We start from the raw sequence: 72,089 nt of genomic DNA, 5'->3' as shown, positions 1-72,089 counted from the left end.
TCATAACAAATGTTGGGTTCTCCATGTTTTATGCTGTCCGCAAAGCTCGCACCAACTCGTCCGCTTTGGCATCAGAATTAAATCCGTTTCCTTGCATTGATTGTATCTTGAAGTCTGCCTTGAAAAGTTCCCAATTTGCTTTACATAGGTTGTATAGTCGTTCGGATCGGATTTTAGCGTCTAAGTCATTATCTGTGTCTGTAACTGTGAAGTAAATGAGATTATGGTCACTTTTAAGTCCATCACAGACCTTCCAGATTCAAATGTGGTCATTGGCTTTCAGATTTGCGAGGGTGATACCAAGTCATTATCTGTGTCTGTAACTGTGAAGTAAATGAGATTATGGTCACTTTTAAGTCCATCACAGACCTTCCAGATTCAAATGTGGTCATTGGCTTTCAGATATGCGAGGGTGATACCAATATTTGTTGCCACACCTGTGCGATTTCGGAAAGTATGTGGTCTGTTCATGATTTGAATGCCAAGTTCTTGTATAGCGTCCTGAAGGCAGAGTCCTCTTTCTTCCTTTACTCTGCTATGCCACAATATTGATTTCGCGTTTGCGTCCATTATGAAAATGTCTCTGTCGTGTCGACCCAGTATTACTGCTGTTTTTTAGTTACATATATATAGTTGTACCTTCTGACGATACTGAAAATATTGATTGCCTATGTAAAGTTTTGCCAACGCAGTCATTACTTCTACTGTCATCGCGTTTTCGTCACAGAGTCTATGTAACTTTGCATTGTTGTGTCTTTATCTGCCATTACAATGGCGGCTATTAGATGATGACACGATGTTATGATCTGTGCTGTAACTGGCATGTGGGATAATGCAGCATTTACGGTATGTGGCTCCTATATACATTGTATGTATAGGTCCAACTCCTCTAAAGCTTTCCCGAGGTTTAGCATCACCATGACACTGAACATCGCACTTATCTGGCCAATTTTAATCATTTGCTTGTGTTACATTGGTGGCGTGGTGTGAGCTGATTGTAAGCAAAATCTACAGGAGCCTCGTGAACACACAGCTATGGGCCATTCTAATCTGTAATTATGTACGATTCGCCCATGTGTCATCACTAACAGCGTATACAGTATCAAGTACCTTCTGCCTCCTCTTGAAGACAACGTTCAGTAGAGTCTGCAGTTCGTCTGTATTTGTAGGCAAGTTTTCGACACTGAGCTATAGATGATCGTCTTCCGCCGTGACAGGAAAATTTATGGTACAGTCTTTTGGATGAATATGCCTAACAAATTGTCTTATTGCTATGTTAACACATTAATACTCTCCAGCTTAGCTAGACTCGTTGCCTTTTCATAAATTTCTCCTGTTTTTTACGTCATATCCATCACAGTTTGTACCATTTACGTACCTCCAGTTGCCATCTGTAGGTTCTATTATCTGTATATTTTCATAATCTTCCTCTATTAACTGTTCCATGCTGTCACACTCCGCTACTATAACGTGTGGCATGCTATCACACCTTGTATCCATTGTACGTTCAACTGTTTCAGAATTTGAGAATATGATCTTCATTAAGTCTTCTATGTGTAGAGGTAGGCATGCTGTACGTTCCTTGTTTTTGTTTCTTCTTAGCGACTTCCAGAAACTCCATTCCTTCTCTCCATTATTCTTATTATTGGTCTTTTTATTGTCCATCTCATTATCGCTAGAGATAGTCCTGTTTTCCGTTTGTGTCGCTATGTCCCTTATCTTTCTATCCTTCCCAGTGGACCAGAATATTTCGGCTCTTTCTGCTTCTCGATTCCTTTTCGACGGAGGTTTCCGTTTCTTACAAAGATGACATGTAGTTTTACAATCCGTCTGATCAGTGGGCTCGGGGTTAATAGTTTTCTTCGTGGGCAGTGTTTCATCTTCGTTGACTGTCGACCTGATTTTTGCTGCGTTTGCGTTGACTCTGTAGTTTCCTGTGGTGCTTGGCAGCAGATTACACAATGGTTCAGAATCCATATTCCGTTTTTGAGTATCGCGCTCCAAGAACGTTTTGTGCGTAGCACCATGTTCACCTCGTTGGCTGCGTGATTTCTTCCTTTCCGCACATGGAATGCACAGTGGAGCTCGCTTAGTATTTTAACAGTCGTATTTTAGGTGGTCACACTCTCCACAGTGGAACCATATAGGTTTTTTTCCACTCACATTACTTCACAATGCGCCTACAGTCGTGGCAGTTACAGAATTTGGTGACTGCAACGTAGTCCTTCACAGTGGATGATAGAAATCCAATGTAGATTTGTTTAGTGTAACCAACTGTGCTCAGACTTACTGATTTGCCTCCAGCATGTAATTTACTCTCAGCTTCTTCTTTGGACCTTTTCTAAATGTGATTTTCATTTTTCTAAGAATATCTTCCTGTCTGTGGCTCCCTGCAAGTTCTGTTCGTATAGTGACTCAGTTAATTAACTTTCTGGTTTGGAAATTGGGACATGATACTCTATCACTTTCGGCCTACACTTCCTAGGTGGTTCGCATATCATTTTTTTTTATTTAGTCCCTAATTTTGTTTCACCTTCATGATACTTTTCTGTTTCTGTTCCAGTTATGACTACTTTGTTTGCTATCTTCATTTTTTTATTCTTATCTCGTCTTTCTTCGGATCAGGTTATTGTATGAGACGTCTCTGTATTTCCTTTGCTCCCTTCTTGTCTTTGGGCCTGGTGAATCGTGTGGTACCTTGCTTGGCTTTTGTGGTCCTAATCTTTGTTTTTGTGGCGACCGTCTGAATAAGTGGAGCGCAAGAACGGTCTGTCTTGTTTTTGTTTTCTTCCCTAAACCTGGCATTTTCTTTTTCTAATTGGTCTCTACGTCCTCTCAGTTTTGCTTGTGATATTACCCAGTGAGTGAGCCTGTACTTCAACTCTAGTACTTTTGCGGCAGTAACCCTTGCGGTTACACGGAATTCCTCGTCAGTATATTATATTATGTTCTCAAGTTCATCTGACTCTACATCACTAGTTTCTGAGTGCTTGGAAAACTTTGTGGAGGGCTTTGTTGCACTCTCTGCGTCGCTTTTTACCACATCCACGTTTCATAATATATGATCAAGTTACCTAGGCCTTTCTGTGTGGTAGTCATGTATACATACAGACGCCGTTGTTGCTGACGCCTCCGCAGTCTCCACAATCACAGACGTCACACGCCTCCTCCGCCGCCGAGGGCAATGACCCCGGTGGCCGGCGGTGTGACACAACATCACCTGGACTGCAGGCTTGCGCGCACTCTGATTGCGTCACACACAGATGACCCGAGTCTGTATCGCAACTGCGCTGTGACGCACGCTGCAGCTACAGTATATGGACTTCAAGAGTTTCAGATCTAAAACTCCTTCCGTTTTTTCATGCTTTCTCCTCGTACAAAACCTTGTACTTAAACTAAGGAAATTTATATTATTTTGTACAATAGCGGAACAAAACTGTTCCACGATTTGTGAGCATGTAAAATTTTTTGTCAATGGCGGCGAAAACGCATCTGTAGCCCCGGAGAGAAATTATAATTTTAATTTCGTTCTTTCTCTCTCGCCTCGGGGAATTACCTGTTCTTGCGGTAAAAAAACAAGCATATGAAACAACAGGCAGACGTCTCCCTTTTTGAAATCAAGCAACAGGGTGCCTACAGAATATAAGAATTTATTTTCCTGGTTCCTACAGAATATAAGAATTTATTATCCTGGTTATTTTCGTAAATTTTCGTCTCCACTCACCCATATCATTCGACGGAATGGAGCATCTCCTGAGACATTGTTCATTAAATGAAACAAACATGACAAAAATCTTTTACTTCCCAGATTTTTCAGGAGTGTAGGAAGTTAAAACACGAAACATTCACGTGACTTTTATATCCTTCACTGAAAATTCTTTCAGAGTGTGCTATTAATTTCATCATAAGGCAGTTACTTCGTAATTTTTCCTCCTATATTGATAATCTGTAAAGCACTGAATTCAGTAAAACAAGTTTCAAAGGTTATTTAAGTACAAAAGATTTCGGAAACAGCTATATTTATATAAAGATCAAGATGACTCCGTAGATATTTGTGTAATACTACAAAATGATCCTGTAACTCTTTGAAGTAAAAATCCTGGAAACTCCAGATTCCCGTAAGAATGATAAAGAATACTAAACATTTTTGGGTCATAGAGTGAATGGAAATTTATTCTTCAGAACAGAAGTCTTATGACAATATGAATCAGTAAACCATTAAAAGAAGTCAGACATAGCAGTACAGTAAAAGATACTGATATGTTTGTCTCACTGTATAAACGAAGCAATTTCTTTGTATCAACTAAACGAAGTTGTGCACAAACTACAATGAAAACTTCTCGTAAGTGAAACTGTGCTCATTCTTAAGTTTGTGGAACACCTTACCCAAATAAATTTGTAATTTTTCATAAAATCATAACAAGCATGATACATAAGAAAGAGAGCTACTCAAACAATAACTTAAAAATTGAAAGTTAATTCTACAGCTGTATCATGTGTAGCAAAACATCATTTGGAAGTCATAGAAATTGAACAGATGCGCCTAAAAAGAAGATAGTCTGTAGTAAAGTATTGTAGGCATAACATAATGAAAAGAGAAGTGGCTGGATGCATAAAATGTGGAATGCAATTCCCGGCCATAGTCATAAATGAGTATTGCAGTTAAGTTATTTTACTTCTGACAGTCTAAAGTTTCACAACAGAACTACTTCTAAATTTCACCAGGTAATTAGATTGCTAATAATATTTAGTAGAAATAATTAGAAAGTTTCTGTGTGTGCCTACTTCAATATTAATTTCAGCTTAGATAATACTGATTGTACTAAAAGTATAGTACTGGTTGATTTCCATCCCATAGTAATATTCCCAACTGAAAAAGGTCACACTATAAGTTATCAATTATTGTTGCTCTAATTCCAGCTGTCGTCTGTGAAAGATGTGAAGTACATAGTAAATGTTTTATCTGACTATGATGGTCATAGGACAACAGTAAACCATCTTCATCTGTCTTCTTTAACTAAAGCACAAAGAAAATACAGTTCTCAGGTTCATAAATGCTGACTCAGCTACACCATTCAAAGCGGATTTATTACATGGGCAATGGGTGGAAGTTTTCTAAGGACACACAGGAGGTGAGAATTAAATGTCTCTTCTAAAGATATTCTTACAGTGTAATGATTCGACTTCTCCTTTGAAACATTCCAGAGACAACTGAACTGGAAACAGAGAAAACATGCTGCCATACTTTCACTAAAAATCTAGCATTCCACTGGAAGACGTCAGACAGAAAATCAGAAATCCCAAGATATTCAACAGAAACTAACCGAGTACCTTACTAGCCACTCCCATACTTTATCACGGTTTTTGGACTCAGGTCTGTAAGGTCCAGTTCACACTATTGCTCATATTAACCAGTTTTTTTATTCCAAAGTGTAGACAGATGATAATGATCTCTAAAGTGAATAAGGTTACATACGTGCTTAGCATCAAGTAGTAGATAAAAACAGCAGCTGCATATTACAAAAGGATTGCAGTGCCCTTTTTTTCGAACCAATTACTTTTCTCCTGCTATGATGTATTATTATTGTAGTTCAAATGAATAGCCTACAGTCCTTCCTTCCACCTGTTAATGTATACCTAGACTTGTTCAGCAAAATGAGCCTAATAGAACATGATGTATCACTGAATGAATAGCAACAAAAACAAAAACGACAATGAACTTAAACACAGCAGTACAAGAAAATAAATCAGGAAATCCAACCATTTCTCCCCAATCTGTTCTAACCACAGCAGGGTCTGTAACAGCTTCAGTTGACCCCTGGTTATGGAACTTTATACTAAGAGACTTAATAATCAACCAGCTGTTTCCTGGCAATCTAATAATGTATTTACAAGAAGGATCACAAATAAGGAAACATTAAATGCTTTTCAGACGCACTATCTGCAGTAGAATGGCAGCCTCGATTACAGGAGATAGTAGCAACTGATGAATTTCAAGGGTTCATCCTGACCACTAAAATCCCATCTGACAAACTCCTATAGCTATACTGCCAAATCCCCTCTCACCAACCCAAACTGAACTGAGTGTCCCAGTCTGCCCTATCGACTCATCACTTCACCGAAACAACCCTCTGCATCCTACTCCTACCACTGGAGACATCATCTGCTTCATCGCCACTGTCCTTTGAAACATCCACCCATTTCAGTGTCCACATATTCCCTGTAATGTCACCCTGGCAGCCCATTTCGTATTTCATTTAAATGCCACTCCCACATATTCCCCAAACCACTCCCACTTTTTCTTCTCCAAGTAGATACCCTCTTTCAATACGTAACCATCCAACCTGGAACAGCCCGTACAACACCAAAGCACCGTAGATCCATTCGAATTCTACCTATCTCATAACAACACCAACAACTTTTTCTCCTTCTCCACAACTCTCTACCTTCACCTTTAGTTTCACTCTCCACCGTGCTGCCACGATCTCTTCCATCTACCCATTACCTGGAGCTGGTCATCGAGCAGAAGCACACAGCATCATCTTCTGGAACTCGATGTCTATGAACAGCTAGCAATGAAATTCCAACTACACCACATCAGTATCACGTGGAAATTTCAGTACTCACACTTTGTGCATATTTCTATGTTATTAGTGCAACTGATATGTCACAAAACTGTAGACTGAAGAGTGGCTACATCGCTACTGCTAGCCCGCACCCACATGACAATGATCGTGAAAGGAAAATGAAGAAAAAATGGCAGTATTGGGGTGCAAGCTATGTTACTGTCGGTAAGTAGTCACAATCCACTCCACACACAAATTTTTCTGTGGTGAATATTACAAGCATAGCACCTCAGCCCATTCTTCTTCTTCTTCTTCTTTTTTCTTTTTTTTACTTCCTTTCTTTTGCGTTAAAGTACAAGTGAGATTCCTGAATTTTTCATGTTTTCTGTCATTTTAACTCAGTTCACATGGACTGTGATTGCAGTGCCATCACAGTAGCGTACTAGCATTATGAGGCAGAGCTTCTATACTCCATTTTGCATAAGATTATTGAATCGGTAGTATGAGTCTGGTGTCCCTCTCTGCATGGAGATGTCACCGATGGACAGTGGCCTGATTTTCAGCTGCTGGACTCTTCTCTCTTGTGTAACACAGCGACCGACACGGCGGCCGACAGCCCTGCTCAACTTTCTGATGGTGGCATCGGCTTATGGTAGCAGACTACCCGACCACAGAAAGGGAGCTCTCCCTGAAAACGTATTTGTTTAAATCAAGACGCATGACGCATGTATTCCTACTAAATAGCGTACAGTTTGGACATTTACTTAGGAGAAGAAGTCGCCGGAGGGGGGGGAGGAGGAGGAAGGGGGGGAGGGCTACACAGGGAGGTGTCCTGAAGGCACTTTCCCTCCTAGTTTTTTTTTAAATAAAGACGCATATGGAGAGATCTAAACTTAGAGCTAGGATAAGCAATGGCGATACACCTTTGAGTGAATTGTAAATTGGGAAAACGAATTAGGAGAAGCAGTGACCGTATACCTCTGACTGAATAGGAGCTTGGGAAAACATGTCAATTAGATAAGCAGAGAGGTTTGGACCTGCACAAACATCATTGGTCTCTGACGTCATGGTGTCACTATTACAGAACTTGGATTTTGACGTCATAGAACCTGTCCCAGTATTTCAAATGTGGGCTAGCATGCCAGAATGATACGCTGTAATAAATATCCCGACAGGTCTACGCTAGACTGTAATGTCATAGAGTAGGTGCCAGTATTCGAAGTCAGCCAGCATGACAATGTGCGATCTTGCATTTCCTGACAATTCATACGGTGGACAACAGCCCCACTTCCACAGGAAACACACTAGGGCAATAGGGCTATTTCTTGATTTTTTTCCATAAATTGGAATTTACGGCAAGTTTTAGAATTTGCAACTATTTTAAACCTTTGTCGGCCGGAGTGGCCGTGCGGTTCTAGGCGCTACAGTCTGGAACCGAGCGACCGCTACGGTCGCAGGTTCGAATCCTGCCTCGGGCATGGATGTGTGTGATGTCCTTAGGTCAGTTAGGTTTAATTAGTTCTAAGTTCTAGGCGACTGATGACCTCAGAAGTTAAATCGCATAGTGCTCAGTGCCATTTGAGACATTTAAATTTTATACCTTTGTTAGAGGGGAGTGGGGGTTGGATAATCACATGACTCATCAATGACGTCATCAGCGACACACTCTGTGGCCAAACCCACCAAGCTTACCTACTAACAGCCTCACTGCGATTCTCCAGACTGATTGACGAGATTTCAGACTGACTGTAGAATTTCACCGTGTGATACTGTGTATAGGAAGTGACTGATTGTTCAGTATTGTTGTCAATAATCGAGCGAAAGCCTGCTGCTTTCTTACAACAGATGGTGTGATGTTACTTAGTAACGAGAGCCCCTGAACAAGCATCGGCATGTGACTAACAGATATAACGTGCATTACGTGTCCAAGCAGTACATCTACTGGGCGGATATGAAAACTGTTGGTTAACATAACTTTATGATCGACCGGTAAGCGAGCCACTGTCATCTGTTTTTGGGGTACGTGCAGAACCATATCAACGGCTCGTGAATGAACACGATACGTTCTGCGGCCCCGCCCCCCCCCCCTCACCCCTTTCACTAACACCACAACCCACTGCTGCATTCTGTCAAAAACAAAGTTATTTTATTTGAGTTATAGATGGAGTTAATACACAAAGTGCCGTTGGAAGAACGTCTGCGTCGCGATTACGTATCAGCCAACGAGCGTCATGATGAACGACCCTATTAATAACGTATCCATTAAGACTGGGTCAATTGCTAACAAGTAACGAATATGCCTGGACCTGTCCAGAACAAGAAAAAGGAGACGGAAATACTACAGTCGTGCAACAATGTCTGTCAAATTTACATTGAAATGGAGCTAGTGTAGTAGTCTGAAACATGCTCGACACACAACACTGTAGCAAAATTCGGCAAATGGCTCCGCGGTGCGATCACACCGCATCCAAATCTGCCGAACACTAAATACCAGACAAAGGAAAATATGCGTGAAAATCACCAGGTGTTACCAGAAATGACCAAATATCTGGACAAACAATACGGTTCTGATGACTTCTACTAAAAAGTGAAATCGCGCGAGTGGGTATGTCACCAACGACACGTAGTTTTCCACATCACGCGGGAACACGAACGTGACATGCAAAGAGTGCGCTATGAGAGCTATAATAATAAGTGGGCCGTACAGTCTTCTACATACATATGGTGCTTCATGCTGTCGATAAACTACCTAATATCTTACTTCTACTAAACCGGTGCACCACCACTGTACAATCGTGCAGCCCTTAAAATTATAGAAACTTCTGCTTGTACGTACTTCGTGATTCTAGTCAAAGCGGATTCCACGAAATGGTGTAATTATAGTGAACTCTTTATTTTAATTTCTCATACCACAAAATAAATTGATCTTGAAAATAGTTTCTTTTAACACACTAATGGAGAGGGCACCTGAACCTGTATATCCACCGTTAACTGGCACTTCTCGTTCACACCTACTCGCAGAACACGATTCACGCTCCATCAATCACTTTCAACCGACCACTATATTTAATTTAATTTTCTTTATACCGGAAGTGGATGTTTTATTATGTTCTTCGAAAGTATCATTTTCTTTATCTGTCAACATTTATTAATTAAATTTGTAATTATTACGTCAAGGATTGAATAACATACCTGGGAATGGCAGTTTGTTGGTGAAACACATCAACATTATTTAATTAGTGTGATTTGTGTGAAGTGGGAGTCAAAAGAAACTTCGCTTTATTAATGCTACTCTACTATTATATTTCTCAGTCATTCGAGTTTCCTTGTAAGTTTTTAAGAAGAAAGTTATGATTTAAAATCATTTAAATGACATAGTCAGGAACAGAGCGAAAGTTACGAGATAAGGCTGGGCAAGAAACTCGACCGCGTGATTTTGATGGCGAGTATTCCACTATTCGCCTTAATTAATTTGTGCAGACCATTGGGAACCTATATCTGTGTTTTTTGACGGCGATTTGACAAAGTTCGAAATATGTTCCGTTTAGGACCAAGTCCATTACTAAAACCGTGACTTGCTCGTCCTCCAACTCATAATCCAACGGTAGCTGTGTTATTATTTTGGTTTACGGTCATATTCTGATTTCACTGTATGCTCCGTAATGTAAAATTGTTCTAACTAGGATCAGCCATTTATTTCCGGGCTCCACATATGTAACAGAGAGGTCAGAGCGTGTGACGGCCGTGGCGTCGGTTCGATTACCAGTAGCACCAAGAATTTTCCTTTGGTGGTGGACCTTCGCAGGGGGTACTTTACCCGATGGTTCTAATTAAATGAATGAAAAACAGCAGCTCCGCTTTGAGGCTGGCCATATTAGGGTCCAGGAGAGCGTTCTGCTAATGACATGCTTTCAGGAGTAACGTCAAGAGCCATCGATGGCAAGGCATGACATAGCGCGTAGGCCTCTGGGTCTAGTCACCATGATACGTTATCTGTGTTCTGAAATCGTTTCCGTCTTCATATCACCTTACCGTATTCCGATTAAGTGCCCTTCGTGTTGCGTTAGAGATGTGAATATAGAGACCAAGCGTGGAGTCTATACATAAGTTGTGAAACACTATCAAAAACCTGCGTCTGCTCTGGATTTGAGACTAACGGCTCTTAAGCCGAGCGGCGCTGAAGCTAACTCTCAGCTGCTGTTAAGGAACACCTCAAAAGTCTGTCCCCTAGATGTTAACTCGATGTAGGTCACAGACACTTCGTTCCCTGTCCAGCCTTTGCACCACTGTAACTCAGGCGGGCAGCACAGACTCTAACACCATCACCGTTTTGTGTCTTATTAAACTATTTTACACACGCCACCTCTCAAACATTGCATTCATCTTTAATGCAGTGGCTCACGAGCGTTTCTGGCAATGCAGTGTTTTGAATATCGTCTGCATGATAATTTTAGCATAAGCAGATTGTGTCATTGAAGAAACAACATGACTTCTTCCTGTACAGACCTCCGCGGCTACTGAATCAGAGCAGCCGTCTGCTAGTGCGTCACCAACTCTTCTATTTCTGAAGCATACAGAATCATGGCACAAACTTGTACGGGGAGGCTGATGACGGTGCACAATTTTAAAATGGCGTCGTGTAATCCTGGCTATAATGGCGGAGAAGACGCTTTGATAAGGAAGCGTGCCTCCAGGCACAAACATGCTGAGCGCCACGAGAGTCACATCGCAAGGTCAGCATCGCAACCTTCCCTGTCACTTTCTAACTATCGCATCTTGTTTTGTGAAAGCGACCGTCAGTATCATATCGTTATGCCAGTACCACAATTACCAATTGCAGCTTTCGCAAATCTAAAATGTCAGAATCATGAGAAGCATTCACTCTACTACTGTGGTACTATCCACTCGCTTCGTTGGTACAGTGATTTCACTTATTATTTTTTTCTGCTGAAAACGATTGAAAGAGAGCACACGCAGTAAAAATACGCTTGCATGAGCTAGGTCATAGCGAAGGAGCAAACTGTCCAGATGTTTTAAGAGGGGTATGTAATTTAAACAGTTTTGTTTAAAAAAACTTCGAATATGTATAGTGCATTTTATTGTTAGATGTGACAGATGGTTAAAATTATGTCAGAGATAAGACTAGTACGTATGAATCTTAACAACAGAATAAAAATCATACATGTCAGCCCGATTCCAGAAAAAAATTGTTTATATTTCTAATTTGATTAAGCCAAATGATCAAAATTTTTTCTGTTGGAATCGTCAAGAGTGAAATGTTGATTGCAATTTAAGAATACCTTCTAACATTCTGTGTGGTGTCTGTTTGTTCTATATCGTGTGTCCCTACCACTTTCGCGCAACGACGCTCTGAGCGTGTTTTTTATGGAATTGACTAGTTTGAACCTGGGACCTGTTGCTGGTAAGGAGACGCCAGACCACACATGACATGCCGAATTCAGAAGAGTTCAGTGAGACTAGCGATGATATAACCAAATACTTAATGATTTCAGCGTCAGCTCCACTGCACTCCCTGTAAAAGAATCTTAATACTAACTAAATTTAGTGGAAGGGGTTCAAGGCTTTCCTATTTTTAGTTAGCTGGTAAAATAACATCGAAAAAGCAGTTAAGTTTACCATTGGAAATTTTATTCTACTCACAAAACATCGTTTATAAATTGCACTATTGATAAAAGGAAATGTTTTAATACAGGATGGTAAAAACCAACTGCATTCAACAAAAATGTGAACGAATATTCCCTGAATGGGTTTCCAAGTTCTACAATGGATCGAAGGATGACCTATGCCATATCACATCTATAATCTAGGTTTAAATTAAGTTTCACAAGAGAGAAAACTATCAAAATGGTCTACAGTAACCCTCAATTATCTTTAATTAATTATCTAACTTGTCGTAAATTACAGTGGCTGATGTGGCTTCTCAATAACTATATAACAGAAAAATCATCGCGTTTCAGATTTTTACTTCAAGTGGCAAATGTGAACACCATGAGCTTTAATTGACGATCGACACTAGTATTACGCAAAAAGGGGGTGTAACAGATGAGACTTCTGCAGTTCTGAGTGAAGCTTTATGCGCTGTTATGTGGCATCGCGTGCGTTCATTACCTTGTCGGTGTTCGTCAGGGGGCGGCGAGCAGCACAGCTCCGCTCACCTCGCCGTCTTGGAAGCAACTCCCTCCTAACTTCTCCTTACTACAATTTACCGAAGTTGCTTTAGAAAAAACTATCTGGCTGTGTTTTCATCTGACCAATCAGGGTCTCAATGTTAACCTTAAGCTCCGCCTACAGACATTCTGTCTATCCAATGAGAAACGTTATACTTTTCGTGGTGGGGCAATGTTTTAAAGTTTGCAACCTAACAGAGACGCGAAAAAGTCTCACGCTAAAACTTGCAGCTGGTGTGGTCCTTTTAGCGTTATCGTAAGATCTATACTGTTCTTCTGGAGGGCTCTATCTTTTAACATGGGCTGCAGGGGTGGTCCTGACGTAACATAGACGCATAAAAGTCTCACACTAAAACTTGTGGTTGGGGTGGCCCTTTTTGTGTTATCGTAAGATCTATACTGTTCTTCTGGAGGGCTCTAGCTTTTAACATGGGGTGGGGGGTGGTCCTGACGTAACAAAGACGTGAAAAAGTCTCACGCTAAAATTTGCGGGTGGTGTGTGCTTCTAGCGGTTAGCTGGCGACGTGGGTGTCCGTCCCTTATCGCAGGGCCTTCCAGCTTAACACGGTTCTGCTCTCGGCTTCTGTTCTCGTTTCTCCGCTCGGAACTGCGTCTGTCTTACGGTGGGAAGGTATGACATGCATTTAGGCATTCTTGTGTTAGTCTGTGGTATTCCATTTGCTCACTCGTTTCTCGTATCACTTTCGTTAATTTAATGTCACGATTTATTCGGAGCTATGTGACATACAACTGGATTTGCTTATCATGTCAGGGTTTTCATGGAAGGTGTTGGATTTGCCTGACACCTTACAACGTACCCCTGAAGAAATTTTGTTTCTTCAAAGTGTATTGAAATAAAAACTAATTCAAGTGTTTCGAAGCAAAAGTCCCTCATAGCTTTAAGGATATCTTTATAATATAATGTCTCAAGAATGCAAACTACGTATAAATTGGTGACAGAAGCAAATACCTTATTATGTCACTGCATAAAGGATGCTAAAGAAAGTGATGTGGTTAACTTAGCCTATAAATATTACCCAGATGAGGCTGCTATTTTTTGCATTTTAATAAAAATATTATTTAATCACTGAATTATAATAAAAGCTGCATGTGTGTAATATTTTTACGCTTTTTATCTCAAATCTGCGAAATAATGTTCGAGCTTGTCAAATTTTGAATTGTGACTTAATATCTGTAATTAGTTTTTCTATTTTAGATGTTCTCCCTCTTAGCATGCCCTGCAGAGCACATTAACTTTCACGGACAGTGTGTTGCAACAACACATCACCTTCCTGTTGCAAGAGCGACAAAAGAACGGATGTAACAACATTCTGTAGATACCGAGCGCTAGTTAGCGTACCCTCCAGGAATATGAGAGGTGATCAAGAGTTGTACCTAATCGCACCTCAAACCATGAGGCCTGGCGTGGGGCTAATGTGTCTTAGACGAATGCACTCTACGCGACTGCGCTCTACGTCCTACGCACAAACGACCGTCACTTGCGTGCAGATGGAATCTGCTTTCATCGTTGAAGGCCACGGCATGCCATTCCATTTTCCAAATGATTCTTTGAGTGAACCAGTCGAGCGCTGCACATCGATGCTGTGGCTTGAGTGGAAGACGGGCTAGAGGTGTGCGTACCTATAATCCCACTGCTAATAATCAGTTTGCAGCGGTTCGTGTTGACACGTCTGGGCTCACAAGCCCTCTTATATGTGCTGTGGCAGCTGCACGCTCACCTCTGCTGCCCTTACAACATGACGATCCTGGCGGGGGTCTGTGCTGCGTGGACTTCCGGAACCTTACCTTCCAGAATGTTCACGTGATCACTGATACCAGCATCGTTGTACAATAGACGCAGCAAGCCAAACTTGAGTGGAAATTCTTTAAAAAGGACCATCCCGCCACTCGGAAGGCCATTATTTGACCCCTTTCAGACTCTGTCATTCGGCTGCAGGAAGCACGAATGCATGTTAATGGCATGGTTACTTGATGGCTTCGTCCATATGCACCACATTGATCCTTCTGGCTGTGAGAATTCCTTATTAAAGGGGAGACACAAGTGACATTCTGGTAGCTATTCCACTGCGTTGTCTGTTGGTGGACGACGTAGAACCATTATCAGAACACGTGCGGTCTAACGCACGGCTTTCCGGGCGGGAAGGAGCGCCTGGTCCCGGGCACGAATCCGCCCGGCGGATTTGTGTCGAGGCCCGGTGAATCGGCCAGTCTGTGGATGGTTTTTAGGCGGTTTTCCATCTTCCTCGGCGAATGCGGGCTGGTTCCCCATATTCCGCCTCAGTTACATTATGTCGGCGATTGCTGCGCAAACAAGTTCTCCACGTACGCGTACACCACCTCTACTCTACCACCCAAACATACGGGTTACACTCGTCTGGTGTGAGACGTTCCCTGGGGGGTCCACCGGGGTCCGAACCGCACAATAACCCTGGGTTCGTTGTGGGGCGGCGGAGGGGTGAAGTGGACTGCGGCAGTCATCGTGGGGTTGTGGATCACTGCGGAGCCTCTCCGTCGTTTCTAGGTCCCCAGCTAACATACAATGCAATACAATACAATACAATACAATTATCAGAACATCTGTTAATCCCCAGGTGGCATATGCCGACATCGGATCAAAATCGACGTCGTCTTTCCAGGTATACTAATTTTATTTTTCCGGCAGTGTATACAGTATTAGACACTGACAAAAATATCGCAGCACCAAAAAATAATTAATGTAGTATAATGAAATTTTTGCAGTACATTTGTCTAGGTGAAACATTTAAGTGATTATCGTTGCAAACACGAGATAAGCCACTGAAAATGTGAAATGCTGGTAAATTAATAACCAGTGTAGCCGCCTGAATGTTGAATGCAAGTATGCAAACTTGCATGCGTTGTGTTGTACAGGTGCTGGATGTCAGTTTGTGGCTTGGAGTCCCATGACTGATAGTCCATGCTGCTGCAAACGTCGTAGAACTGTTCGTGCAGATGGTTGTTGTCTTGCAAACGACCCCATCTGTTGACTCCGGGATCGAGACGTGGCTGCACGATCCATTACAGCCATGCAGATAAGATGCCTGTCATCTCGACTGCTAGTGATATGAGGCCGTTGGGATCCTCCTGAACCCACCGATTCCATATTCTGGATCTCTACCAACGCGAGCAGCAATGTCGCGATACGATAAACCGCAATCGCGATGGGCTACAATCCGACCTTTATCAATGTCGGAAACGTGATGGTACGCATTTCTCCTCCTTACACGAGGCATCAAAACAACGTTTCACCAGGCAACGCCGGTCAACTGTTGTTTGTGTTTGAGAAATCGGTTGGAAACTTTCCTCATGTCAGCACGTTCTAGGTGTCGCCACCGGCGCCAACCTTGTGTGAATGCTCTGAAAAGCTAATCATTTGCGTATCACAGCATCTTCTTCCAGTCGGTTAAATTTCGCGTCTGTAGTACGTCATCTTCGTGGTGTAGCAATATTAATGGCCAATAGTGTAATAATGAGATTTTCACTCTGCAGTGGAGTGTGTGCTGATATGAAACTTCCTGGCAAATTAAAACTGTGTTGCGGACCGAGAGTCGAACTCGGGACCTTTGCCGAGTTCGAGTCTCGGTCCGGCACACAGTTTTAATCTGCCAGGAAGTTTCATTACAGGACATGTTAGGTTACAAAAGCAGTATGGTGGCGAGCGTTATCAAAATGTTCAAATGTGTGTGAAATATTATGGAACTTAACTGCTAAGGTCATTAGTCCCTAAGCTTACACACAACTTAACTTAAATTATCCTAAGGACAAACACAAACATCCATGCCCGAGGGAGGACTCGAACCTCTGCCGGGACCAGCGAGCGTTGTCCTGTTGGAATACACCCAATGCAGTGCTGTTCATGAATGGCAGTACTACAGGTAGAATCAACAGATTGACTTACAGATTTGCAGTCAGGGTGCGTGGGATAACCACGAGAGTGCTCTTGCTATCATACGAAATCGCACCCCAGACCATAACTCTATGCGTAGGTCCAGTGTGTCTAGCACATAGACAGGTTGGCTGCAGACCCTCAATTGGAGTCCTTCTAGCCAATACATGGACATCACTGGCACCGAGGCACAACTAGCTTTCATCAGAAAACACTGCTTGCAATGAGCTCTCGCTAAACACTACTGAAGTCGCAAATGGCGGTGGTCGCTGGTCAGTGCAGTGCACAATACAGCGCATTTGGTTCTGAGCTGTCCTTGAAGTAACCGATATGTACCAGTTCGTTGTGTCACTATGGTGCCAACTGTTGCTCCAACTACTGCTGCAGATGCAGTACGTTGCGCCAGAACCCCACGCTGAACACACTGGTCTTCCCTCACAGTATTGCCCCGTGGCCGTCCGGAGCCAGGTCTTCTTGCGACCCTACATTCTCGTGACAACCGCTGCCAGTATTCATGTACCGTGACTGCTGACAAGTCTTTCTAAAGTATCGCAGAAGAAACTTTTAGCTTCTAGTAGCCCTATTACACGACCTCGTTCAAACTCAGTGAGGTGTTGAAAATGGCGTCTCTGTCACCTTAAAAGAATTCTCGACTAACATTAACGCACCATGTCAAATCTCAAAGGTAACTAACGTTCAACGGTACAGCGTGATTTAAAGCAAACCTAATTTGCATCCTCATAGTGTCTCTGCTAGAGCCACTCTTATGCGACTGGCGCGAAATTTGAACAGGCATAATCATTCATATGTAGAAATATGCCTACCTACTTCCGTTTATGTCACACAAATCCTACTTGGTGTTGACATCTTTTTCCCATCGATGTATAATGTTGCATTGTACGTTGTAAACGAAAATAAATTTTCGTATTGAAACGTCCCCTTAAAAATTGTACAGGACTGAGCTTAAACTGACACACAATAATCCCTACAAAGGAATGGCCCTGACTAACATTAACCTATACCTTTCACAAATCACTTACGTCACAAAAATCTTCGTTACTCGAACTACTGCAATACAGCGAGCGCCACTACTGCCAGCTCAATAGTGTTCAAAAGTCATAATGTATATAGCAGTTCATGATATCCAGTATTACAAATTTCAAAACTCCGCCATCTCTCTCCCCACATCCACCACTGCTGGCGGCTCACTTCCAACTGCGCAACGCTACGCGCTGTTCACATCCAGCTGCCGCTGCCCAACACTACAATGGCAGACAACAATGCAAACTAGCCACAGACTGCACACAGCACAGCCAGTGATTTTCATACAGAGCGCTACGTGGCGTTACCAATAAGAAATCCTAAACAGCCTACTTACATAGCCCCCATGCTCCCCACAAAAAATTTTACAAATGGTTTTGGGCAGTGGCCAATAATGATTTGAAAAAATTTTTCATAATTACAATAACAAAGATATCAAATGCACACACTTATTGATACAATGTTGGTCAAAAGCTAAAATTTTCTCACAGTCCATAAAGACAGTCCTAGATTTACATGCAGTCTTGAAGAAGTAGTGTTGCCCTTCCAACGGAAAGACAGTGCTGACTCTCGACATGCAGACAGGTAATGGGCCACAACAGAGCAAACCCACAGCAGAGTCAATCGAAGTTTTGAAGAATATTGGTAGGTAGATCATCACAGAGTAGACCCACTGTAGTCCTGGTAGAGATTACAGTATTGGTGGGCCACCAAAGGTGCAGACCCAGTGCAGTCCTTGTAGAAATAACGGTATTGGTGAGTCATCAAAGATGCAGACCCACTGTAGTCCTTGTAGAGATGCCAAGCAGCCATCTGCTGTGACTGTGCAGGTGCACAATCACCATCGAAGAGTCTTGCGGACAATATAGCAAGTCCATAACCACCACTTGTGCACTCACATAGTTTTTGGAATTGTCCTTAGAACCAGCAATGCTGTTATCCAGTCCCTTGCTGAATTATTAACACACGTGCAAACACTAACAGTCCCTACTTCTCACATATTGTCAATATACTATGACCAACAGAAATGTGTGTAGTGAAATATAACTTACAAGTTACTTAATTTGATGAACTGGTGTCAATTACAATTTTATAACATAAGAATACAATTACAAAGGTACAAAATATATCATTAAAGAACATAACAATACAGATAACATTTGTGGTAATGCAGGCCTTACAGAAGAATCGAACTAACATATACATCAGTGTTACAGGAATTATGACATAGGTAAATACATAAAAGATCAGAATAACTTTTGAAACATCAACTTCACACATGAGCATTAAAACAAAACAGAATAAATAATGTCTAAACATCTTTACAAAGTAAGTAAGATATTATTAATGCAAATTATATTTGAGGATAACAGTATTCCTCATCATAGTCAATGTAGCTTAGTATTAGAAGAGAAAAAAATTCTATGAAACAGTACACAAAGACAGGAAGAAAACAAATACACAAGGATACACAAACACATAGTGGGATAACACAAAAGGAAAGGCAGGGTTTGTTTTCAGTGTAACATTTGGTACTGCAGTCCAACCCAAAACTTCATTCCATAGATCGTCCCTCTTATTTCGACATTTCCTCCAGCCAAAAAATCCTATCCAAGCATGCTTTCTGTATTCTGTTCACATCCTCTTTCAAAAATATTTTTTCTCCACTGTACACTACATTTTTGGCCAAACCATTTTCTTATAGCTTCTCAATGCATTTCTTCCAATCCATCATAGATAGTTTCTTATATAGTCTACCCCTCTTAAGCTAACTTAAATCTACTGAGCTCAGATACTAAACAAAGGGACGACGCAATGCAGCAGCACAAAACAATTAACACAAACATCAATGACAAAGAATTCAAATTGGCAAAGCAATTGCAATATTACAACTAATATAAGGCACTGTGCAGCAAACAAGAAAAATAAATGCATAGTAAAACTGGCTTAACAGCGTAATACAAAGTCAAATTCAGTAACATTATGCCTAGCAAACAGCAGCAGCAAATGCAATAACTTATATCTAAACTTGACAAAGCTCAAGCAGTAAAAATATTACATTAAAGACAACAATTCAGACAAGGGAAATGTATATTCACATCTTAATGTCTATGTAATTAAAGTTATTGTAAAAAAAAAAATTACCAAGTAGTTGAAAAGAAAATTCTGTATGCGATTCCTGTGAAGGGAAATGTGTTTTTGTGCTCCTACGGGTTTTTTGAAGTACATCAAAGTTATTCTTTACTGGGTCTGTAGGCATAAAATATTTATATTAGTACATCTATAAAATTTTATTTTAACCAATGCTGCAGGGCAGCTAGAAACTTGATATTAAACAAAATGAGTAAATAAATACATAAGGCAAGCCATATGGCATTTCATAATGCAGTAAACAATCATTCAACTAGCAAGACAATAGACATGAAATTTTTCTCATCATTTCATTTCAGTAAATATCATAAATTAAGAACTCTACAGTGTAATCATGTTTTCAAGTTTGAGAGTGTCGTATTTACGATGCTTTCTACAAAGGAATGTCAATAGCGAGGATAAAGGCCTCCTTTTTTTTCTCCACCTGTGCCTCTGAAAGGCACACACTAATGGCTTTTTTTTTGGGCGTCTGTCACACAGCTGGGTGCCTACGACGCATCACGTGAAGGTGGTCACTTAACTTTCTTACCGAAAGATTTACGACAGCAGTTTCCGCTACAGTGACAGTCTCATATAAAAATATTTCACAGGTCAAGAATTTGCGTTACAAATCTGTAGAAACAAAATGCTATTGATATAACAGTGTCCAAAAAATTTTCGCCGGCATTGTGATACATTCACGCATTTACACACATTTCATATCTCTTAAAATACAATTCTTGGTTTCCAACATCCTTTTTCACAAGTCAGAGTCCCTAACCACTATTCACTTTAATATTTCATCATAATAAATATGTAGCATAATCTAATTACTCATATAGCATCATCTCATTGATCATAAACATACCTCAACAGCATAATACACATCATCGTCATAAAAATAACATCATAACACCTCAGTCAAATCTCAAAATCGTCGTAGCTTTCTGCAATAATTTCAAAACCTAAAAAAAATTCTCTGCTCATTTCAACAGTGTCATCTACCTCAAATGTACTTTAAAATCATGCTCCCTTACCAAATACATCATTCAAAGCTCTTATAGTATCACAGTGGTTCCGAAAAAATATGAACAATTCACATAGTACAGACAAAATACAGTTTCTTAAGTGTGAAGTTATCCAAGTGTGTAAATGTGTAAATATGTGTCACTGATGTAAAAAAAAATTTTGTTTCTCTGTTAAATAATCAGATAGCTGTGTAATTCTGTGTTGGAGAAATATGGTACCAATGTGTAAAGTTGTATAAGCAAATACCATATCAGCTAGGGCTCCTTGTGCTTGCCAAACACATGGTACACAAAGTGGGTGTGTACTCGCCTGAGGATTAATGTAATTATACCCTCAGGTGTTACAGATTATGGCAATGGAATGAAATGTATCACGGAAACCTTTGTATCATTGTACTTGAAATATCTTTAAAAATAAATGTTGTAAGTACAAAATTAATCACTCAAATATGTGTACTGTAGCGCTAAACTGTGCATCTTGTTGTAAGATAATCTCTGTGGAAGTGTCGTAGGTATCGTCCTCCGAAAGCTAAGTTCTGCAGAAGTCAATGTACTTACCTCATGATAAACAAAAGTGAAATGCTTTGTGTATAGATATCTTAGTTATTATGCTTATTGCCATGATGAAGAAAGTACTGTGCTGTAACGTATTGTTGTGCTAAGGAAAAGGCTGTCTCCTTGTAGCTATAGCACAAAAGTTACTACTAAAACATGTTTTACTTTACAGAAGAATTCAGAAAAACTGTGCAGATATAAAACAGGAACACCGCAAAAGCAACATTGTAAATTGTCACTCATTAGTAGCGTCGTGATATAATCGTGTAGCTGTGGTATCTCACAGAAAGTACTTTAAATCCAGAATCTATTTTCAAGTAAACCAAAATGTTGCATTAAAATATCATTAGCAGTACCAGTATATGTTCTAAGTATGTAAGCCTTATAGTCATTACGTAATCGTGCAACTAACAAGCAAGAATGTACACACGCAATAACACTGTGACGTCTGTTCACTATAACAATGCATTCGTAATTTCTGTTTAAATAAGTTCTCTTGGTTCTTGACTGGATATTTAACTTCAAACATTGTTGCATGTTAACAGATTCTAAGTCTGACAAAGCATACTAGTAATGTAAAGTGAAAAGTTATATGGCAACGACAAAGTTAAAAAGCAGATTATCTTTCAATAAACGGTTTTACATGAGAAACGTGGTGCAGTCCTTTACTCTTCCTAGTACTCAGAGTTTCAACTTGAACGCAATTATCATGCAGTATACATCGGTAAGGAATACTGGAATTTTTCTCAAGGTTAGCATCTATGTTATTTTTCTCTGAGCCAGCCGGGGCACGCGGCTGCCTGCGGTGTGAGTCATTGTCTGTTCCTTTGTTGGCGCACGTCGTTATTGGGATTTGGAGGTCTAACTTCTACAAATTCACCTTGCCCAGAGGGCCCAGCCCTGTTTAAATCCTGCCACTTCTGATGAAATTCAGGTCTGTTGTTATGATTATATCGTCTGTCGTCATGTTGGTAGTTCCTGTAGTTTCTTGTCTGTCGGTCATGTGGTGGAGCATTTCTCCCGGAATCGTAATTGCACGCTGAACTGTTGCGTCTGAAGTTATTTTGTCTCCCTTGATAATAATTGTTTTTGTTCCCATATTGTCTGTTTCTATGGTAATCTCTGTCATATTCATTACTACGGAAATGTGATCTTTCTCTGTAACTAGTATTACTCTGCCAGTGGTTGTCATATGGGTGGTGTCTATTTTTGTTACGATTTGCGTTGTAAGAATAGACTTGTCGTGTCCAGTTATTGTTTCTGTCGTCACGGAATTGTGACGGATGTGACCTGTAGTGATTGTTTTCCTGTTTTCACATCCCGCGACTGTCTGTGTCAATTTCTAATTCTTGTAAGAGTCCCTGAAAAGCTTCAATGTCGTCTTTGCAACGCCCTGCCAAAATAATATTTCTCAAATGTTCAGGCAATTTCATTAAGCAAATGTGGATGAGTTCTGAAGGGCTGTATGGGTTTGAAAGATATTGATTCTTATGCAACATGTCTTCAAAATATTTGACAAGACTGCAAAATTCAGATTGTTCAAAGTGTTTCATCATCATGATGCTATATTTTACTCGGTCTTGTGTAGCTTGAGACCAATATGCTGAGAGGGAGGCATGGTGAAATTCTCCTTCACTGTGACAATCGTGAATGACCGATCGCATTCTTACAGCTGGTTCATTCTCTAAGTAGCCACACATAAATTCTAATCTATGTTCTAATGACCAGTTGGGAGGAAAAAAATGAGAGAATTGGTGGAGCCATGCTTGTGGATGAATGTCGTTGGCAGAATTCTTAAACGTTTTGAATTTGCGTGTAGTAATGAACAGCTTATAGTCAAAATCATCATGTCGGTCATTGTTACGTCGTTTCGGCGGTTCCATCTCAAAATTCGGTGTACCTTGCCAATTTCTTTCATGATTTCCGAAGTGCCCTGTGTTATTATTTTGTGGCTGTTCCATAATCTATGTCCCTCTTCCCGTATTGGAGCGCGAGTGTCCTCTGAAATACGTAATTCTTGTATTACCTGTGTCAGCTGATCTTGTACTTCCCGGATTTCTCTTTGGTGTTGCGTATTAATTTGATTCAGATTCTGTTTCAGTTTCCTAATTTGTTCGCACTCTTCTGTGTCATTAAAGACTACCGGTTTTGTGTCATTCAGATTATCATCTACCTTCATAGATAAATTATTTAGCTGATCCGAAAGTTCAACTACTTTCTCTGATAATGAACTAATTCCCTCCATGTGTCTTTCTGAACCAATTTTGAGAGTATCTACTGTGTCCTTTAAGTTTTCTTGAGTTTTTGCAACTCAGTAGTTAAATCTTCACGTGTTTGTTCAAGTGTGGTGTGAAGATTTTGTTCCATTGCGTCTAACTGTTGCTGTGTTTGTCTCTGATTTTGTTCCATTGTGTCTAACTTTTGAAGCTTTTGTTCCATTTGTTGCATTAATTGTAATAACAATGCACTGGTGTCTGAAACATGTTCCTGAGTGCTTTTTTCGGCAGTGAATTTGCACCGGCAATATTCAAATTTTGACAAGCGGAAAAATGTGTCTTGACTAATTTGAGAAAACGGTGAGAACCCAAAACCTGAGTCTACAGTATTTGTAAAATTGTGTCCTGTCATTTCGGATTCCTGAGGCGAGCTGTTGCCGAGCGATCGATCGATAATGCTTTTCACTGTCTACACCACTGTTTGCAGCCCGCTCCATTTCCCTATGTACAATTACCAAATTACTACTTTGAACATTAGTTAATTCATTACTCGGTGGCGCTAACACACTGCTTTCGTCTTCATTGTCATTTCTCAGTTTACTTTGGAGCCTAGTATTACCTTTTTCACACGCCATTATTGTCACAATACTTCACACGACAACACAGAAAAACACAATTTGAAGAGCAAAAATAAGGGAACACATTAACATAGCACTGAAAATAATATCTAGTTAATCGCAAGCGCAGCTGCGAAATACTTGGTGCAAATCTACATGTATGCCAAAACTGTTTTACTGTACAACAATGAAAGACTGCAACTACAAAGGAGATTCTCTCTACAATTACACGCTAGCAATAAACAAAAGCTACACTAATTACACAAACTACAAGAAAAAAAATCAGAAGATTCCAGTGAGGAATCCTCGGCTAGGGGTCGACATATGAAACGTCCCCTTTGAAAAATTGTACAGGATTGAGCTTAAACTGACACACAATATAAATATATATATATATATATATATATATATATATATATATATATATATATATATATATATAGCGCAACGCAATCTGACTTTCAATAGCCCCTACAAAGGAATGGCCCTGACTAACATTAACCTATACCTTTCACAAATCACTTACGTCACAAAAATCTTCGTTACTCGAACTACTGCAATACAGCGAGCGCCACTATTGCCAGCTCAATAGTGTTCAAAAGTCATAATGTATATAGCAGTTCATGATATCCAGTATTACAAATTTCAAAACTCCGCCATCTCTCTCCCCACATCCACCACTGCTGGCGGCTCACCTCCAACTGCGCAACGCTACGCGCTGTTCACATCCAGCTGCCGCTGCCCAACACTACAATGGCAGACAACAATGCTTACTAGCCACAGACTGCACACAGCACAGCCAGTGATTTTCATACAGAGCGCTACGTGGCGTTACCAATAAGAAAACCTTAACAGCCTACTTACAGTATTAGTAGGACTAATTTTTGAATGCATTCGACCATCGTTTTCTAAGAATGTTTTAGTAATATGTCAAATTCGTCGAGGAGGCATTTGTTATATCCATGCGCATATGAATTTGCTGTTGAAGATACAAATCCTGCCGTGAATCATCATGCCACGGCCAGCGGTAGGCCTTGACGCCGGTGCTATCTCTTTGCGACAGACAATTTCTTTCCTGACGAGAAAAACGGCCGATATTGTCATAAGCTCGAAATTTTATCAAACTCTGAAAAAAAATGTTAACTCAAAACATTATATTTAGATACGAGAAAAACGGCCGATATTGTCCCAAGCTCGAAATTCTATCAAACTCTGAAAAAAAATGTTAATTCAAAACATTCTATTTAGATATTTTTTCCTGTCTTGACTAATCGTCCCTTGTTCCATAATAGCAGGTTTCAAACATCCCTCTAACTATTATGTTTTATAAGGTCTCCGTAACTTATTTGAGATGAATGTCATCATCGTTGATTAAATATTAACACCGTCAATTATTTCTCTGTTTTTATCCAATTTGTGTTTATATTCTGTCTCTGAAGACTCCCAAGCCGACGAGAGGAACGAATCTATAACTCTTTTCTGCTCTTGCTGACTAAATTTTGTTTAGTTCTGCAGAAACAGTTGACGTTACATTGAAATTGTGAGACTAGGCTTACAGTGCAAAATTTTATAATACAGATCGAATAACAGCGAAAATTCGGCTTTTAAGGCATTAGAAGAGTTCAAGGTCTATTTAAAACGTTATGAGGCTGCAGTTAGACGTTTATAATGTAGGGCAACGAATTTTTTTCCAGCAACATCTTAGTGCAGGCGTGTGCATCCTGGCGGCAGGCACTGTGTGTTATTGTTTGCGCAGTTCCCCCAAGGCGCGCTCTATAGAGCAGCTGTACTGAGTAGCTTATCGCCGTCTTACGCAACGGCCGGCCTCCAGCTGCCGATAAAAAAAACCACAGCTAGCAATGCCCGTTGTAGCCTTGTTTATGTTCACTTTGTCACGTAATCGAGTAATGAAATACACTAAGGAAAAAATAAAATTTAACTTCCAGCGGCGTAGACTCCGCATGTCTACCAATTTATTCGATATCATAACCATTCGGTCATTCAAATACGAATAATCATTGTCTTCGAGAAGAGCAAATTCTTGTTTTACGTCCCTAGATCCAATACATGTACAGTGAGGTGACAAAAGGTATGGGATATCTTCCAGTATCGTGTCTGACCTCCTTTTGCCCTGCGTAGTGCAGAAACTCGACGTGGCATGGATTCAACAAGTCGCTAAGAGTTCCCTGCCGAAATTATTGAACCATGCTGCCTGTATAGCCGTCCATAAATGTGACAGTGTTGCCGGTACTACATTTTCTTCACGAACTGACCCCTCGACTATGTCCCATATCTGTTGTGTGAGATTCGTGTCGGGTGATCTGGGTGGCCACATCATTCACTCAAATAATCCAGAATAATCTTCAAAGCAACCGCAATAATTGTGGCACTGTGACATGACAGCATTGTTTGTGAACATGAAGTCCATGAACAGCTGCTAATGGTCTCCAAGCAGCCGAACATTTCCATTTCCAGTCAGTGCTTAGGTTAGTTGGACCAGAGGACCCAGTCCATTCCATGTAAATACAGCCCACACCGTCATGGAGTCACCACCAGCTTGCTCAGTGCCTCGTGGACATCTTGAGTCCATGGCTTCGTGGGGGATGCGCCACACTCTAAACCTACCATCAGCTCTAACCAACTGAAATCGTGACTCGTCTGACTAGGCTGCGGTTTTCCAGTTGTCTGAGGTTCAACCAATATGGTCACGAGCCCATGAGAGGCGCTGCAGGCGATGTCGTGCTGTTAGCAAAGGCACTCGCGTCGATCGTCTGCTGTCACAGCTCATTGACGCCAAATTTCTCCACACTGTCCTAATAAACACCTTCGTGGTACGTCCCATATTGATTTATGGGATTATTTCGCCAATGTTGCTTGTCCGCTAGCATATGCAACTCTACCCAAATGCCGCTGCTCTCGGTCGTTAAGGGAAGGCCGTCCGCCACTGCGTAGTCCGTGGTGAGAGGTAATACCTGAAATTACACTATGGATCTCAGAATATTGAATTCCCTAACGATTTGCGAAATGAAGTGTCCAATGCGCCTAGCTCTAACTACCATTCCGCGTTCAGAGTGTGTTAATTTTGGTCGTGCGGCCATAATCACGTCAGAAAAATTTTCCCACGAGTTTCCTGAGAACAGCCGGCCACGGTGGCCGAGCGGTTCTAGGCGCTTCAGTCCGGAACCGCGCGACTGCTACGGTCGCTGGTTCGAATCCTGCCTCGGGCATGGATGTGTGTGATGTCCTTAGGTTAGTTAGGTTTAAGCAGTTCTAAGTTCTAGGCGACTGATGACCTCAGATGTTAAGTCCCATAGTGCTCAGAGCCATTTGAACCATTTTTTTTTCCTGAGAACAAATGACAGACTCGCTAATGTACTACCCTTTTATACCTTGTGTACACATTACCGACATCTGTATATGGACATACCGCTGTCCTATGATGTTTGTAACCTTAGGGAACAGTCCCATAATTATGTGTATAGAAATTCAAACAACATACCGAACGCTGCCGAGTGACATTTTCGACATCCACAGACATTTGACAGGTGCACACTCCGCCATTTTCAAAAGGTACATGTGCAACGAAGGGGTGTTGAGAAGGAGATTTAGAACTTTGGTATGCCTTGTGGAGAGGAGGAGGGGATGAGGCTACGCCGAACATTAATACCATAAAGCCGAACCCTAATACGGCATATGCCGAAAGACAACACACCCACCGTCAAGAGCCACCACACAATTGTGGTCCACGTTGGAAGATGTTGACAGTGAATTTAAATTGCCAAGCGTTGAGCAAGTAGCAATGCTTTTTTTTTTCTTTTTTGTCAAGCAGGATTTAACCAAGAACCCCCGTCTCTATTTGTAAGGCCACATCTTAATTTAATACCAAGTGACGCCAGAATATTTGTGTCATAATATTCCCTAGGATGACCGGTACCAAGTCAACAGCCGATTTGTTCGTCTTTATAAGCGTATGTGACGCTTACGCTCTATACATCTGTCCTCTACGGTCCTGATGGTCTGTCGACGTGTGTCATGCCAGATAGGGTAGAGACACGTCTTGCCAGACCATGATCACCACTTACAGGCTCTAAAAGGACCCTAATCTTACATGGTGGTCGAGGAACGCACCTGACAGCGTGTTTCCGCAAAGTACCGCTAAACATTTAGCAAATGCTACATGCCTAAGTAAAGAAGGCCGTTCAATTACTTGCCACCTAGTTATTTTCAACACTCAGAAGTTTCACTGTTGGTCGATAGCTCAACGCACCTCTGATCTGTCATTAACTATAAACATTCTAGCCGAGGTGACTTCGAGGTGGGCTAACTCATCTGACAGACTTCTGGGGCCGGAGATTTCGTGGAGCCTATGAACCAAGGAACGAAGGACTACTGCACGCAGAGCCAGATGGTAACAACTGTCAGCTTCAAGAAACAAATCAGTGAGAGTTGGCTTCCTATCAAAGGTTTTTCACAATGGGCTATAAATCTCTCTCTTGTCCAACACATCAAGGAAGGAAAGCAACCATCCTTTTCCACCCACATACCGAAACGTATACTTGAAAAAAATGCACGCTGGAATCAATGCCACCGACTTCAAGACACGATCCGCTAAATCTTCCGTAAACATATTGGCAGTAATATGTGACAATGGGCTCCCCGTATAACCTCCTTCTATTCACAGATTTGGTGCGTGAATAAAAATTAAGAGTAAGTCAACACATACCGAAATAAGTCAGTTAATTCAACACCAAACCCATCCTCAATCAACCGTTACGAATCAGAGGATCGTGAGTGAAGAGAGAGACGACATACAAAATTAAACATCAGAGTCATTCAAACGCAGTGCCTCTAATAACGTAAGAAGTCCCCTGAGTTCTTAATGCGATGTACACATCGACCTACTAGTGGGCTCAACAGGACTGCGCGATGTTTTGTTACAAGGTATATCGGAGCATCACTGTTACGAACCTCTTCCATGTGACTGAAATGTTGATTCACTAAGCTTGTATGATTAGTTGTAAGACAGGGCTGAAGGCTCGAATCTCACAGGATGAAATAAATGCAAAAATCAATAAACGATGCTCTGTCGACAAGTGGAATCCATCGCCAAATATGATTTCTGACGTACTTTAAGTATATCGTGCAAAAAACGTCTACCAACGTGTACCTCAGTTTATCAGTCGAAGTGATAGTTTTCCATACAACGGGTCTTAACTTACGGCGTTCCTAATACCGCGGTCTAGGTTCTGTATCCCGTAGCGTGAGATAAGTACACGTACATATGTGTACTTCCGAGGTTGCTGTAGATGATACACTATTTCATCAAAAGTATTCGTACACCTTTTGGCAGACATTAATATGGGGTGTGTAAACCCTTTGGCTTTGTGATGGCTTGAACTCTGTTGAAGGTACTTTCAGAGAGGGGCCGATACCTGAGAAGACGGTGGGGGACGCTGGAGCTTGGAGCGAATACGGCGTTCTAACTCATCCGAAAGTTGTTCCATTACGATGAGATGGAGACTCTAGGCAGGCCCGTCCATCTGAGGAATTGTTACCCACAACGTATCCTCTCAGATGCTGCTTTACGACAAGGTCATGTTGGTACAATCAGTCATTCTCTCCGAACTGTTCGTTTACTGTACGCAATACACAGTCATGTACAATGTGATCATATCCTTCCACATTTAGTGCTCTCTTAAGCACAATAAAGGAACCACACACTACCCACGACAAAAACCCTCATACAGTAGCAGCACCTCCTCCGTACTACACTGCTAACACTACAAAAGGTGGTAGGTAACGTTCTCCAGAACTTCGCCAAGTCCAACACTTTCATTGGATTGCCACAGGTAGAGCGTGATTCACCACTCCAAAGCACTCGTTGCCAGTCATCCATTCTCTAGTAGCATCGTTTCTACATTACGTTTGAAACTATGGGTAAGGATAATGTTAAATTAATTCTTTATGCTGTATTGCTCAGAACCATACACAGATTACGTTATTGAGACAATTTGCTCTTTGAAAGCCTCTTGAGCTAAAAGTGCTTTCAGAATGAGATTCTATTTTGGAGTTTAACTGTCCGAATAATTTAGAGCGTAATGAGACTGAAGTATTGTTACTGTCGGTTTTGGTGATGTCCAACTCGTTCTTTCCATTCTACATTTTAAATCAGCTGCACCACTTTCTGGATGCATTTGGGGAACTAGGTTCAATACTTCAAGCAAATGGAGCTTATTGTGTTCTATTCTTGCGTAGTTTTACTTCTTCAGGTATGTACCTCAGAGAAAACAGCCTTCTCCCTAAGAACGATACCAGTGACATCTACACTGCATAACAGAATTAAAGGATCACTTTTTAGAAACCCCGTAATTTCTACCCACTGCGTCGTTTAAGAAAGAAATTTGTCTCGACGGTGCATACAACATTCCGCTGTAACTGTGCAAATGTGTGGCGCCCTGCGACGTTACCCTAGCGATCGATGACGCCTCAAACAGCAAGGTGTCGACACATGCGAAAAAAGGCCACAGTTCAGAAATTAATGTGAAGTGTAAGGTGGGTTAATAATGCCACACTGGCATCAAATTTCTCCAAACTTCTACCCAAAGCCGCCATGGACGTGAAATGTGATCCGAAGGTCCTCACACCTTTTACCGAGATTTCACCACTCCTTTGGACGCGTTCAACGATGGAAATCAGAACTGCGGCGCCCAGCGTTGAAATCACGCGGTTTTCTTATGAGGGGCTGAGGAAAACATTCCAGACACATCGCCACTAAGAACCAGCACGAGAAGGCCACAGGGGTTAGTATAAAAGACCTCAATGGAACCACCCATTTGGCGGTCGAGAACGACAGTTCGCAGTGCGATGTACAACAGGATGAAGTTCTTCAGGACCTTTTAAGCTGCCGACACCCTTGGGCTTATCAACCCTTTTCTAAGGAATTGTGGGACTGCATTCCCATCGAACGTACAGGTTGCTACCACTAGCGACCGTTCAAAACCATCTGTAGCAGCTGAGTGTGCTTACATTTTTTCACCACCCCCATTTTTTTTCCTCTTGTGGCATGTTCCGAAGGGGATGCGGCATTAACACACAAAATAAAACTTAGAAGAGCCCCTCTAAGACTCCACCCGCCCCCCGCCATCCAGTTCAGCAGAACACTCGGTGGAACCCACAACCCAGCCGGCCTTTGTAGTGCACCTTAAAATGTTCCTGTACGGACAACACACGTGATGAAGGCCTAGACACTTACAGGCCGGCAACCCCTTCGACACCTTCCGATTCCAGATGACCGACTATCAGGCGCAAGAGCAGGATTGTAGCGACGAAAGAGCAGCAGTGTAGCCTGCGTACAGGTGCCTGGTACACTCGTCATGTGTTCTGTCCTTACAGGTATATTTTTAAAATGCGTAACACAGGCGGTGGTGGCACCGAGGGTTCATCCGAACTGGGGGGTCTTAAGTGAAACGTTTGCCGCTACATTCATGCATGTATCAGTGTTAGACGCCCCCTGATCATGCCACAGGAGAACACAAAGTACGACCGGTGAAAAAGCAATAGCATATATAGCTGCCTAGTATCATATTCACATTTCATCGAATGGTTTTGAACGGTCCGTATTGGTTTCAACCTGTAGACGGGACAAAAATGCGGTCGCACTGAGCACGAACGGCTGTGATCACGTTCAGTCGGGATGCAGCCTCACAATGTTCATAGCGAAGGGTTGAAACGCCTGAGGATGTCAGCAGCGACAAAGTTTGTGAAGAACGTCGTCCTATTGCTCATCACACTGTGAACTGTCGTTTTCGACAGCGAAATGTGTAGTAATCAACGCACCAGGGGAAGCGGTGGTTCCGCTGACGACCTTCATGCCACCCCGTACGGCGTTTTCGTCCGATTCTTAGCGGTGGTGTCACTGGAATGATTTCCTCGGTCAGTCATAAGAAAAACGCGTGATTCCAACGTTGGGCGTAGCGGTTCTGAGTTTCATCACAAAGGCATCAAAGGAATGGGTGAAATGTGGATAAGACGGGGTGTGACGACCTTTCGATGGGGCGATACTTCCTCCGCAGCAATGGGCAGAATTGTAGTGAAATTGGTGCCAATGTGTAATCATTACCGCACCTTACACGTCTCATGAACTTCTGAGCTGTGGACTTCTTTTCGCATGTGGGAACACACAGCTGTTTCAAGTGTCATCGAGCCTGAGAGTGACGTCGCAGGGCGCCACCTTTTTAACCATTACAGAGGAAGTTGTACGAGCCTCTGCGCCAAACTTCAAACATAAGCGTCGTAATGGATAGGAACTACGAGGTTTCGAGAAAGTGATCCTTTAGCTCAGTTGCGTAGTGCAGAACCGAAATACATTGTTAGTCTTTCATTCTGTTAAGGAGGATTTGGGGGAATTGTGGGAAAAATGAGTACAAACTTATAGCACATGACATGATACAGTTCAGGTCACCGCACATCCCTACATGACCAAGACTGGAGAAATAATAGATGTATTATGTCAGTGATTTCGGTTGTTGCTCCTAATTCGTGAAGTGGTACGTAATACGCTTTAATTTTTAACATTAATATTTTAAATTTACGGTTCACTTCCATACAAATGACATTATGGTAGCGTCGGAAGTTCCATGAGGCTTTTCGTGAGTGATGCTGTTGCATAAAGAGAAATCGCAACAATTGGAAATTATGCTGGAATTCAGGAAGACCTGCAGAGGATCTACACTTAGGGAGTGGATCGGCAGTAAATCCTCAACATTAATAAATGAAACGTATTGTGCATAAATAGGCAGAAAGGACAATTACTGTGTTATTGCATGATTACAGAACAATCCCTGGAAGTAGTCACATCTACAAAATATCCAAGAGAGCGCGTACAGAGAGATTTAAAGTGGAATGACCACATAAAACTAAATGCGGGTAACGCAGATGCCAGAATGAGACTCATTGGAAGAATTCTAAGGAAGTGTAGTCCACTCACAAAGCTGGTAGCTCACAAAACCCTTTTTCGACCTATACTTGCACATTACTGGTCAGTCTGGGATCCATATGAGATGGGAATGATAGAGGAAATTTAGAAGATCAAAAGAAGAGCGGTGCGTTTCCTTACAGGTTGATTTATTGAGCGTGAAAGAGTCACGGATATGCTCACCTTATCAACAGTTGTTCGTTCATCGAGACATTCACGCCTGGAACAGGAAAAGGGGGAAGTGACAGTAGGGCATAAAATACCCCCCTTCACACACCATAAGCTGGCTTGTGAAGTATAGATCTAGTTGTAAATTTATTGTGCCTGAAAATGGCACATTGCCAAAATTCCACGAACACGTAGCACTCGTAAAACAGACATGGTTGGTTGGTTGTTTCGGGGAAGGAGACCACACAGCGAGGTCATCGGTCTCATCGGATTAGGGAAGGACGGGGAAGGAAGTCGGCCGTGCCCTTTGAAAGGAACCATCCCGGCATTTGCCTGGAGAGATTTAGGGAAATCACGGAAAACCTAAATCAGGATGGCCGGACGCGGAATTGAACCGTCGTCCTCCCGAATGCGAGTCCAGTATCTAACCACTGCGCCACCTCGCTCGTTAAAACAGACATGACTCGGCTCGAACAAGATATACGAAATAGGAAAACCACAAGTAATTGAAATCTTACTTCCATCAATATATACTGACGACCTCAGATTTGGTTTAAGAACAAAATTTTCACAAAACCTAGAAAAAATATTGCTCCAGTAACGAAACACATGTACATCCTCATCAGCACCACTTGCATGAACGTTGAACTACGGAGTATCCTTCACGTAAAACAGTAATTTGAATGTGTACCAGACTCAAAACAAAATTAGGTTACTGACAGTTAACTCATACACATGACCTAACGGTGTCCAAAGCACTCGAGCAGTGCACAGTCTATGTTTAAATTGCGCTGTATCATGTTTGGAGTGGCGGTGGTGATAGTGTCAACAGCTCTCACCTTGAGGTCTGGCAAACGTAACACGATGCTTCATGCAGACCCTAAAGATGAAATATAGACAAAAAAAAAAGTTCAAATGTGTGTGAAATCTTATGGGACTTAACTGCTAAGGTCATCAGTCCCTAAGCATACACACTACTTAACCTAAATTATCCTAAGGACAAACACACACACACCCATGCTCGAGAGAGGACTCGAACCTCCGCCGGGACCAGCCGCACAGTCTATGACTGCAGCGCCCCAGACCGCTCGGCTAATCCCGCGCGGCTGACGAGCAATGTCCCGGAATTTGATTGGCCCATTATGGGGTGGTCTTGTCCAAGCCACAGTCCAGAGAGCATCCTGGCCTTTCTGTGCTCAGTCAAGTAGGCAGCCAGTCTGGTGAAACCTGATGTGCAGCTGCAGGGGTGCGCACGGCAAGAAAGAATATTTTGTCACATGGGTGCTGACAGATCTGCTCTACGACCAAAAATTCTCGAAGATCCGTATAAATATCAGAGACGCTACGCTGAATGAGTTCCCAGAAACTTGGTGCATGTTTAAAGTTACTTTAGTAAATGTGAAACGTAGCAGCGTCAGTGTTTCTCTCAGTATAGTTCAACACGTTACAAACAAAACTGCACCCTGAGACTATCATTCTCCGTTGTTTTGGACATTTGATATTCCTGTGCAGTCTGCTGAAACGACATCCATTGTCTACAGAGGAATATCTGATGGACCTCTTTTGAGAGAAACACGGCGTCCTTCGTGCGTTGTACACACGTATACATGATCAAGAAACGGCATTTGTCATGTTTTTGTGGTAGATAATGAACAAAGCAAAACTCTTTCAGCACCATATTGGTGGACAAAAACTAGACATACACTATGTGATCGAAAGTATCCGGAAACATGGCTTAAAATGACTTATAAGTTTGTGGCGCCCTACATCGGTAATGGTCGAATTCAGTATGGTGTTGGCCCACCCTTAGCCTTGATGACAGCTTCCACTCTCGCAGGTGTACGTTCAGTCAGGTGCTTGAAGGTTTCTTGGAAAATGGCAGCCCATTCTTCACGGAGCGCTGCGCTGGGGAGAGGTATCGAGGTCGGTCAGTGAGGCCTGTCACGAAGTCGGCGTTACCAAACATCCCAAAAGTGTTCTTTAGGATCAGGTCAGGATTCTGTGCAGGCCAGTCTATTGCAGGGATGTTAGTATCGTGTAACCACTGCTCCACAAGCCGTGCATTGTGAACAGGTATCGATCGTGTTGAAAGATGTAATCGCCATCCTCGAATTGCTCTTCAGCAGTGGAAAGCAAGAAGGTGCTTAAAATATCACTGTAGGCCTGTTCTGTGATAGTGCCACACAGAACAACGAGGGGTGCAAGACCCCTCCATGAAAAACACGACCACACTGTAACACCACCACTTCCGCATTTTACTGTTGGCACTACACACGCTGGCAGATGACGTTCACTGTGCATTCGCCATACCCACATCCTGCCATCAGATCGCCACATTGTTTACCGTGATTCGTCACTCCATAGAACGTTTTTCCACTGTTCAATCGTCTGACGTTTACGCTCCTTACACCAAGCGAGGCGTCCTTTGGCATTTACCGGCGTGATGTGTGGTTTATTAGCAGCCGCTCTAAAGTGAAATCCAGGTATTGTCACCTCCCGCCTAACTGTCAGAGTATTTGCCGTGGTTCCTGATGCAGTTTGGGATTCCTGTGTGATGGTCTGGATAGATGTCTGCCTATTACACATTACGACCCTCTTCAATTGTCGGCGGCCCCTGTCAGTCAACAGACGATGTCGGCCTGTACGCTTTTGTGCTGTGTGTGCCCCTTTACGTTTCCACTTCACTATCACACCGGAAAAAATGGACCTAGAAATGGTTAGGAGTGTGGAAATCTCGCGTACAGACGTGTGACAGAAGTGAAACTCAATCACCTGATCACGTTCGAAGTCCGTGAGTTCCGCGTAGCGCCCCATTCTTCTCTCACACGATGGCAGCAGGTGGCAGCACAATGCAACTAATATGAAAAACGTATGTTTTTGGGGACGTCCGGATACTTTTGATCACCTAGTGTAACATAGCACCACTTGTAGATTCTCGTAATTGGACATGATCTTAGTCACTTTAACGCTGAAGCTTGCCAACTTAACAGATCTGAACTAAAGGAAGTGGAAAATAGTCTGTAGGCCCCTTACAAGTTATCTCAATGGGTTACACACACACACACACACACACACACACACACACACACACACACACACACACGCACGCACGCACGCACCAACCATTCCCCAAAAGATACAAGCACACACAGAGGAATATCAGATGCTTCCATAAGCACAAAAACAAAACAAAAGATGATAACATCCTACATCATCAAATGAAAGTCCACGAGTTTAAGTGGACCTGCAAAACGTGAAAATGAAAATACTTTCAGTGTCAGTGGAAGAGCTGTTTCCTGAAATCGAACACCTATGTGTAGAAGAATATTTGGAATGAAGCAGTAAACAAAAAATCGGGAATAATACATGGAATTTAGCAAAAAAAGGTTCAAATGGCTCTGAGCACTATGGGACTTAACTTCTGAGGTCATAAGTACCCTAGAACTCAGAACTACTTAAACCTAACTAACCTATGGACATCACACACATCCATGCCCGAGGCAGGATTCGAACCTGCGACCGTAGCAGTCGCGCGGTTCCGGACTGAAGCGCCTAGAACCGCTTTTTTTTCCCCTATGTAGTTCGTTGCAATTGGTCTGGGCGGACGTCACAAGACATCCGTCCAAGTTGATCGTTGATGCCTTGACTCAGTTTTTTTTTATTACAGAGAGCACGCAGCCCTCTGACCGAACACGCAGAGCTACCGTGCCGGCTTGAACCTCATTTTGTTCGTTTATGTTCGTTGCATCTGCTCGGGGCGGACGTCGTAAGACATCCGTTTAAGTTCGTTGTTGATCGATTTACTCAGTTTTTTTTATTACAGAAGGCAGCTAACCCTCTGACCGAACACACTGAGCTACCGTGCCGGCAGAACCGCTCGGCCACTCCGGCCGGCGGAATTTAGCACCATTTAATAGTAGTAATATGCGAATTGTTTACGATCTTGGCAAACAGATTTGTGAGAACAACATTTTTATAGTGACCATTGACAACGTTTTGAAATAAAATCAAACGCGTCTGGTCCAAATAAGATTTTTATTACAGTCGCAAAAGCCGGTATATAATCTTTCTTGCTAGTATGTATTTATCGAGTTTCGATTCATAGCATTATTGTAAATAGAGACAAAACTGAAGAACCCTAAGCCGGCCGGAGTGGCCGTGCGGTTCTAGGCGCTACAGTCTGGAGCCGAGCGACCGCTACTGTTGCAGGTTCGAATCCTGCCTCGGGCATGGATGTCAGTCGTGTCCTTAGGTTAGTTAGGTTTAATTAGTTCTAAGTTGTAGGCGACTGATGACCTCAGAAGTTAAGTCGCATAGTGCTGAGAGCCATTTGAACCATCTGAAGAAGCCTAGTGGACAAGAGCAAGAGGGTTAGTTTGGGCACTATTCGAAATGTTTTAATGATTTCAGTAATCACTTCAGGTGAAAGCTTGTCTCTTTCCTTAAATGAGTAGTTCAGCATTTGCTCCATCGTAATGACCTTCATAAACTCATACCTCCCTTCTCTGGTAGTCAGGATAGTTTGCAACTATATGCAGTCTGAAAGATTAGGGCACTCCAGATTATTTTCTTCCTAATGTGTATGATAAGCAAAACTTTAGCCTTACTCGCAAATACCCAGACAGCTCACAACTACTGTGACGAATGGACTGAAGTCTAATGTGGAACGCACACTTATGAGCCAAAACATCCAGACCTTCACCTCAATAGAATTTGGTACACATCTGGATCACTGTGCAGCAGCAATTCTACGTGTCACGGCTTCGGTAAGACCTTCACAGGTTTCCGGTTGCACATGGCACCGGATGTATACGCATAGGTTTGTGGGTGCGGAGCTGACGCGTGATAGCGTTCCAGTTGTGTCTCATTAGGTTGAGATCAGGCTCATTTGTTGACCAAGACATGAGCGTCAGTCGACTATGTTCTCCTCAAGCCACTAAGTCACAACTGTAGCATTTTGACACTGACAGTTAACCTGCTGCAAGATGCCATCGCCGTACTGGAAGACATAAAGCATTACGTCATGCAGACGGTCTACATTAATATTTACGTAGTGGTTATTGAGCTTTCGATTACCACCAGAGTTCCCATGAAAATCCAGCTGAGCATCCTCCTCGATTGCACAACACTGCCGCCATCGGCCTGCGTCCGTGGCGCGCTGGGTACGACCATCAACCTGGTGTAACAAGAAACGTAATTAATTCGACCAAGCGACTCGTTGTCATTTATCCAGGATCAAGTCTCGATGGTTCCATACTTCCTGCAATCGTAATAATTGACAACGTCTTCGGGTCAACATGGTAAGTGGTAGTGATCGTTTGCTGCAGAGCCGTATGTTCAACAATATACGCCAAACGGTGTGCTCGGTACCACAGGGGCTAGTACTAGAATTGTACTCTGTCGTTAGATCTGCCACAGATCGTCGTCTAGCCTGCTTTACAGAGCAGGGTGCCTCCTACCTCCATATCCTGTGGTGAGGCGTAGATGTCAGACACTTTATCACCTATCGTGGTTTCACTTTCCATACATATTCACGGCAGCAGCACGCCAACGACTGACCAGCTTCGCCGTTTCCGAGAATCTCATTCCCAGCGAAATCTCAATGTGGGAATGGAGATCATCGGATTTGTTACACACTCGGAAAAATTGCGTGGAGGTGAAAGTGATCCGAGGGCAAAATAACAATTAGTGGCCGTAAGCGTAAATAGTGATCACGTATGTTTCAAATACGTTCGGAACTGAGCGAAAACTTCCTAATGCGCCATTTTCAACCTTCAGCAAGCGTTATCTTTCTCTTTTGTTTTCACCAGAAGATAAGGGGAGTCATACTCATTGAAACTTCGCACCGTTTCCAGTAACTCATTCGGATGGAAACAGGACAGGTTTCCAGCAGTTCAGCCCACCAAGAAAGACAGCAAGATAACTTTAAGTGCGACAAATACAGGCACAAAAACAATGACCTTCTGTATGACTAAAATTGAAGCATCCAGGCTATTAATAAGAACAGGACGCCAAATTCGCAAAGATTTGTATAAGTGGAAATCTGTGGCCAATTTATGCCATACCAACTGACTGACGGGCAGAAAGCAACTGACATGTAAAGTGTTACAGATTTATTTCATACCTGAGACAGCAGTGCATCTTTTCTGGTTACCATAATCACTTTTATGATGCACGGAGTTCATCCGTTCGATCCTAATTGGTGCCGGGAACTATGAAAGTCGCAGTAAACATCTACCTTTATCTTATACCGATGGACGTTCAGAGATATGGAACATCAGTACTTCCATAGAGTGGTAAAATAGATATTACTATGAGAATTGTGAACACTGCAAGAAGTATATTTTGTCCGGATGCAATTCATTTAGAGGTGAATATAAATATTACACCATTCACCAGGCATTTAAGTCGCACCTCGATATGCGTGTCAGAGGAACTGTTTACATCACATTCTAGTCTCCCACAGTGGAATATTTCTTTCGCTTTGTCAGCAGTGTGCCACAATTTGGGTTAACGACCTCAAGGCTATTAATTCTATTCGGTTTTGGAGAACGTGACTTAACCAAATTAAAAAAAAACACGTTACGCTATATTTGCGGGCAGTTCTCTGTTATGGCGCTCCACCTATCACGGGTTTCGACTTTCCTGGGTCAGAAATCGTCGACACCGACCGCAGGAAGCCTTGGAATGATCTCCGTAAACGTGGCAAACAGAGCGTCAATTTCCTGAAACGTAGCTGTGTTCCTCTGTGGACACGACGCAGTGAAGCAACGCTAAAACCTCGCAACCCACCGAGAACAACTAGCACAACGACGAAGGTAAGAAAAATCTGGGTTGCTGACAGCCATTGATACGTCGTGAGGCGAATCGGTGGCCGGGACAATGGGAGAAAGCCGGCTGCGAGGCCGCGCCGGCGCCAGGGGACTCCCTCGCCTGCGCTTTTGTGTTGCCCCTCTCTTAATTTGCCACTCTAGGATTATTTTACTCGTCCACCGCTTCGATAGTATGCGTCCCGTTCTTCGTTCCGCTCGATGAATTTCACAGCCCTGTGAAACTGGATCAGAGATAGAGCTGAATGTTTCCATCTTAGTAGGTGTAACACTTGGATCCTTTCTGTGATCCAGAAGTGCCACATATTAGCACACGGCACCACAAGCACAATGTTGCACTAGAAGCAATTTACAAGGTCTTGGTGTCTCAGTCGACCCAGAAAGAAATTGCTCGGCAATTACTATATTTTATCAGAGAGAAACTACGAGTGTAAGAAGTCCACCATCAAGGTCAATCCATCTAAACATGATAAAGAACTAGAAAACTTACATTGTGTAATTAGAATAATGGCCATTTATTATCTTAATAGGTACTTGTATTCTTCTTGTTTCAAGTAAGCTGCGATGGCTCGTGTACGTAATGTACTACCATCAAGATGCACCAAACAAATTTCCTCTACAAACCCTAGTGAAGAAGCGTCGATTTCAGTCATTAGCTGTTGCCACTGAATGGGGACAATGTCGCACCCTGGCAGGAGCTGTGACACAATGCAAAATTGCAATACTTGAGAAAACTCGAATTAAAGAATTAATTCTACGAAACTTGTTGGCAGTAAATCCATAAAAATTGTAAGAATGGATGCACGTATGTATTCATGTACATACAGATGTTTCACATCTTCTCCTAAACAAATCGGCTGATTTCCAAAAAAACTTGGTACAGATGTCATTTATTGTCTGGCAACAATCACTGTGGGGTTAACAACTACCCAACTGTCGAAGGGGTGGAGATGGGGATGCAAAAGCAGTGTAACCCGCGACGTGAGAACACCCATTTTAGTCAAAATGGTTCAAATGGCTCTGAGCACTATGGGACCTAACAGCTGAGGTCATCAGTCCCCCAGAACTTAGAACTTAAACCTAACTAACCTAAAGCCGGCCGCGGTGGTCTAGCGGTTCAGGCGCTCAGTCCGGAACCGTGCGACTGCTACGGTCGCAGGTTCGAATCCTGCCTCGGGCATGGATGTGTGTGATGTCCTTAGGTTAGTTAGGTTTAAGTAGTTCTAAGTTCTAGGGGACTGATGACCACAGTAGTTAAGTCCCATCGTGCTCAGAGCCATTTGAACCATTTGAACTAACTAACCTAAGGATATCACAGACATGCATGACCGAGGCAGGATTCGAACCTGCGACCGTAGGGGTCGCGCGGTTCCAGACTGAGGCTCCTAGAACCGCTCGGCCACTTGGGCCGGCCCATTTTTAGTCCTCTAGTATTTAAGATTCATAGCACTTAAAGACTTGCAATAAACTTTACACATAATGTCAAACCTATACAAAACTTCTGGTCGCTGACGGCCCCCACAAATGATGAAAGAAAGAAATGTTGTCTCTTACAACGTTTTCACTGTTCATGCAGTAAGACTGTCAAATGAAGCATGACGCATTAATTTATTACTCTCTCACTACTAACAGTATTCGTGGCAAATTTTGCAGACAGTTCTCACATATACCACTGAATGAACCAGAAAAAGTACGTCACAATATTGAAACCAGCTCAGGAGATACGACGTCATAAACACTGAATGCATGCCAAACTACTGCATCATGCAATACTTTTAAATTCATTGCTTCACTGCTACTAACTCTATCCTAAACTACTCTTTTCGCAGGCTGTATCCAAACTTGCCGCTGTATATATCTACAAAAATATACCATTGTACGACATACAGTTCACGAGATATGATGTCGAATACTGAAATGAGACAAAAAGTGGTACCATTATGCATGACGTTTCAGTTTATTACAACTTTGCTGTTAACTCTATTCGCAACACATGTAGCAGACAGTATAGACATATGCCGCTGAATGTACCTACAAAAATAATTTATTGTACGAAACACAGTTCAGGAGACATGACGTCATAAACACAGATGCATGAGAAACTGTCGCCTCATTCATGACGTTCTGATTGATTACTTTTATTACCAACTCTATTCACAACTAATTTATCAGACAGTAGGAACTTATATCACTGGATGTTTCTGAAAAATTATTTCATTTTACGACATATAGTTAAGGAGATACAACGTCATAAATATGATGCTGCGTGGAAATCAGAACTGCAGGACGAAATTCTCTAGACATACAGGTGAATTTGTACATGCGCGTGAAATATGTTAATTAAATGTGAAATATTTTTGATATTTGCGTATTCGAGCAAAATCTCATCCGAAATGCCTGGAACAATTTGAGTTAAATTTGGTACGCATATTAGTTACAGTCCAGAAAGAAATACTGCAGGGGTAAGATCAGTCAGCCTCCTATTAGGATGAGTGTGATAACGCGGTAAAAGCAGAGAGGACGAGGAGATGGAGAGACAGAGAGGGGGAAGGTGCAGATAGGCAGAGAGTGGAGGGGCAGTAAGTTCTTATGGGACCAAACTGCTGAGGTCATCGTTCCCTAGGCTTACAAATTACGTAGTCTCACTTAAACTAACTTACGCTAAGGACAACACACACACACACACATATGCCCGAGGGAGGACTCGAACCTCCGACGGGGGCAGGCGCGTGAACCATGGCAAGGCGCCTAAGACTGCGTGGCTACCACGCGTGCAATACGCACAGGAAGGAGAGGGAGCAACAGACTGAGGTACGGGAGAGGGAAATGAACAGAGAAAGGAGAGAGGAGGGAACAGACACTGAAAGGAAAGGAGTGAGATAAACTGGGAGCTGAGGAGGAGGATATGGACAGAGAAAATGGGGGAGGAGATGGACAGAGATGGGCAAAAGAGAAGGCAGGAAGGAGATTGACAGAGATAGTTTGAGGAGAGGGTGGAATTAGATGGACATGGAGGGTGTTGTGGAAGAGGTGGACAGAGAGAGGGGTTGGTGTAGATAGAAGAGGGAGTGTAGCTAGAAGAAGGAGAGGGAGGGGTGGATGTGATGGATTGGGACAGAGGGATCGATAGAGACAAGGAGGAGGAGAGATGGATAAAGGGAGATGCGATGTGTAAAGAGAGGGGAAGAACGAAGTAGATAGAGAGATGGAGAAGGAGTAGATGGACAAACAGAGTGGGATGAAGGATAAGAAAAGAGGGAGGAGGAAATTGACTAGTAGAGGATTGTAATAAATAAATATCCGGAAAACGCAGGGTTTCTCAGCTAATTGGGTTATATTTTTCGATCACGCAGGGAAACTTCATGCGTATTATTTGTGATTGAAGCTAAAGATTGTCACATAGAGGACAAAGGCGAGTCGGAGCGCCTAGTGAAGCACTTAATGAACAAACAAACATGCAACATATTCCGCATAAGAAGGTGCTAAAATTTAACAAACCAGGAAATTTTTCGTATTTTGCTACAATAAATATTAACTCTTTAAGGAAAGTTGGTAAATCGAAACATTTAACAGATGTCTTAGATCAAAAGAACATAGTTATCACAGCTCTTCAAGAGTTAAGCAATACTGACCAGGACACGATCGAATCAGAAGCTTATTGACTTTATAAGGGACCACCAGGAGAAAGGATAATAGAAAATCTTCCCTAATTCGGTGTGGGTTTCTTGGTATACAATTGAATATTGGATTCCATTGAGGATTTTTCATCCAATTCCTCAAGAATGGCATTGTTAACAGTTAAGGTGGAAAACAAAAGATACACACTGATACATATTCATGCTCCAACTAATGTTAAAAATAGAACTGACAAAGATGGAACGGAAAAATTCTGGGATGAACTTGATCAACTAGTAAGGACCATACGGGAAACTAACATTAAAATTTAGCTTGGCGACTGTAATGCGAAGATAGGACGAGAGAAGAAATTTCGAGGTGTGGTGTGGCGATGGCCAGTGCGTAAACTTACAAACAAGAACGGGGTACGGTTAATTGAATTTTGTACTACAAATGGATTGGTTTTGAAGACAACCAGGTTTAAGAGAAGACCACATAAGTTAATGACATGGAAATGTCCTAATGTCAAGCTAGGAGAGTTCCAGATAGATCATGTGGCCATGGATCAGAAATTTCATAAGTAAATCTATAATTTTAAAGTGCTACGTGGCGTCGATGTTGATTCAGACCACTACATTTCAAAAATCGAAATCAAACTGACACCTAAAAGAAAAAACAAACCTCAAAAGTTAGATACAAAGAGAACATATGACCATAGTTATATTATTAATAATTAGAAATATTACGAGAGATCTAGAATACCTTTAAGTGACAATCTAGAAGCCACTGTCAATCGATTAAAAGCCTCGGCTGAAGAAGTACCTCCTGTACGGAAACGCAAGAAACATGCTTGGTGGAATGAGGAATGCGATGTAGCGATTCAACGTAGATATGAGGCCTGGTTAAATGACCAACAAAAGAAAACTGAAAGCTCCAGGGAGGAATTAATAAATGCTAGATGATCAACCGCCAAAGAAATTACAACGATCAAAAGCCAACTTCATAAGGATTCGCTAAAATCTATCGAGGATGCTTTCAATCACCACAAGACAAGAGATTATTATTAGACATTCAAACAGTACCAGTCGAAATACACTCCACCTACCCTTATGATGAAGGATATAAACGGAAAGGTAGCACATAACAATTATGACAATCAAATGATTTGGCTAAATATTTCAAACAGTTACTAAATAGCGCCGAACCTGAACATCATTTGGAATTTGACCCCTATCCAAAAAACAAAACGCATTTAGAAATAGATATACAACCACTGCCAGATGACGTACAAACAACGATTAACTCACTTCGGAATTATAAAGCAGCAGGTGAGAACCAATTAGTGGCACAACTTTGGAAATATGCAAATGTACAAATTATTCTGAACTTACACATACATGTTACTGACATTAGGAATACTGAGAAGTTACCAGAGGAATGGAATGTTGAAACCATCTATCCACTACAAAAAAAAGGAGATAGATTATAGGGGTACATCCCTGTTGGATATGACTTACAAAATTTTTTTCCAGGATTCTGTATTTCAGAGTTCATGAACAGCTTGATGGTGAACTAGGCGAATATCAAGGAGGCTTTCATCCAGGACGAAGCTGTCCTGATCAAATTCTTAGTCTCAAATGAATAATGGATCAGCAAAGGGCCAGGGATAAGAAACTAGTGATCACGTTTGTCGATTTTAAAAACGCCTACGATGGTATCCATCGTCAACCTCTATTGTCATTTCTTAAAGAATTTGGTTTACATCAGAAACTTGTCAACCTCGTTGCAGTCACCCTTCGAAATACTAAAGCTAGAGTAAGGTTCAGAAATGAATTCTCTGAACCTTTTGAGATTCATACTGGCCTTCGACAAGGTGATGGACTGTCTCCATTATTGTTCAGTTGTGCGCTGGAGACAATCATGCGTGAATGGAACAAGATATGCCCACCATCTCTTAAGATTGGAAGAAAGATTCAACTTAACAGCCTTGCATTTGCAGATGATTTGGCGCTGTTAGCAAACAGTATTGATGAAGCAAAGGTTCAGATAGAACAACCAGAAGGATTAGCGGCAAAGGACGGATTGCAAATTTCGTTTGAGAAAACAGAAATGATGCCCACCTTCCCAGATGACACATCCCATATCATACTCCATAATGATCAAAAAATTAAAGTAGTGAAAAAGTTTAAATATCTTGATAATATTATTACCTTGAATGTTAATGAAAGAGCATCAATAGATAGTAGAACATTGAAACTTCAGCGAGCGCAGAGAACCACGAGGCCAACCTACAAAAAACGATCTGTCTCAATAAATGCCAAATTTCGACATTACTCCTCCGTCGTTAAACCGGAAACAACATATGCAAGTTTAACACTATTCAGACTAAATACTCAAGCAACAACTGACAAATTGCAGAAAGTTGATAGAAGAATACTCCGAACAATTATCAGTAAGAAACACCAAGTTAATGGGCAGTGGAGACTTTTGCCAATTTCAGTAGTATATAAGGAAAGGGAATCCATTATTGATACAGTGCGAAAAAGAAGGATTGCATTTTTCGGCCACATATCTCGCCTACCAAATACTAGAATCCTGAAGCCACTTTTTGACTACTTCTGGAACAGTAAAACCCAAAACATCTGGTTTAAAGAAGTACCAAGTGATCTGGATGACCTGAACATCACCACACACCTGATTCAACACAGAGAAGAGGAACTGTTTCTGAAGAACAAATACACACGGCTGACATTCCAACCATCAGAACGGGAGAAGTATGTCATATCTGCAGAACGTGCAGCCAGATCACAGTGAATGAAGAAGTTTTGGGAAACAAAGAAATTGCTGACTGCTATGACCTAAACTTAATTATTGTAGACTGTGTTGTATTATGTTTGATTTTAGTGCTCCAATGTGGGCGTAAACTATGTAAATAAATGAATAAATAAATGATGGTGTATTTCTACTTGTGTCAATTTTCTTGTTGGGAGTACAATATAATGAATCAAATTGTGATAGCATTATACGTTTCGTCATGGTGACTCAAACATCAATGACCAACAGTTTTCTTGAAGAGCTTCAACCGTTAAGACCAAGCAAAACGCAGACTGCATGTGCTGTTATTGGACTCATAAAAAGTGACAGAAGGAACACAACGAAATATTTATGGATCATACACATATGGGAAAATTCTGTGTGTCGACGCTAATCGAGCGACGGAGTTACAGAGAAGTCTATCGTCCTTCAGTTTCACGACTTTTGTCATATAAATATGTGCAAATAATAAAGAACTGGGTTGGTAGTCGTCTTGACGGTACTGCCCCAATTCTGTCATTCCTTCACCACTTCGTATGATACCTGGCTGTTTCGTTTTAATATCGTGAACAAAGGGAAAAGAGGTGAAATTGAGGCATTCGGAATCAGTACATCGAGGGAGGCATCAGAATGTCAGATTGCGAAACTTATTTATATCGATATATGTCTAGGAGCAGTAGGAGTAGAGGAATGAAAGGGATGACGATCAGATACTAGACACATGGAAGGTCAAAGGATTGGCAAATTGGAATGCACAATGAAATTACAATCGTTACGTACGCCCGATTTTGCACCCTCGAATTTTCGTCTACTGGACGATTGAGGACGTATTAACGAAAATTGTTTTAAAAGGTAATGAGCTCATTAATGGAGTGAAAATAGCGTAATGTGCGGCCTGAAAAATTTTAATATCGTACATTTTGAGTTTTGGAAACATAGATACATACGACACAGTGAATCTTACGGAAAAAGATTTGTTTCATTTCCGAGCAACTATTGCTTCATTTCTTCATGGTTGCCATATTGGCTATTTTTGGCAAGTAGTGCAGTGAAATGATTCGGAATCATAATTAGAAATTCCGTCTATTGTCTTAAGATAACGTATTTTACTAGGAAGTGTACAAGGCACTATTGTCTTGAGGACTTCGGCTGACTGAGAAAGGACCTTTATTACAAAGTCACTCTCTCGCCACCTTTACCTGGACGGCTTCGTCAATAAACAGAACTGGCGCATATGGGGAACCGAAAAGCCCCATGTTGCAGTCCCATCGTCCCTGCATCCTCAAAAAGTACTGGTCTGGGCCGCCATTTCTTCCAAAGGAATCATTGGCCCATTTTTCAGATCCGAAACGATTACTGCATCACGCTATCTGGACATTCTTCGTGAATTTGTGGCGGTACAAACTGCCTTAGACGACACTGCGAACACCTCGTGATTTATGCAAGATGGTACCCGCCCACATCGCACGGCCGACGTCTTTAATTTCCTGAATGAATATTTCGATGATCGTGTGATTGCTTTGGGCTATCCGAAACATACAGGAGGCGGCGTGGATTGGCCTCCCTATTCGCCAGACATGAACTCCTGTGACTTCTTTCTGTGGGGACACTTGAAAGACCAGGTGTACCGCCAGAATCCAGAAACAATTGAACAGCTGAAGCAGTACATCTCATCTGCATGTGAAGCCATTCCGCCAGACACGTTGTCAAAGGTTTCGGGTAATTTCATTCAGAGACTACGCCATATTATTGCTACGCATGGTGGATATGTGGAAAATATATAGAGTTTCCCAGACCGCAGCGCCATCTGTTGTTGAAAATTGTAACTACTGTAATTTCGAAAGTTTGTCTGCCTGAAAATGTACTGTTGTCCCAAGCATATTGCAACAAACGGTGTATTTCTATCGCTGCTCGTTTAGTTTTTATTGCCGTTTCAAATATACCGGTCATTTTTGAAACACCCTGTATATGTTACACATGTCCTCCTAAACCACTGGACCGATTTCAAGAAAGCTTGGTATGTATATCATTGACTCCCTGGGAAAGCCACGCGGGATTAGCCGAGCGGTCTAAGGCGCTGCAGTCATGGACTGTGCGGCTGGTCCCGGCGGAGGTTCGAGTCCTCCCTCGGGCATGGGTGTGTGCGTTTGTCCTTAGGATAATTTAGGTTAAGTAGTGTGTAAGCTTAGGGACTGATGACCTTAGCAGTTAAGTCCCATAAGATATCACACACACACACACTCTGGGAAGAATAGCCGGCCGGAGTGGCCGAGCGGTTCCGTGCGCTACAGTCTGGAACCACGCGACCGCTACGGTCGCAGGTTCGAATCCTGCCTCGGGCATGGATGTGTGTGATGTCTTTAGGTTAGTTAGGTTTACGTAGTTCTAAGTTCTAGGGGACTTATGACCACAGCAGTTGAGTCCCATAGCGCTCAGAGCCATTTGAACCATTTGGGAAGAATAATTTTGGGGGTAAGAACGACACAACTAACAACTAGGTGTGTGTGAGGGGAGGGGGGGGGGGGGGGCAGAATACCAATATTTTAGTTATCCAATACTTTATAATGACAGCATATAGAGACCTGAGACAATGTTTCCACATTATTTCATACCTTTACGAAACATTTCCTTGCTGACGAGCACCACAAGAGAATAAAAGGAACAAAAATTGTCACGTACTACCTTTTCGTTGTTCATGTAGTAAAACTGCCACATGAAGGATGACATTTTAATTTATTCTGTTTTACTACCAACTGTATTCGTGACAAATTTTGCAGTCACTGTTCACAAACACCACTGAATGTACCAGAAAAAGTACATCATTGTGCGACGCCTAGTTCAGGAGAAACGCATTCATAAACACTGAAGGCGTGCAAAACTGTCGCGTATAGCAAGACGTTTGCCGGCCATAGTGGCTGAGCGGTTTTAGGCACTACAGTCTGGAACCGTGAAATCGCTACGGTAGCAGGTTCGAATCCTGTTTCGGGCATGGATGTGTGGGATGTCCTTAGGTTAGTTAGGTTTAAGTAGTTCTAAGTTCTAGGTGACTGATGACCTCATAAGTTAAGTACCATAGTGCTCAGAGCCATTTCTACCATTTGAACTAATACGTCTAAATTTATTACTTCATTGCTACTAACTCTATTCCCAACAATTTTCGCACACAGTATCTAAATTTACCGCTGAATTTTCCTACAAAACTATATCATTGTGTGACATATAGTTCAGAAGATATGACGTCAAGATACTGAGACGTGAAAAAAACTATCACATCGAGCATGACGTTTTATTTTATTACTTTTTGTTACTAATTCTATTCGCAACACATTTCCCATAAAGTACACACAGATGATGCTGAATGTACCTACAGAAGTATGTCATTGTACGGCACATAGGCCGAGACGCGAACCTCCCGTAGGTAGGCTTGAGCTCGCTCGCTCACTCGCTCAAAGCAGCTGACAAAGTGTGTTTTAAAACCTGTTAACTCGCAACTGGGTGCGTACATACTAACAAGAACCGCATCTTCCACTGGAATGTGCTATTATGAGCTCTTACTGATTGGTAGTCGCACATCAAAATTTAAGGTCAGTTTTCGACATAAATGGTATAACATCTTGTTTATAGCATTTGGTCTCTTCTGATTAACAGGCCTCATGTCATACAAGAAGTGGCGCCTTATGCAACAGATAATCATTTTGGCGTGATTTAAATTTTATTATATACCAGTGCAGCCGTAATAAATTATCAATAGGCTTGTGGACTTTCTATCATTGTAGGACTAATAACGGCAATACTCCATAACAGTGGTTTCCAGTAGATGATGTAATTGTCGTTTGAATATACACGTCAAGTTACAAGTTAACAGGTATAGAAGCGCAGTTTGGCTGCTGAGTTGAGCGAGCTCAAGCCTACCTTCGTGACGTGCGCTCTATGAACTGTCTTTCTTGTGGGCCTCGGTTCAGGAGATATGACGTCATAAACACTGAGATGCATCAGACACTGCAGCATAATGCATGACGTTCTAATGTACTACTTCTTTACTATTAACTCTATTCATATCATACTTCGCAGACAGTGGACAAATATACCACTGGATGTACCTACAAAATTATATAATTGTGCAACGCGTAGTTCAGCAGATACGACGTCATGAATATGAAGCTGCGTGAAAATGAAACTGCAGTGTGAAATTCGCTAGACATAAGGTGAAATACGTGTATAAACACTTGAAATATGTTAAATATACCTGAAACGTATTTGATACGTGTGTGTACGAGCAAAGGCACGGGTAAAAGGATCATCCTAAATTCCTGGAACTATTTCAGTCAAATTTGGTACATATATTAGTTTCAGTGTGGAAAGAAATACTGTAGGGTTAAGATTCACTAGCCTCCTATTGGGGTGAGTGTGGTAACGTAGAGAGAGAAGAGAGGATGGGGAAATAGACAGACAATGAGAGGGAAGGTGGGAATAGATAGGCTTAGACAGTAGTAGGAGGAGGGGACCGACAAAGGTGGGGAAGGGTAAATGAACGGAGACAGCAGAGAGATGGAGATGGACAGAGAAACAAAAGAGGAGGAGATGGACAAGGAGAATGGGAAGAAGAGACAGGCAGAGAGATGGGGGAGAAGGAGATAAACACAGAGGGGGAGGAAGAAATGGAAAGAGAAATGGAGGAGGAGGATATGGATGGAGAGAGGGGAGAGGATGGAATGGACAGAGAAAGAAAGGGGAGGAGAGGAAAAGGTAGAGGAGGAGGAGGAGATGGACAGAGAGAGGTGGGAGGAGGGAATGAACAGAATGAGGCAGAGGAGGAGATTGACGAAGAGAGAGGGAGGTGGAGATGGAATTAGAGGGGAGGATGAGATGTACAGGGGCGATTGGGTGGATGGGCAGAGTGGGGCAGTGCAGAGTGATAGAGCGAGCGTGGAGGAGGAGACGGACAGAGAGAGGGACAGGAGGAGATGGACTGAGAATGGGCGATGGAGGAGTTGGACAGGGTGTGGGGGTGGTGGAGGTGGACAGAAAGAGGTTTAAATGGAGATGATGGACAGCGACATAGGAGATGGATAGAGAGAAATGAGGGAGAGAAGGTGGATAAAGAGAGAAAGGATGGTTAGACAGAGGGGAGGGGCAGTTAGATAGAGAGAGGAGAAGGAAGAAATTGGAGAGGGGGGCCAGGGGCAACAGGAGATGGGCTGAGAGAGGGGAAAGGAGTAGATGGACAGATAGATGAGGGAGGAGGAGATGGACTAACAGGATTAAAAATATCACCACGCACAAGTGCTGCGACATCTGCAACTATTCGACGTTTTGTGTTCACTGTCATCAATCATCCTCCGTACAGTCTCGATTTGGCCACATCAGAATTTTATCTATTTCCAAAACTTAAAGAACACCTACGAGGACTTCGCTCCACAATAAACGTCTGTCTTGATATCTGCGAGGAAATGTAAAGAGATCTTGATCATAGTTAAAGGACACGTGTGGCAAGACACAATCCACACACACACACGCTTCGTGATATCAACTGTAATGCTACCGATGACAGTACCATTAAAGCGATGTTATTAAACACGGTTTGCTGAAATTCCTTCACTAAAGAAAACGAAATAAATATTCCAGAATTCGTATCAAGAGAGCTGCAAAGATGAGCAGCTTAGAAACAGGTATACTTAGTGCAGCGAAGCACCTGGAATCACTTACTAAAGGCAAGTTTTCCGAGTCTCCTGACACAATAGCTTCTTACTTACCAGTCACATACAAGCGCTTGCTCTACCAATGGTCTGTGCCTAAAGACTGGGAAGTTGCACAGGTCACACCAATACTCAAAAAAGGAAATACACTATATGATGAAAAGCATCCGGACACCTGGCTGAAAATAACTTACAAGGTCGTGGCGCCCTCCATCGGTAATGCTGGAGTTCCATATGGTGTTGACCCACCCTTAGCCTTGATGATAACTTCCACTCACGCAGGCATACTTTCAATCAGGTACTGAAAGGTTTCTTCGGGAATGGCAGTCCATTCTTCACGGACTGCTGCACTGAGGAGAGGTATCGATGTCTGTCGGTGAGGCCTGGCACGAAGTCGGCGTTCCAAAACATCCCAAAGGTGTTTATAGCATTCAGGTTAGGAGTCTGTGCAGGCCAGTCCATTACAGGGATGTTATTGTCGTGTAACCACTCAGCCACAGACCGTGAATTATAAACAGGTGCTCGATAGTGTTGTAAGATGCAGTCACCATCCCCGAATGAGGAATAGGAATGACATTCCCTATGAATCAATATCCGTTCAAAACATACTGCATTTATAAACAATAACTGGAAACTCATCACAATTTACAATTTTATATCGGTTTGGAAATATACATGTTTTGCGAAGAAAATTAACGTCGTTATACCTGACAGTAAGCTACGTTAATTACTTACGTAGACGAGTCTTCTTTGTCAGCTGCATACACTTTAAGAAAAAAAATTATCCGAATGGAACGGATATCGGTAAACGTAATTTACATGAACGGATAAACAAAACTGCAGTTTCAAAAAAACTTTATGATTTATTGAAGACAAAGGTCTTCATTAATTGAGCAAGTTACTATCGTGTTGATCCACCTCTGTCCCTTATGCAAGCAGTTACTCGGCTTGACCTTAATTGATAGAGTTGTTGGATGTCTTCCTGAGGGATATCGTGCCAAATTCTGTCCAACTAACGTATTAGATCGTCAAAATCACGATTTGGTTGTAGGGCTCTGCACATAATGCTCCAAACGTTCGCTCTCCTGATGAGACACAGGGTTTCGTGGATTGGTGAGGTTGTCTCCATAGTCTTACACGTCCATCCGCTTGATACAATTTGAAACGAGACTGGTCCAACCAGGCAACACGTTGCCAGTCATCAACAGTCCAAAGTCGGAGTTGAAAGCCCAAAGCAAAGCGTAGAGCCTTGTGTCGTGCAGTCATCGATTGAACCACTGCATCAGACACTTGTTGCCGTATGTAAGTTTTGCCGACTGCAACGCCGTATTCTGCCAATTTACGTATCTCTGTATTTGAATACGCATACCTATACCAGTTTCTTTGGGGCTTCAGTGTATATAGCTGAAAGCTGATATTTTATTTCATTTGCTTGCTGTAGTTGCCACGTCCTGGACGAATAGTGGCCCTGTTGTGACTTCTGGATCACACAATAAACAGCGTGGCGAACTCACGGAGTCTTTAAAAGCTATGTATTTAATAAGATCCCTCTAAGCTGAGCAGTTCTCGTTTCGCAACGTGATATGTATCCATCTTCATTCATTTGTTTACATCAGAAAGCGACACAATATTGCAGCTTCCTGCTACCCTTCACATACGGCACTGTCATTATGTACGTTTTGTGTATTGCTACAAACTGTTTTGTCTTACTCTACAGGATATCCCCAGAGATGTGGTCAATTTTCAGGGCTATGACAAAAATGATCATGAGAAGCAAAAAACGTCGTATGGACATGTCCGGTACTCCCAATTGTTTCCGATACAAAACACATTTAATGTCCCGTCATGCTTAAAAAGTTTGCGACTGGTCTGAATTACGTTCCCCCTGACCAACCTGCAGCCCATATAACGTAACTTTATTGCAAATCCTCTAACCTCGTATGGGTACAATCGTTCGACTACACAGTAGACGCCACAAGTGATCACTCGAGAACACTCTGTGTGACAGTAACCCCAGATGTAAATTAACACCAAGATACTACATACATGAGACAACACCTTATTAGAGGTAAGATACTCCTTAATGCTTGTCTACACAATTTTTTAACATTAAGTGACATTTCTAAAATTTTAACACTCTCGACAGTATCCAACTAACGCCAGTAACCCTACCACATAAGTCATACTATTATACTTACTCAAAAGTAATTCTTTTTCGAATAAGACATGTTTCAAGAATAACTGAATCAAAAAATTATATGATATTCCAAGTGTTCGCGCTCTGTAAAGGCTTTACAACCATCTCTTAATCGCCGGCCGGAGTGACCGTGCGGTTCTAGGCGCTCCAGTCTGGAACCGAGAGCCCGCTACGGTCGCAGGTTCGAATCCTGCCTCGGGCATGGATGTGTGTGATGTCCTTAGGTTAGTTAGGTTTAATTAGTTCTAAGTTCTAGGCGACTGATGACCTCAGAAGCTAAGTCGCATAGTGCTCAGAGCCATTTGAACCATCTCTTAATCGTCGTTCGCTTGGCGAGAGGTTTTGTAAAAACTGGTTAACAGCCTAACCAGGTAGAAACATCGCGATTAAGAGCGCAGCATGCACTCTAAGGAAACATCACTATCAACAACGTATCACTAGTATTATCACTGTAGCCTTGATGACACGCAGATCCATGTGTATTTCAAAAGACGTCTACCGCCGTAGTTACCTAGCACAAAGCGACATTCAGAATACAAATTATTCAATGAGCAGGTAGTTGTGGATGTCTTTGAACTTTACATGACATGACTAACTCTTTCGTTCTGGATATCGATTCAATCCTAACATCTATAGGCTCGCAAACTAAGTAAGGCTTTCTTGTCTGATCGAGATTCGAACAGCACTAATCACCACTGCTTACTAAGCATAAAGAGACGTGACATATTTAATTTTTTAATGGGCTCAGTGAGCAAATCCGAACTGGGAAATTACACATCGAAAATTTTTCTACTAGATCGGGACTCTCCATTCAGCAACTATTGCATCTGTTAACTAACCACAAATGATATTAAATTCGGTTCCATTAATAACTAACAAGCTAGATATGACATGACATAAAAATTTGTGTTGAACAAGGATTCAAATCAATCACCTAATTGAACTGTTAACTAAGTACTATCCAAAATCAGCTGTCGAGTTTTCTCTGCAATGAAGAGACGTTTGATGCTAAAATGAATGAACGAATAAATAGTTTTTTGATTTCCAGGATTCGAACCCGGCATCTATCGTGGTGATTTCTAGCCACGAATGAACGTTAAATACAGGTCTCTTTCTCCAGTAGTGAGATGTGCAGGTATTTTAACTAGAAATAAGGTGACATAGCGTTCAATGCTGCGAGGAAAGCGAACCCCACACATGTCGCAGCCTCCACACGACGAGATGTAAACTACTGAGATCTTTTTCACCAGTAGCTTGTAGTGACATGTTTGAAGTTGAAATGATGTGACCAAAAGTTCTGTGTCTCACAGGAAGACAAAACCGTTACATACGTTATTTTTTACCATGAGTGAAGAGACGCGAAAAATCGATATTTTTTATTCTACCAGCTGTTAGCTGTGCTCATGCTAGAGCTGGAACAGACACGATGAAAATTTTTGTGGTGGACCAGGGTTCGAATCCACAAACGCACGTTATGTGGAGACCTTGAAGCGTTTGGAATCTTGAGAAAACAATGAACTAATGGAACTCTATAGTCACAAACGGTTTAAATTCCGCGATATTGGAGATCCGTGTGCGAAACCCACTTCAGAACCAATATATCCAACATCTCACTCAGTTCAAGGATAGAATAATTCTTGCGATCTTACATTGCATTTATTTCATTAGTAAATTGAAAGTATTAAAGTACGAAAGGTTACTGGTGACAGAGTTTCTATATGCCACCACTTTCGCATATGTCGTGACCCAACCTAGCGAAGGGATATATTTTTTAATGTAAATCGAGAACCATGGTGGAATTGTACGTTCATCACTTGACGTAACTAGACGTAATTATGATCTGTTTGTGCCAGTTAAAAACCGGAAGGGGGAATTAGTCCACGACCTCATGTATTTGAACATAGCACAGATCCATCAGACCACCGAGCTCTATATGTGAAAGTATCATGATATCGTCGTAGCGCAGATGCGCCACTGTGGATAAAAATTCTGACTGCAAGAAATTCATTACAGCCTACTCAGTAGCATCATTTCCTTTTTCAATCGAATCGCCACTAACCAACTGCCTCGGATACGAACACATTCCGCTTGATTTCGTAACCACTTAAATAATATCACGAACAGTCAACACTGTAGTATGTGGAAGTGATCACTGAAAGTGATCTACTCTGATGCACTATCTGTTCGTGGTAAACGTCGCGCAGCGAAGAAGGAAAGCTATGTTATTCTTTAAACCACATATCGTCTGTCTGTTAACATATACAGTCTGTTCGGAGGACAAAGTCGATTTACTTCCTAACCCGTCTTTAATAGCAAATACGTGGATGAACGTTTCCTTAAAGAGCTTCCTTCTGACTGCCGTGATCAGAACAATTTCTGCTTCATCAGCCTAAGGCCACCTGACGCTTGCTGTTGTCAGCCCAGGTGATCACGACGTGTCATACCTTGAGCCCATGATCTACTGTGGACGTTTCTGCACTTACAGTAAGAAATTTATGATCATATAATATTATACTTTGGTTTTAGCGTGAAATATTTTCAAAACGTGAGAATGCAGCATGCAGTAACAACAGCGTTGTAACCAGTGCTCACGCAGCATATGAATGAGGAACACTATGTGTGTTACGTTACCTAAGGCTGCAAGCAAAATTTACGCAAGAAAAAGTGGATTAGAGCATAACTTGGTGGCGATTTTGTTTGGCGTGTTCGTATGCAGGTACTATACGTGTATTTATCTAACATCATATTTTATTTTTAGTAATGTTCTTGAGATGACATACTGAAAGTTTCATATTTGAAGTCTATGAGTCGCGTTGCTTATGGGTTGTTTGTCAGTGGAGGAAGTTCGAACAAAAATGGCTCTGAGCACTATGGGACTTAACTGCTGTGGTCATCAGTCCCCTAGAACTTAGAACTACTTAAACCTAACTAACCTAAGGACATCACACACATCCATGCCCGGGGCAGGATTCGAACCTGCGACCATAGCGGTCACGAGGTTCCAGACTGTAGCGCCTAGAACCGTTTTATCCCTTCATGTAGGATTTTCCTGACATAAATTGTTCGCATGATTCAGGAAGACCAAAGGTTTTAGCTTAATCACGTAAGAGATACAACGCTAATCTCCCTTGATATTGGAACAAAGAACCAATGCAGCACTGAGCTTTATAGTGCAACGACTTTTCCACAGACCTAGCGACGAACTGCATGAATCTGTGCTCCCTCACTGTCCTAGAGATGGCTAAGACAGGTAACTATCAATGAAAAAGATGAAATTAGTTGTACTTTCTGCATTACATGACCTTCCTGGACTAAAAATATACATGTGATAGACAAATGACACAGCATAAGATAAATTAGATCAGAATATTTAATTGAAATACTTATAAAATATCGAGTGAATTCAGCGGGATAATTGTGTGTCATTCCAGGAAACAATTCGACTATCATAAGGTTGCCAAACTTATTCGACAATGTTGTCATGTCCTAACCATTTTCGCAGCAGGAAGGAATGCATCTCCGCACCCACTGTGTTTCCTGAGCGGCTTGGTTGTTCGCAGATGAAGCTGTCTTTTGTATACCAGTAAATTCATCAGAAGATCAAAATAAACTTCGATTATAAGATAAATCAGCCAAATCCAAAGGTCATAAATTCAACTAAATACCTAGGAATTACAAACACAAACAACTTAAATTTTACGGAACACACAGAAAATGTTGTGGGGGAAGGCTAACCAAAGACTACATTTTATTGGCAGGACACTTAGAAAATGCAACAGATATACTAAAGAGACTGCCTACACTACGCTTGTCCGTCCTCTTTTAAAATACTGCTGCGCGGTGTGGGATCCTTAGCAGGTAAGATTGATGGAGTACATCGAGAAAGTTCAAAGAAGGGCAGCATGTTTTGTATTATTGCGAAATAGGGGAGAGAATGTCACTGTAATCATACTGGATTTGGGTGGACATCATTAAAAGAAAGGCGTTTTTCGTTGCAGCGGAATCTTCTCACGAAATTTCAGTCACCAGCTTTCTCTTCCGAAGCGAATATATTGTTTTGATGCCGACCTACATAGGGAGAAACGATCATCATAATAAGATCAGGAAAATCAGAGCTCGCGCGGAAAGACACTTCAAAGATGAAGCGAAAACTGCCTCCAAATTGACAGATGTCTGTACTGCGACAGCTGTAACCAAATGTGTGTAACCTAACCATTATACCATAAATTAAGAGCATTGAAACTTAATTGCAGGAACCTCCTCTTTATAGCTGCCATTATTTTATTTCTGCTTTTCAGAATATTTATATGAGAATTATCGAGGGGTAATTTTATAACAGATTTCTGCGTCAATTGAAAATACGACAATAACTTTGTGCTTATTCTGATAAAGGGCTCAATAAAAGCAGGTGCTTAAATAAAAAGAAATTGAAAGAAGTTGCCTAGAGCGACGTATACTCCCAGCGATGCACGGCTACATCGGGGATACGAATGCGACTGTATAGATGGACAAAAGGTGTTGGAATATATGGAGAATCTCCAGATTTATTATGTTAAACCACCCCGATTCATTAACAATGATCGTTTTCATGTAGATTATAACTCAAACTAAATTATGTCGTTGGAAGAATTGCTCAGTGATGTGTGATCAGCATCAACACCTTTGTAGCCCTCACAGAACACTGCCTCATCATATTCTAGTGTATCGCAGCAGTAAGTTATATAATTACACTTTTCTTCAGATAATTTAATGTTTTCGTAGGCTTCAGTCACTAACTTTTCTGGGAAACAGGCAAGATTAACAGTGCTTCGCTCCATCGTACACGTCATACACCCCTACTACTCCGCCCAACCGGCACCATCATACCAGATTTATCATAAATTAGGGTCCCACAGATATAAAAAATATTTCCGCACTCGAAATCGGTTTACCAATTCTCTATGGATCACAAAAGTCTGTCTTATGAAACTGGTTTGCTACAGAAAATAATTACCATGTCCTGCCTCCTTCTGGACGCCAGAACGTCTATTCTGTCATCGACGAGGTATAATCACTGACTCCTTGACTCCGCGAGTTCAAAACGCCCCTGAATTTGTTTATGATATATTCATTTTCGATTATCGCTGCTGTATTTGCATCTTGTGTCATCTATGGACTTTCGCCCCTAGAATAACTACTCTACAAAGCTCTAGTAACTCCCTCACCGTAATATTAGAGTAGTTCACAGGCACCAACATAATAAACCGATCAGGAAGAAATCCTGTTCCACCAACCTTTTCCTATAAGCTTGAAGATGAAATTTTAGAAGGAAGCTCGGTATTCCTAAAGCACTCAGCTATGGCGTCCCACACAATAATCTGAATTATGGTTGCAAGGGGACTTGTGGATTGTTTTCAGTATCATATGAGTAACTCTTAGCCAATAACTCTGGGATTTTGTCCCAAAAGTAAGACGTAACCTACTCAGTATTTCAAACTTGTTAGACTTCGTAACTAATGCATCAGAATCTCAGTGTCACGAAACATTTTCTACCATTTTCAGTTATGCCAGTGAAACCAGCAGATGAAACAAAAAAAAACTATTCTAGGCTCTTCAAGATCGCGCATTCGTGGTTTTCTGGTAGTTGTAGCGCGTTTACTCTTTCTTTATTTGGGTTACATGTTCCGACGTGAGTTGCTTTGTCGTCACAGTGCTAAATCACCAAAAATGGTTGTAGATTTATACCTAGAGTAACGGCTCTCTGTTATCACTTTTCCTGACTGAGTGATCACTTTTTTACTCCGAAAATTAAGTGAACAGCAAAGCTAAAGGTCAACACTGCGTATGGCGATCATTCGATCCCTCCATCTCCCCAACTCACCATGAAAAAATATTGAAAGGATGACATAAAAGTCTCTTACAACGAATAAACAATAATAGAAATACACTAATAACATTATAGTAATTATTACTGAAGTTTGGCATATTCTACCATTCGGCTGATGGCTATAAAAGTTGCCAGTTAAGTCTACACAAAAACTGCAATAAGAACTCAGACATTTTAGGCAGATTGCGTTACCAAATTTTTTTCTGGTTCTTTTTAGTTTCATTACAGAATGGAGAAAACAAGTGACTTCACATAAAATATTTTAAGGCGAAATTCAGCTTCAAGACATCTGTTGAATTCGCATCAGCAAACGACCGCGATGTCACGGAGGTAGGGAGGAGACGAAGCCGGGAACATTCTCTCACTGCTGCACTAGCAGCTAAGGCGGAAAGAGTATCACATCGCTCACACAGTGAAAGATGAAAGAAACTTTTGTAATTTACGGGTAAAATTAGTTATTTTCTTTGTCACTTATTGTGTTTAAGTGTTGTACAGAGTATTTCATCAAAATTAGAAGAAAATATTCATTGAATTTATGAGGAAAATTTAGTTCCAGTCACGAAAGGAAGTCGAAAGTCAAAGACTTGGCATAAATATTCTGTGACGTTTTGAAGTCTCAGCTTTTCCAACAGCAGAAAAACATTTCATATGGCTCTCAAAATCTCTGTCTAGTGCTGCTGTCCAGGTCTCGCTGGACCTCTGGGATACTTGACACTAACTTGAGGGCAGAATTCATTCAGTGCACCTACAGAATACATCACAGCTTTACACTGATTCTACCAGATAAATATAATTATCGGAATATGTCTAATACTACAGAAGCATTGTACATCAAAGTGAAATATCCTATGGTTTGTATAATTCTGTTATTATGCGATTATATGTATAATTGTGTATGAAGATACAATTACATTGTAACAATTGTCAAAGACGAAAGCTCTCATGTAAAACCTTTAGAATGTGCCATTCCTGTCGTAAGGACAGTTTAGCCATATTTCTAGCATTGTGAAACATCGATGGCTGCCAGCATCATGTATTTCGGCAGTTCTTTTTTACTAAGAAACGCATCGTGTGACGTAGAGTCAGTGGCTAACAAGTGAGCTGCAGACAGAAACACATTCGAAAAGCTTAATTACACCACTGGAAAAGTTCAGCGTATGAGCTAGCAGTAAAAAGTAAACATCAACGTGTCAAGTATTGTATGCACGTTGGTACTCAAGAATTGGAGGTGGGGAATCTGCTGCTATCTTACTGCAACAGATAGGAGTTCCTCATTTTAGTAGACGCGGATAGAATTGTAATCCACGAAATGGCACAGTTTCTTTGCCTTTTCAGAAAATAAATAATGTAAATTACCTCGTTTTCGAAAAGATAGATGAAGCTACAATCCATCAAGTGTTCAATCAGATTTTCATTTGAGACAATATATACGATTTACAAACTTTAGCCGGCCGTGTGGCCGATCGGTTCTGGACGCTTCAGTCTGGAACCGCGCGACCGCTACGGTCGCAGGTTCGAATCCTGCCTCGGGCCTGGATGTGTGTGATGTCCTTAGGTTAGTTAGGTTTATGTACTTCTAAGTTCTAGGGGACTGATGACCTGAGATGTTAAGTCCCATAGTGCTAGAGCCATTTAAACCATTTTTTGCACACTTTAATTTTCACATCTTTATATTAGGACCTTAATGTCATCCTATCCTCATTGTTTTGTGAAGGCGGTAGTCCACTTAAAACGAACATGAATCAGAATGCAACAACTGTTCATTCAGGTAACTAGTGGTCAGTAAAATTCGGAACAGTGAAAGAAATATTGCAATGAGCTGGTTATTAAACTAACTGCAAGACATAGAATCTGAAAAGTGATTCTTGTTTCAGTTGATAGCAGAAAATACGATTTACTAAGGGGAAAAGATTGCCGTACTTACCACAACAATAAATTCTGTTCTCATTTTGATCATATTTACAGCACAACAATTGAGATTTATGCTCGTTGAATCAGATTATTCAATCTGATGTAAATTTGAAGAAGTGTTTTTTGAAACCCAGCTTATGAAGTATTTTGCTAACAGCGGCAATAGACTTGTATTTAATCTCAGTTATTGTGTAAAGTTAGTATCTGTGATGTAAAGTGTGTAAATAAATAATTAGTTGGTAAGTGAAGGTTGTCTCTATACAAGTTGAATTGAGTAGTTAATTTACAGTAATTACTTATTCCAAACAGAACAGCAGCTAAGATCTATCAGAACGCATCACTGTTAAAAACCTGTGGAAGTTTTCCAACAATAATGTGTTGCATCTGGATAGTTTCTACACATTGCAACGGAGAGACCACGTACACACCATGACTTAATCGACGCTTGGGAAGGTGTTCTCAGGCTTCGAGCGAGCGAGGTGGGGCAGTGGTTAGATACTGGACTCGCATTCGGGAGGACGACGGTTAAATCCCGCGTCCGGCCATCCTGATTTAGGTTTTCCGTGATTTCCCTAAATCACTCCAGGCAAATGCTGGGATGGTTCCTTTGAAAGGGCACGGCCGACTTCCTTCCCCATCCTTTCCTAATCCGATGAGACCGATGACCTCAATGTCTGGTCTCCTTCCCCAGAACAACCCAACCCTCTCAGGCTTCGAAAACAAGTTTCCAAACAAGACTAAGAGGCTGTGGGGTTATTAGTTTGGCATGACTTTTTATTGTTCTGGCTTTGCTCTGTTTGTGTGAACCGAATTCTTTCTGTAAAAAAAAAAAAAAAAAAAAAAAGCTAACCTGAAAGAGTTATTCAGCCTTTTACAATAGTCTGCGGGTTTTTCTGCTGGTTTTCGACATGTCGAGGACTTGTGGGTTGGAATCAAGCAAGTTTGTTTATCTACCAGTGGCAAGCGTTTTATAAAACACCTCATCAACAAAGATAAGACTGTAGAAAATATTCATTAGAGAGAACATGAATTTGCATTCATCCACAGTGTGATTGGGAGAGGACGATTAGTAGGGCTGCATAGTCATGTGATAACCTGCTACTCTTGTTTATTGCCTTCATAACAAGTTGATGATGTGCTGTGTTAGATATTAAATCGCCTACAGAATGCAGCATATTGCTTCGATTAACAAGCGTAAGTATCAGCTGTGCCACAAAGTTGCGCAGGAAACCTGTGACCATTATATAGGTCTCACAGCTTTTTTAGGTCTCTAACAACAACCTTCCACTTGCTGTCAAAAGTTTATTTATTCACATATTTTTGGCATAGGCCATCATCATAACATAACACAAAGTAACTTATTACATAGTATCACGTCACATGATTGCAGTCTGAACTTCCGTGTTAAGTTAAGACTGACATTACGTGACATGACGCTATGTATAGTGAATACAACCGTCTAGATCGCTAAATATATGACTTCATTCCCGTCATCAGCTCAAAAACTTGGTACTGAATATTTTTAAATTCTGTTTTGATGATGCACCATGTCCGGAACGTGTAAAAAAATGTTTAACGGTAAGCAGGCTCTTATTAGTAGCTACCAAAAAATTAAGTCAGTGGAAAAGACGTGCACATTAAAATGGCTCTGAGCACTATGGGACTCAACTGCTGTGGTCGTCAGTCCCCTAGAACTTAGAACTACTTAAACCTAACTAACCTAAGGACATCACACACACCCATGCCCGAGGCAGGATTCGAACCTGCGGGTGCACATTATTAACTACAATAAGATAAGTCTGTATGGTGTAAGGGATACCGTTCACACTCTACTGAGTAAGTTACAAGTTAACAATCTGACTGATAATAAACGCTGTTGATAAATCGGGCTAGTTTAACATAATAAACCTGCAGCCTTTGTATAGTCTCCGCTCAGTTCAGCACAGTTTGCCCATCTATACCATCGCATTCGTATATCTAGATGTTTCTATGCGTCACTACGTATGAACACTACTCCTGGCTGTTTTTTTTTATTATTATTGTATTTTTTCATTTACGGACCTGCTTCATTGGGCTCTTCATCAGAATGAGCGTTAAGTTATTTTCTTGTTTTCAATTAATGTCCCAGTTTACTCTAACAATTACATTTCGATAATTATCATATAAATATTCTGAAAACCTAGAGCCTAAAGAAAAAATAAAATAATGACAGCTACAACGAGGAGGCCCATCCAGTTAAGATCTAAGACTATTAATTTATGGTGTTTCGATTGGTTATACACATTTGGTTACACCGTCGCAGTTCAAGCATCTGTAAATTTAGCAGCAGTCTCCCTTTGTTTTTTTACTCGTGTAGTGCTAACCAACTCAAGAAACAGATCAGCGGTGGAAGCACATTCGTTCCTGTTGCGAAGCTGAATGGGACCTGGCAACATCTATATTAATAATAAATCTGTAGAACTGTCGTGTATGTCTGTTTGAACGAACTTGAGGCATCATACAAGCTTTAGTTAACCAAATTCGGATAACGAAAAAAAAAGAGATATCGTGATTTAAAAGTTTATCTAAAATTGTCGTATCTGTTTGCTTGTCTCTTTGAACACGCTAGCCTCTTTCATGGGGTTTTCGCTGGTAACTTGAACAAAGCATGGGGCACTCTATTGGATTTATTTTATCAAAATCGAATCACGGATGAAGATATCGTAAGTGGAGGTTTTATCCGTAGCTATATCACTAATGCTTAAGTACCTTTGTCTATTAGGTTTTCATAATTAAACCGCTAAACCGATTTCGATTAAATTAGGTATGGAGATAGCTGGAACTCTGAAGAACATAGGCTGCTTTAGATAATTTATGGGACAAGATACTTATTGATTTGTAGAATATCACGCGAATTAGGGAAAAATATTTATTCTTTGGAAAAGCAATTTACTCTTTAACATTTGATCTTTATTATATTTGTAAAAACGCTTTTAATAGTTGATATTTACTACATTATACGACTGAAAGTAATGAATCCTATGCTTACATAATTTTCAGTGTATTTAATCCAGACTTCCGCAATGTTCGTTGTATAATGTACACGTTATATAATGTATAGATACTCCAATAGCAGGATGCATAGATGTGCGCTACTGGCCTATCACAGGAGAGCTTCTGTAAAGTTTGGAAGGTAGGAGACGAGATACTGGCAGAAGTAAAGCTGTGAGGACGGGGTGTGAGTCGTGCTTGGGTAGCTCAGTTGATAGAGCACTTGCCCGCGAAAGGCAAAGGTCCCGAGTTCGAGTCTCGGTCCGGCACACAGTTTTAATCCGCCAGGAAGTTTCAGAGGCTATACTGTCAACCTAGAAGAAGAGAATTGAAGGTGACTAAGCACTCATCATACGGTAAGGGGAAGAAAGCATACAAATTTCTTCAACCTTCTAGATTTCCAACAATGTTTATGAAAGCACTCTGAGAAAAAATTGCGGAAAGATTAACGCGTCTACACAAAAGAAATCAACTGATCCAAACACGTGCTCATGCATGTGCTCGTGCACGTTCTCCTGCGGGAACGAAGCTCTGTATGAGCCTACTGCGGTCATTAAACCAGCTCCAGTGATTAGTAAAGGTTTAGCATCCGAGACATGAATCACACTGAAAGGAAATTACTGAATAGCAGTTCCCTCAAAGTTGTATCATGAAATCATGAGGAGAAAACAAAAGTGAAAAGTAATGTGAGTCCAACGGATTCCAAACCAGCAGGTCATAAGATACATCACAACTCGAATGACTACGTCTTCGTCAGGGAAATTGACATCTGCTAGGGTGAATCCGTAAGTCCTCTATTTTCTTTATCTTCTGAAGTGGGTTCTCCAGCAGGCTGAAGTGAAAGAGTTAGGCAAAACCTAATAGATCAATAGCTCCATCAGGTATGCTACAGCGGAACGTGAATGGATTCAGAAAACATGCACAGGAATTCAAACTGTTGGCACAGGGAAGAGCTCTGTGTTTGTATCTACAGGGGACGTATTTTAAATTTACTGACGCCCATCTACTCAAGGGATAAAGTCTCCACCGAAAGATATCAGTAGGACAGTGCTACACGCGGATTGGCCATCTCTGGGAATGACATGTACCGCTCCCCTTCTGTCCTTGTCAGAACAGTTATTCAAGCATTTGCAATCAAACTGCACATTCTATATGAGGTTACATTGTGTATTATTTATTTGCCACCCACTGAAGTACTGTACACATAAGATCTCTCTGACAAGGTTTCGCAGTTGGGTCAACCATTCCTACTTGCAAAGACCTGAATGCACATAATGCGCTATGTGCATCTACTTCCAGCTGCCCGAGGGATCGAGTTATTGAAAGTACCGTTGTGTCAAAAGACCTAAGACTCCTACAAAATGGTAGCAGCACAAGCTTCAGCACTTAAACAGTGTCATTTTCCTCAATGGCCTTCATTTTCTGCTCTTCTGCCCACGTAGACGTTGCTGAGTGGGAAGGGCCCAGGACTTGCATGCAAGTGACCACTTTCCCATCTGGGTCCACGTCTCAGACACAGCAGTATCTGAAAGAAGCCCTGCTGGATGCTCAGAAGGGCAAACTGAACTCTGTACAGCCAACTGAACACTGAAACAACGTCAATGACTGTATAGATCACATTGCAAGCGTTATACACCATAGCCCGCATCTCGTGGTCGTGCGGTAGCGTTCTCGCTTCCCACGCCCGGGTTCCCGGGTTCGATTCCCGGCGGGGTCTGGGATTTTCTCTGCCTCGTGATGGCTGGGTGTTGTGTGCTGTCCTTAGGTTAGTTAGGTTTAAGTAGTTCTAAGTTCTAGGGAACTGATGACCATAGATGTTAAGTCCCATAGTGCTCAGAGCCATTTGAACCATTTTCTATCCACCATACCACTGATGCATCTGTCACGAGGTCGTCAGACCGCCTTTAGAAGCAACATGACCCATGATGGAACGACGAGTGTTACTCTGCAATTAGGGTCTCCCGAGCGCATTTGTGGCGGTTGAAACGCAAATCATCTACTGGCAAATTCGCAGCTGTTCGAGTCGCGGAGGCAAGGGCGCGAAGAGTAATCCACGATAGCAAGAAGAAGTTGGAGCAAGGAAATTCTTCTCTCTCTTTTTAATAAAATTTTACTGAGTTGAGCCGCGCGGAGTGGCCGCGCGGTTTGAGGCGCAATGTCACGAATTGCGCGGCGCTCCCACCGGAAGTTTGAGTTCTCCCTCGGGCATGGATGTGTGTGTTGTTCTTAGAATAAGTTAGTTTAAGTAGTGTGTAAGCCTAGGGACCGATGACCTCAGTAGTTTGGTCCCTTAGAAATTTACACACATTTGAACATTTTATTGAGTGGAGACTTTTCTAACTCTTACATGGAAGGAATTTTATCACCCTTCCTGAAATCAGGGAAGGACCGAACTTGGCCCAGTTGTTATCGTACCATTGCCGTCACTAGCTGCGTAGGAAATACGATGGAACGCATAGTCAACCGGTGTAGACGTGAGTTTGCAGAAGGACACAATACAACAAACTTACCTACGTGGAGAACACCACACTGGAATATTTTTCTATACTGAGAGAACCTATGACACAACTTGGGGACATAACATCCTCAGACAGCTCCAAAAATGAAGCTCCGAGTACGTCCTCCGATACTAGTATGGTCCTTCCTTTCCAGAAGGTTTTTTAGACAACGAATGAATGAAGTTATCGTCAGAATGGTTCGAGCGGGAGACTGGTGTCTCTTATGGAATTTATTTTAATCAAGACTCTGTTTACTACAGCAATCAACAGTATGACGGTCACAGGTGATTCATCTATTCAATTACCTTTCAAGACACAAAAGAATGAACGACTTTTAGCTAAGTGGTGGACATGGATTTGTATCAATGGGGAAGTTGTGCCGAAATGGGATTCGAACCCGAATATTCTGCTTACTAGTCAGATGCTCTGAACAATGCGCCATCGGAAACAGTTTTCATTGCAACTGCACGGACTACCTTAGCACGCTACTCGTCAGACCCAAATTCTTAACTTATCCACACACTACTGACGTAGTGCCCCCGCCCATTATTCTCATTACTCGCGGCGTTCGCCGATTCCAGTAAGAGTTCGAGCGTGGTGTGCATCTGCACTGAAGGAATCATTTTACACCCTGGCCGTAATTATATATGTGCAGTATGTTCTTTCGGACATGTCCATTTTTTCAGCAGAACAACGGACGTTCACATACGGCTGTTACGACGCAACGTACTTTTTGAGACGTAAAACAGCTGCCCTGGTCATCAAGATCACCAGATCCCTGGCCAGTTGAACAATTATGGAATATGATGCAGCGGGAACATACTTGTTCTCTAGGGGTTGCAAGAACCATTGCCGAACTGCAACAAAAGGTGCAAGGTGATTGGGACAGTCTGTTTCATTTGGTCTTAACTATGTTATCATACACTCCTACAATTATGCACAACTGCCTGCCACCTCACTTCTCAATGACATTTTACTTGAGGGTGTTGCATTTTTTCCGCCAGTATATTCAAGAACCTTTGCCTCAGCTCCGGTTGTACAAGGCTCCTGCGCTCCACACTCTGTTGAGGCAAGCGAGCAGCCACTTGTCATCAAACGGGAGAGCCTCATAGTGTGCCATGTAAACACCATTCTCTGCCGCACCCCCACCTATCCCCCCCCTCCCACACACACTCATACACACACACACACACACACACACACACACACACACACACACACACATTCAGTCATCGTAATTCTCTCTCTCGATTAGAACGAATATTCATATATCAACGCTAACAAAGAGGCCATTCCGCATTCGCACTAAGCAGGACCTACTGACATTTAATGTACTTAATGGACGATAGAATAGTCTAAATCTTGGTTAACAATGAGAACATGAGTTATTTTCGATTTACCAGGAAATTAAAATTTTAAGCTATACTACGTTTTTAAATCAATATGTTACAGAATTTTATCTCATCACTGAAATATTATTGCAGCTTGCACAGAGGTATGTCACCGGCACAGCTGTCTTATTAGCTGAATACGGCCTCAAGATTCGCTTACCTAGTGAATTCACGATGTTCGTTGCTGTCTTGAGGACGCTGAAACAGATGAGATGCAAGCATGTTACTTAAATCCTTATTTGGTCTGAGTTCCTAACTGCCCTTCAGGCTATCCATGAAATGTTCCCAGAAAACAAACAAATTCACGACACTCATTTTCACCTACAAAGGCAGTAGAAGAAGGTGTCATTCTGCTGGCTGCCACTGTGAAATAGAATGACCAGTGGCCGGAAACGCGAGTTGCAGAGCGTCAATCGACACCGCTGTGGCGTTCCTCTTTACGGTTGCTGAGGTTGGAAGAAAGTAATTTTGTATGAGGTTCTATCCTGTGACGCATGAACTCCTCCTACAACGATAGGTCTCACTACTGTGTAGTGTTACTGATGTGCAGATATCAGAACACCACTTTTGAACAAAAATTGTTTTATATGAACGAATGAACGCTCCAACCGGCTCACGAGATAATTTGCCCTGTAGTTTATGAAACAGTGAAACGAACATGCTCCGTGTTTTAATATTCTATGTAATGTCGTCTTCTACATAGGTTAAAAGTTGAAAACTTTAATTTTCTTTTAGGGTGGCTGGCTCATGCTACTTTTCCATGGTATAAGACGGTCATAATTCCCCATTACGTTGAATGCTTAGCTTACAGGGGTCGAGTAGTAGAGATGCAGGATGACGCACTGGACGCACAAGGAAGACATTTATTTTTCACATGAGAGGATCGCTGACGCATTACTTTGTGAGCAGCCACAGTCAGCGCTGGGTGAACCGGTAGGTCATTGTCGCTGTCAGCTCATTGTTTGCTGTGAAGGAGATTCCAAGAGGGAAGTGATATTCATTAGATTTAGGTCCAAAGTTGATCCCCGGATTCAACATAACACTTACATTGTTAACTTGCTCTAATTTCCCAAACAGATCCAGCCTGTTAAGGACCTGCTTTAGTGACAGAGCTCGAGAAAGTCTCTTGATTATAGATATCTCGCTAGATTAAGTATCATCGGCTTCGAGGGGCTACTCTCTATATTTAGAGACATGTCACATGCTATACATTTGCGCAAAATCACCACATGGATTGGCTGCACCGAAGTTCTCGTTTACGGCAGACTCATTTTAGAATCAGGTAAAGCACTTAATGTGCTTCGTAGATTATCGTTTTTACTGCAGATTTTTGAATTCCTTTTTTTAGGTATGACATCTTTCTTTTACTGCTATATGAGGTTTTTTAGTGTTGCACACTGGCCAGGGTTCATCTGATTCAGGGATGCCCAACCATAAGGTACTGGAGTCATGAACGAGTAGCTGCAACATGAAGACTTCATGCATCTAGATTACTCTGATCGTTGTCCAGACTTAAATACGATTAAAAATACATCGGGTCACCGATAGCTATGGTAGAAGACGTAATCCAGATTACATGGATTCGTTGTGCATCCTGTAGTGATATGTGAAGGAGTCACTCAGTAAATGGTAGTCAGTAACTGTTTGCAATAGTATCACCCCATTTGATTGGTGAAATTCTGTAGATTCTTCCATCAAGAACTTTCTTTCATGCACAAAACATGGAAGAGTTCCATCACCTGTCTTTAAAAGGGTTCTGTCGTGTTCCAGAAATTCAGCGACGTCGTCCACCTAGATTCTACTGTTGACGTTTTCCTTATATCTCAGAACACTAGAATACTACACGTCAATGATTTTCAAAGTGCACAGCTGCCCACATAGTCACAAATTTTATTTGACCAAGCTGCAAAAGAAAGTCTTTCGATATGGTAGTTGTATACAGAAGAGTTGGAGTACTTAGCTTAAAACTCTTGTCAGATAATTCTCTTCTCGATTCTTTCATCTGCAGGCCTAGTATCTGTCATACTCATCTCAGCGTCTCGTCATAGGCTATCACCTACACTAAGTACTTGCACTTTATCATGAATCATGAAACGTCGTCTGTCACATCCCTCGTCCGCGGGACTGCTACGGTCGCAGGTTCGAATCCTGCCTCGGGCATGGGTGTGTGTGATGTCCTTAGGTTAGTTAGGTTTAAGTAGTTCTAAGTTCTAGGGGACTTATGACCTAAGATGTTGAGTCCCATAGTGCTCAGAGCCATTTTGAACATCCCTCGAAGTGCATCATAATTCTGACTCACGTTCAGCAACTGCTGTCTTTGTTACGACATGGTCACAGAGACACAGTCACATTACGCAGCTACAAGACGTTAAATCGAACAGTGACCATAGGCGCCTAAGGATACTACACCATCAGCAACTCCACATGAGTTGACGGACACCGAGCCACCTTACAAATTTATTACTACGTCGGTTTTGCCACCAGCGTTTCCACAAGCTGCCGCTATCAGAGATGGTAAACTTGTCAGTCAATCAAGGAGAGTGTGAAGCCGTGAACTCACTTGATCCCAGTTTGTTTCCCTAACAGACCTCAGCGATTTCCCCTCCCACCCCCCCCCCCCTCAAGTAAATCACAACAGCCCCTCACGTCCCCTCCCCCCTCCCCCTCTTGAATTGATGCATGCCTTTATTCGTCGTGGCTTACTATCCACAAGTTCATCAAGGCTCTGTTGGTCCAGATAGTCCCACTCCTCAACGGCGATTCGGCGTAGTTTCCTCAGAGTTATTGGTGGGTCACGTCTTCCATAAACAGCCATTTTCAATCTATCCCAGGC

This window comes from Schistocerca cancellata, chromosome 4 (assembly GCF_023864275.1).
Source record: "Schistocerca cancellata isolate TAMUIC-IGC-003103 chromosome 4, iqSchCanc2.1, whole genome shotgun sequence".
Taxonomy (NCBI): domain Eukaryota; kingdom Metazoa; phylum Arthropoda; class Insecta; order Orthoptera; family Acrididae; genus Schistocerca; species Schistocerca cancellata.
This window is presented reverse-complemented; position numbering follows the sequence as displayed.